This window comes from Dermacentor albipictus, chromosome 1 (assembly GCF_038994185.2).
Source record: "Dermacentor albipictus isolate Rhodes 1998 colony chromosome 1, USDA_Dalb.pri_finalv2, whole genome shotgun sequence".
Classification (NCBI taxonomy): Eukaryota; Metazoa; Arthropoda; class Arachnida; order Ixodida; family Ixodidae; genus Dermacentor; species Dermacentor albipictus.
The window spans coordinates 306,052,286-306,124,374 of NC_091821.1; the positions used below are offsets into that span (position 1 = coordinate 306,052,286).

At 45.6% G+C, this 72,089-nt stretch overlaps 1 long non-coding RNA gene across 1 annotated transcript; it reads left to right on the forward strand.

Annotated features, from left to right (window-relative positions):
- The first annotated feature begins 20,515 nt into the window (after window positions 1-20,515).
- Window positions 20,516-25,263, forward strand: LOC135907234 (uncharacterized). Its single transcript, XR_010565943.2, has 3 exons — window positions 20,516-21,738; window positions 22,705-22,832; window positions 24,888-25,263. It is a non-coding gene; the product is annotated as an uncharacterized lncRNA (long non-coding RNA).
- Window positions 25,264-72,089: the final 46,826 nt, after the last annotated feature.

A 72,089-nucleotide genomic window follows, 5' to 3' on the forward strand; every position in this document is an offset into this window, starting at 1 on the left:
GCAGATGGAACCATCGATAACATTCCAGAAATTTCTTTTACATGCAGGTGCGTCCTGCGCTGTGCGATAACATTTGTTAGGTGGTGAGAAGTGGTCGCCCGATAAAGATAAAGAAGTACACGTGTCAATATCATCTACTATTAGTAAGTGAACATTTTTCTGGTGTCAGTGCATGTTACGTTAGAATCCAGCCGGTGCTATCGACGCCTACGAAAAGTGGCCCCATTGGTCTTATGGGAATGGCACGGGCTTGCTTCGGCGAAAACGCCCCCAGACGGGCGCTGCGACCGACCGGCGTGCCTAGCGCACGAAATTTCAATATGTTCTGGACAACTCTCCGTACTTATAAACTAAAACGCTCTTAAAACCCAACTGAACTTAATATACAGTGCAAGAAGCAAACCGTAAAATTTGTTAGTATACATCAGTAACGTCGTGTAAGCTTGCGCGTTTCCAACCACCGATCATGCTATCAGTGGTGTAACAGCCATTTCAACTTTCGGTGCAGGTCCTGGTACCGGAAGAATGCCGATTTGGTGCAACAACAAGAACTTTTGGCACAGGGTCGAACGCACGTGTGCTTATCATGTACTATGCAAATATTAGCTGATATAGTCGATGCGTTGCGCAGGTGGGTTTGCGCGTGGCTCACCCTGCAAGCGCGGTCACGATAGGACGCGATGCACAAAGGGCGCTACGGCCGGGCTCGTCAATACGGCGCAGAGAAGACGCCACAGATAGATCGCCAACAAATGCGTGTTTATTAACCCAGGATGCAACACAGTGCGAAAGTCCTGGCTTGTGGGCAAAGAAAGAGTCACCGCAAGACCAATCCAGTACGCGCGCATGCACTGAACATGGCATCATGCAATATACTCATCTCATGCCATGCATATGTTAGGCAATTTTCGAATAGGGGCCGCAAAGTCATTGCGGCCGCAAAAAAAAAAAAGAAACAGAACCAGCAATATAGCGTCAGTGCCACTGCGCATACGCGAGACGCAAATACGTTTCTGCGTTTGCGTCGGCGACACTAGAGAGTTTTAGCCCAGCGGGTTTACGGCCAGCGGAGCGGAGCGGGCGAGCGGAGACGCGACTGCGCATGCGCACCACGCTGAGGCGGCCAGCGGTTTTACGGAGCAGCGTTTACGCCCGCTGGAAAGCACTCCCCAGCGGAGCGTATACGCAGCGCGCGAGCGTGCGTAAGGGCGCGCGGGCGTGTATGGGAAATGCAAGACGGCAGCCGCGAACATGAACGCCGGCAGTTCTGCATCGAAGACGGCGACTGCCGCGCTGACCCGTACATTAATACTCAGTACATTATTAACAAATAATGCACTGAGAACATGTAATATATCTTTATTCAACATTTCTTGCATAATAAAAGCAAGCGTAATTCAATTTCATTTCTCAGTAATTCCTATTCGAACCACTAGGTGGGGCAGCAGAGCTCCCCGCTCTTTACCCCGCTCGAGCGGGTGATCCGCTGGGCTAAAATTCTTTTTTCGCGCGCCGCTCCGCTGGCGCAACGGTGGAGACCGCTCCGCTCCGCTGGCCGTAAACCCGCTGGGCTAAAACTCTCTACTATTTCACCGCAATAGCGCAATGACACAAACTCGAAGCAAAAGCTTTTCGTCAACGAACATGGCGGCACTCATCGAAGGGACAGCTCTCGCCATGTACCACCATTCGCTAATACCATTCTTAACTATGCACCACATGCGATTCGGATTGCCGCCGCTGCTTTTCAAAGCCCCGCTATCCCCCACATAAACCGGAAACATTTAGTTTTAACCCTAGAATGTGACATCCTCCTTCGGCAAACTCCCGCTACCCCGCGGGTTCGATGAACACCGAAATAAGGCGCCAGCAAGAGAGTACAGCGGCGATATTATACGTCCGCCAGAGAAAAATGCGCAAATGACGAACCAGATAACTCCGGCGGGCCCGTAGTTACCCATACATTTTCTCACTATAAAGCGCGAAACTTTATGGAGCCTTTGCTTCCTTCTATGATAATGATGACCGCCTGCTGCTGGTCTTGATTTCAGTTTCGCTAGCTGCAAAGCATCGACGGAAGGAGTGCTTCACATTTATGCATACTCTGGAACAGGCTCGGCGAAATTTCCCGCTAAAGTACCGTTTTGGCGCGGAATGGCGCAAAGGCTCGCTCTCGGCGCAGTTTGGCGCAAGTGGCACAGCTGTTCCACCACTCTGCAGCGCTCCTGAGCCTCTGCTCAGCGTTTTGATTGCAGCAGACAAATAATAATAATAATATTTGGGGTTTTACGTGCCAAAACCACTTTCTGATTATGAGGCACGCCGTAGTGGAGGACTCCGGAAATTTTGACCACCTGGGGTTCTTTAACGTGCACCTAAATCTAAGCACACGGGTGTTTTCGCATTTCGCCCCCATCGAAATGCGGCCGCCGTGGCCGGGATTCGATCCCGCGACCTCGTGCTCAGCAGCCCAACACCATAGCCACTGAGCAACCACGGCGGGTCGCAGCAGACAAACAAGCACTCGTCTGCTCGTTCCGTTTGGTAGGCACGCATGTTTCTGCAATCAAATTATTTCGAGACACCCGAGAATGAGAAGCGCCAGAACGAGCACCGGTACTGCGCTGGTGGGTTGCACGGTGCTCCGTTCATGTTGCATCAGCCAGAAAAGCGGTCGTCTGGTTTCTCTGAAGAAAAAAATGATGATCTGTGACGAATGCAGCCACCATCATTTGGGCATTTCACTCCGCAAAAGAGCCCGGAAGGGCAACAAGAGTGTATATATATATATATATATATATATATATATATATATATATATATATATATATATATATATATATATATATATATATATATATATATATATATATATATAGTATTTATATTTGGCCACGGCGGCCGCATTTCGATGGGGGCGAAATGCGAAAACACCCGTGTACTTAGATTTAGGTGCACGTTAAAGAACCCCAGGTGGTCGAAATTTCCGGAGTCCCCCACTACGGCGTGCCTCATAATCAGAAAGTGGTTTTGGCACGTAAAACCCCATATATTATATTATTAATATTATATAGTATTTATTGGCTGAAAGGTGGAGAGGTTCGCCGGAGTGAAGTGCCTCTGGCCTGCTACTCTACACTGGGTAATGGGTTTGTGGAATAAGCGAGATAGGATGTGAAGAGGAAAGAGGGTGGTGGTGTCGCGAACACGATGAGGGCTGCACAGCATACTGTCTCTGTGCAATGTGTACGTGTAGGCGAAGGGCAACAAAACAGCCAATGTTCTCAGCGTGCTCGATCAGAACAGGCCCGGAGTTTGTTCTAGTCGTTGTGCAGGAAACGAATCGTAAAGGAATTAGGCTTTTACAAACCCAGCGCTTGCCGTGCGCATAAGCAATGTGCGAACGTGGCCGGAAACACCACAGCAAGCTATCGGCGATCCCCGCACGGACCCGCATGACCTCCACGACAACCACAACATCAGGTCCCGGAGGCCCTCTGTTGCACCAGTCTTTTTTCGTTTGGCAGCTATGACTTCAAGCTACAGCGACAGATGGCGCTGCAGTAGATCGGAGTGATTTAGCACCCCACGCCGTCATCGTGAAAAGAGCCATGTTTTCGCCGCCGGGCGAAACATTGTCCCTTCTACAGCACACCATAGCGCTACTTCGCAGGAAGCCTCCGCTTCGCCTTTGTTGCGTTTGATTCCTATCTTCGTTTAACTCCATGCGGCAATGATCTCAGTACATATAGCTCTCCGCATCCGATGGAGGCGCATGATTTTGGGTCAGTTGCGCGCCCAGTGGTGTAGAAAAGTTTGAAAAATATTGATCATGGAATCGAGAATGCTGAAGATGGGTAACGTTTAGGAGGAGACTGGTTTCTTCTTAAAGCCGCATGAATGAAGCATACTGACGTAAAATGAGCGTTGAGACGAGTTTTATGCACCACATATTTTTTCCTGCCACTTGATAAGATCCTTTAGTTTGTGCATCTCATCTAGTATTGCTCGTAGCACATCCCTCAGTGTATTGCTTTTTTTTGCTTCGCTGCCTTTGCGCGCATGTGCACCGCAGGCATTGCACTCAACGTGCCTTCTCATAATGAATTAGTCGCGAGTGCAACGTCCGTCCACGTCTTCTCAATGTGAAAGTAGCTCTTGCGCTGTGGTCTGTAAGCTGAACAGGACGCTTGCGCTATTTCAGTGCGAGCAAGCATGCGCGATCACCCACTGCACATTGCCTGTATCCGTGAGAAGACCCAATAATAATCGTCACCCACTCATGCATGCATGGCACCACAATTAAAAGCAAATTCAAGAAATTAAAAAAAAACGCAATGTGAACTGGCTAGCACTCATCACCCACAATACCAAGGGCATACGTACTTGCCAATAATTTTTTTCAGGACTTCCATTCAATGCATCTAAGTGACCGATGCGCACATCGAATTAAGCTGGAAGGAAAGCTTCTCTACAGGACGCTATCTCGATGTTCAGTAAAACAGGCAACGGATCCTAGTAATCACAATCACGAGCAGTGTGATCGAGCGGCTGTATCTTCGCCTTCGCACATAATTGCTCACAGTGGAAAGCAGAACATATAGTGCTGCATTTCCGACTAAATAACACTTTGACGACATGCAAGGTGATGGAGTCCCAGCAGGATATTTAACATACTGAGGACGCAACGTGATTTTTACGCAACGTACAAACTATCGCAGCAAAAACAATGATGAGCAGGCCGCAAGAATTTAAAAATGCAGCATTATGGGATGCCGTCATACGATCAGTAAAGTAATCGCCTTACCTCGCAAACAACTCTGTTATTTGTGGGAACAAAACTCCTTCGGCCATTGTTGTACAGCCACTATTTCTTGCTCAAGCTGTCACGCTTTCATTGTGATATCCTAACAAGAATGCAAAAACTTTCACTGGAGTTGCCTTAGTATGAGTAAGCATACCCCCAAATTTAAGTAGGCCCACATGCAAATTTGTGTAGCCAAGTTGGACATCCCTGAAATTTACCTTTGCCAGTCCCTCGATTTCAAATTTACCCATACCCAAATATCAAGTTGGCCAGCCCCAAATTTCTGTTAGCCCACCCACAAATTTCAATTTGGACCACCCCAATATTTGCGTTGGCCCATCCACAAATTTAATTTGGCTGAGCCACGTATTCGAAGTTGACCCAACCCGAAATTTCATCTGGTCCACGTTTAAATTTCGAGTTGGTCTACCCCAAATTTCATTTGGCTCATGTAAAGATTTCAAAGTGGCCCACCGTCAAAGTTAAGTTTGCCCACCTCCGAAATTCAAGTTGACCCAACCGCAAATTTCAGTTGGCCCACCCCTACTATAAGCTTTCCCATGCACTTTCTAAGCAGCCCTACTTTTCCCTGTGGGTATTCTCTTTACATTTATTTTAGTTTAACTTGTTCCTTATCGCAGATAAAGCTACCATTCGCCTACATTTACACTAAGTACAATAACGACTAAATGTCTTAGCTTTGCAAATTACGCATTCTTTTGCAGGTACAAGACATTACACTTTCCGACTGTCGGGGCTCAGTACTCGGCAAAGAACGCTTGCGTATTAAAACTTCATAACCGTTTTCAGGCTTGTCGATGCAGTTGTGTACGTGACAGCGTGGCATAGCGCTAGCACAGCACCACAGGAAAGACAGCCTGCAATGCGCCAAGTCAGTAAAGCTAAGGAGAAAAAAAGTGACAACGAAAAAGAAAAACACAAGAAAAACGCTAGAACGGCGCATTTTCAAGGGCAATGATAGGGAGACCAATCATCTTGCCGAAAAACGGGCGAAAAACCGGTTCCCGTGGAGGGGACGCGCAAGAGGCGAGGAGGTCACGTGGCGGCGCCAGAGTGCAAAGAGCGGCGGTACTTCCAAATTATCGGGAGAGTTCAGGTTCACATCCTCTGGCAGTTGCTACAGGCTCTGTTTGCACCGATGTACGAGGTTCACCTGGCGATGGAGAGACCTAGCGCCTAGCACGAAGCACGGAGAAGCACAGCAAGCGGCAGCAGGCCGAGCGTGAGCCGACCGACCCCTATGGCCTCGTCAAACGCTGGGCAAGAGCTGTTTAAGACTGGCAAAAAGCTTTTCTTCAGACTAGGGAGAGCTTCACAAACGGCTGCGGGGTTGTTTTCCATTTGTCGAATTTTAAGTAGCGATGGAACGATTGCCGTGCGTTGCAATGTTCGCGATCGTTGCAATAGCCAAAGTCGTCGTGGGAGCCCTTCGAAGCCGCATGGTGCTGTTCCGCATTGGTGCTGCTCTTGTTGTCAATACGGAAAGCTAGCACCATTGTGTTGCCACTCACGCCACGAATTTGCATCTCCCTCACTTTTCTTTCCAGTTAGAGACTAGAGTGCTGAATTAGATATGAACTTTACGATCCCAGTGCAACACCCTGGCTATGAAAAACGCCGCATCGGAGAGGCCCCGTATTTATATATTGACAGAAAACCGAAAAGCGCTAGGAGGCATTTCGAAAGCATCGGCTCCAGCTTACAGCGAAGAGAGAATGCCAATAGGCATCAAAGCAGGGCAAGCACTCAGAAAGACCGCGTGGGCGGCTGAGACCGGCATGTCGCGGGCTTTCAACTCCTCGTTCGAATTACCGATGCCCATTGTGGTGAAGTGGAAACAAACCACAGATGCCAAAATGTGAGGGCAACGATACACACCTGCCTCTGCATTACTTATCTGTAGGTATTTCTCCACATATCATTTGTTGAGTTTGTTCTGCAATAAAGCGGGAAGAAATCTAGTTGAACAAGCCAAATAAGCTAACAAGCCAATACAAATGGAGCGCTCATCGAGGTTCAAAGATCACTCTTTTGTAGCTCGCGAAGTGCAAATGACTCTAGCTCACGAGCAGTCCATGCGGCATAAATTTTTTCCTCCTTTACGTGGTTTTCCTTTCACCATCTTGTTTGTTATCGTCGGCTATTTTCCGCTTCCTTTTTCCGCAGTTCAGCAAAGCTACGAAATAAAAAGAATCTAGATTCCGAAATAATTGCTAGGGAGAGCGAGCCAAGTTGCGATAAAAGCTCAAAATTAAATTTACGCCAGTGTGTGTGCGGCCCTTGCCATTGGCTCTGTTGGTCTGCTGACACACTTTTTAGTCTCGCGCTTTCATCCTGGGAAACGAAAGTGTGACTGAACAAAATTCGAAGTGGCGTCAAACAAAATGTGGCATAATCTTGACTTTGACTTTGTTATTCGTAACCCCGGCCGCGTCGTTCTTAGGAGAAGGCACCGGGTCCTTTCGTAACTGCTGCAGGGTAACGCGCAATTTATCGCTGTTGCGCAGTTGAAAGCGTATCGTTAATCGATAAGAGATGAATGCTTTATACCCGTCTTATGATACTTTTATTTATATAGGTGAATGAACGCTAGACGTTATTGCACTCTAACTCTGCATATGAATACTTCATATCTCTCTTTTTCTGTTACTGTGAACCCAAGCCCCTGTCTGTGAAAGTATACCTGTCATGATGAGATGAAATACAAAGAAAGAACAAAAGAAATAACAAAATAAACACAACGGAAACGCAGGAATAGGGTATGACATAGGGATTCTCTTATCACCTGCTCTAGCCGTGCTGTTAGGTATTTAGGAGGTCGTTAGGACCGACTTATCGCATATCTACGCTTTTCCGATAGCTCCGAACACTAAATAACGGATCCTTATTTCCCCAAAATGTGCTTCCCGGAGTTCACTCCTCATTATTTCTGTTAGCTCATACGGATGTGCCAAAGCCTCAGATTACCTAAAGCGACGTTATGCTAACGTCAGATTGCCGGAACCTTTCCTAACTCCGTTCAATGCAAAAAAAGAAGGCAGAAATTTTTGCCTCCGAGTTTCGTCATCAGTATTTTTACCTTTGTGTGTTCCTAGTTTTCTATGGTGAAGGGCAAAACGGGGAAAGCGTTGGACCTTTGCGCATATAGGTAGCTCCTCCACCATTCCAGTAAATGAGATCCGGTCCTCGTTCCTTTCTTTTTTTTTTCCCCTCTTCATCTCTCCTTTTATGATCGCGTTCTCACAGTGCCTGGCACGGGCAAATGTCTGAGCGGCGTAATAAAATAGGGTGGCTGCTGTGTGACGTGCGGGTACAAGGCGTTCGATTATCGATATGGTACGTGGGGACCCAATTCTCGGCAGGAAGGGTTTTGCTCCCCACGTCCTGTCGCATCCGGAAAACCTTTACAACAGTGAGGCGCATTTATTTGGAAATGGTTAGAGAGGTTGCTCCAAGGGGCGTCGCCTACTTCGAGCCAGTTAAGCTGCCACCGTTACAGGCTGTGACGCAATAAATATTGTGCACAAAAACACACGATGAAACTACAAGCAATACATAGAGACTACATATTACGCACTCGACGCACATCGAGTGGAAGAGTTGGCATAGCAGGAACGCCCGAGTCGTGGCATTAAAGTAGGCCCTTCTGGTGGTGACAACACTGCACACGCGCGATCAGCCTAACGAAAGCCGTCTCCGAAGCGTTCTCAGTTACAGCGTATATCGCAGTCTGGCTGTAACTCACTCCGAATATAATTCGTGAAAATTTAATTATTATTCATCAGCAGCCATTTTCAGCAGCCGTGAAGGCGACTTTCCTTTTATTGCGATAGCAATATTATGGACCCTCAAAGCAGATTTCTGCCGTCGCCGTCGTCGTGACATTTCGTATGAGCGAACACGTGTGAGGGTGAGCCGGTGAGGGCGGTTGAATCGTGCATGCGCGAACGAGGAACGCGGCCCGGATGCGTGCCCTCTCGTGTGGTGCGCGAGGCAGGGGGGTGAGGCGAGGGAGGACGGATGTTCTCAGGCTGCTACGGTGCCTCGTTGTCCTCCTCGACCGCCGCTCCGTACAGAGTGGAGACAACCGCGCCGTCTACCACGGCGTCGGCCACGCGAATCGCGGGCGCCGTAGTAGGCGCTTTGGCGGACGCCGTAGGAACGCGTTGTCGGCGCTCGTGCGTCTTGAAAGCAATCTGCGACGTGGCTAAAGCGCGCGCCCACGCAGGCCTCATCTTCAAAGCGATCTGCGATGTTTGCAGAGTATGTGTAGTGCCGGTAGTTTCGTATGCGCTGTACTGTCGACGTTTCGTACGCGTTGAAGCGACAGATGCACAGAGGTCAATTGGCTCGCGGCTGCTGCCGCGATTCCTAACTTCAGCGTTTTCCCAGATAGTTTCCCATGTCATCGATCGATGTGCGCTCATGTTTACCTGTGTGCGCGTGACACCATGCTGGTTAATTTAGTTAAAACACGTTGACCGGCTAGTTGGTTTAAATCCATGACAGAATGTCTAAGCGCGACCGAACGAGGACGTAGAAGGAAGCGGACACAGAAGGACAGCGCTGTCTCTGTGTGTCTGTTTCTTTTTACGCCCTCGTGTAGTCACGAGGGCGTATATCATTATCATATATATATATATATATATATATATATATATATATATATATATATATATATATATATATATATATATACAGTAAAAGCTCGTTAATTCGAACCGCAAGGGGAAGCCGCTTCAGTTCGAATTAACGAAAGTTCGAACTAACGAAAGTGAAGGAGAGCAACAGTACACTGCGATTTGGAAGCAGTAGGGCATGTCAGAAATTTGGCGAGTCAAAAAGTGATGGCGTGTGCCGCAGGCACACGCCATCTTCGAGTCGAAGCTCTGGGTCCGACGTGCCACACCACCGATGTCCAATGAAACGAACGTTAGCCGAGGCTTAACACCATCACAATGAATCGCGACAGCCGATGCCTCCTAAGCTGAAAACAGAGGTGCACAACCGATGAAGACTGCCGAGACAAAGACGCTGAACATATCAAGGTGGCGAAGGCCCTGATTCGTTGGTTCTTGATTGCAAGCACAGCTGCGACGCACTTGATTCGCTGTGTTTTGGCGCTTACCGTGCCATCTCCGCACAGCATTAGTAGCTGTACAAGATTTGCGAAGCCTCCGAGATTCGCAGCGGGTAAGAAGTCTCGGAGGTGACGTAGACCGGAGAGGCGGCAGCCGCCGCTGCCTTCTGGCTGACCCCGCGTCAGTTAGCTTTTTTTCCGATTTTGCCTTCTCTCGCCGTTCTCTCCGTTTCGGAGGCAATACTGCCTTGTGTGTAGGCAGTAGGCGCGTTTCTCTGGCCGTGTGCCAGGCGAGCGTAGTTCGAATTATCCGTGAGGGAACCTTCTCATGTTCGAATTAACGGACTTCTTTATACATAGACTTCTGTGGAGCTTGGCCGGACCAAATCGTACAGTTCGAATTATCCATAAATTCGAATTATTGAAGTTCGAATTAACGAGCTTTCACTGTATATATATATATATATATATATATATATATATATATATATATATATATATATGTCATATCATATCATATATCATTGTTAATTTAATAAGTAAGCGAATGTTTACAAGTTTATTCGCCCGATAAACCTACTATCCATACTTCGTACAGTAATCTACTGAATCAGTGCTTCGCTTTCCGGCGGAACTGCCGATTTTTTTTTTCTTCTTTATTTCGTTTTCGTCAGGTCTACCAACGCCCGCCGCAGCAGTGTAGTCAGCGCTCATGGTGATTCGCGCACCTGTGCAGTAAACAGGCAACAGCGCTGGCGCCGGAGTATGCTTAAATACTACGCAACGATATACCTGATGTGATTAATGTGATTTGTTCCGTCCAAATGGCCCTGCCTTCCTTCATCAGATATTGCTTCTAGTAAGGCTCTGGTCGTTTTTATTTCGGTTCATATAGCTTGTACTGCGTTTGCTATGAAACACTTCGTACGTAAGGCTTATGCTGGCATTATCATGTTCCGTCATCGGCCAATGTTACCACTTCGTTTAAACCTGCTTCAGTTTATTTTGAAAGTGGCATACCTTAACAACTCAAGGAATAATGAGAGGAACTATAAAAGCCTTGATTCATTGTTTATGCGTAAGAGAAATGGCTCACTCCGGACATTCTTTCTCACCCAGTAAGCCTGTAATTAGCGCAATATATATTAATTAGAGACGTGAAAGGAGACGCTTATCGTGAAGAAAAATGATGCGTTTGAATAATAAGAAAGGTACCAGAACAAAATCTGTATCGATCGAACACCCAAATCGCGAGTGTGTCCTTTTTAATTTCCTTCTTTTTTAATGAGCCTCACATGACGCTTAGCACCCACTTTCAGTTTGGGCCCACAGCATGAAAAAAATGAAGGCCTCATAATCCGGATATCACGATACTTTCGCTCGAATGAAGCCAGCAAGAAATAAATACATAGTAGCCAACATCTGCCGAAGAGAACCAACCTTGTAGCAACCGACCGTGCCACACTTTTTCTTCCTGCATACAAACGAACAAAATAACGTTTAAAATCTTTTCTGCTCTAACAGATGCAGAGTTGATTCGCAACTTCGAACGCCATAAACGCGAGAATAAAGCCCTCGTATTGAAGCAAGCAGCTCCATCACTCCGTGACGCAGAAAACCTTGCGTCGGCGTCCGGCGTCCAGCGGCAGACATCACTTCGGCAAAACGAATGTCTTACCAAATTCCGAACCACGCATACCCAACCACTCTTCTGCCATCAAAGTTGCGCGGGCCTTATCTTTCGTTCTTTGTAAAGTGATTCCTTGAAGTTTTGTAAACAGGAGTTCACAAACAAATGCAATCAAAGAAAAAAACATCAACAGCACATATCTTTTCTGTTAGCTCTACTTAGACTAAAATATTAAAAGTGCGAAACCGTAACAGGAGATCGACCTACGGAAGAGGCCGCATTTGTACCTGAAACCTTGCCTTCGTGCATAGCGTTCACCGCCAGCGTTTCCCGGTAAACGTTACGGTTACATAAGCTACAGTTACCGCGAAGCATGAAATGCCGATACGGGTGTTTGAATGCTATCGCGTTCCACTCTTAAGAGGAAGCTTTAGCTCGGTTGCTCCATTTAAATATATGTAAAATGAGAATTCAATTTTCTGAGCAACCATTGAGCTAAAATTGACGAGGTTTCTTGCATTCAAAAGGAATAGTTTAATTCTAGTACATATACTAGTTCTAATTCTAGTACATATAAAGCGTACAAGATTATTATGTTACACATGAGTCTAAAAAAATAGTAATATGGAAGTAGAGCTTTTGAAGAAGCCTTGTACACAACGTAACGAATTCACGTATGATGTAAATTGACATAAAATTTGTCCGCTTTGAATGTTCTAAATATGCCGTTTACTGCTCTTCATGTAGAGCTATTAATTTATAAACTTCGTGCTCCCATATTGTGCAATCTTTTGAAATTTTGAAAATATTTTTTATCAGAACGCAGGCTCAAAATCGGAATCACGCTACCAACAGTCTCTAGAATTTAATTTTCTCTCTGAAATGAAACAAATTTCATTAAAATCAGTGCAGGGGTTATCTCAGAAGAGCGTTTCTGCGTTTTACATGTATTTGAATGGGCCGCGTTTGAATAGGCCCGAGCTAAAGATTCCTTTTAAAGGGGCCGTGAACCACCCCTCGGGCTTGGTCAAGTAACATAGTCCGTGCGTAGCATACGCTGTTCTGAACATCTCAGCCAAGTTCTGCTGTCGTACGCGATCCGTGGAGCTCGTAAGCGGAGTGCGAAGTCACCTTTCTCTCAAACGCTGTCGTTTCAAAAACCTCATGATCCTCGCTCTTTTCTCTGTGCTTTATTTCGTCGTAAAGCACACTCCAATACGCGGCTGCTATTAGCCGCTGCGCTCGGCTACACGGCGGACGCCGCGAGGTGCTGCCACGAGTCCAGTGGCTAAAGTGGCTAAGCGCACTGCGGCTTTCTGAGGAGAGCCGCGTCTGGGTTACGTTTAGCGCAACATAGGCACCAAATCGGAAACTTGAACTGCGCGCCATGGTGACGTCTCTGCCGTAGCCTTCGCAGTGCAAGGCCGATATTGGAGGAGGAAGGGGAGCACAAATGAGGCCGTGTTTGCTTGCCGATAACTCCGCTTGTGCTCACTGCATTGAAGTACTTTTTGCGGCAGAGTGGTTCTGAAATAGCCTATCTTCAATGCAAATGTCTTTCTCCACTTCAATAAAAATTGGTTCAGGGCCCTTTTAAGTGTCCTCCAAATTTTACTCACGAGCGCCGGTCATCGCCAGGTGCGTGTAAAAGATTGCAGGGTGTTTCACTTACCTTGAGGCAAATTTAAAAAAAAATATCCAAATGCGACGTAACTGGACAGAAGCAACGTACTGTTGCTTGCCGTCGCTTGGGCATAGCCAGATCGTTTTATTGCCATAGCAATTACAGGGACACTCATTTCTGCCATCGCCGTTGCCGTGAGGTTCCGTATGAGTGAAAGCTTGCGAGGGTGAGCCGGCGAACGCGGTTCGATCTCGCGAGCGCGAGCGGCCCGGATGCACGCACTCTCCTAGGTGGCGCGAGGCAGAGGGGTGAGGCGAAGGAGAAGGGGCGTTCTCCTCCGGCGGCTGCTACGGCACCTCGTTGTCCTGATCGCCCGCCGCTCCACACAGAGTGGAGACAACCGCGGCGTCTACTACGGCGTTCGTCACACGAATCGCGGACGATGATGATGACCCGCGCGGGCATCATCTTCAAAGCGATTTGCAATATTTACAGAGTGCGCGTAGTGCCGGTAGCTTCGTATACGCTGTGCTTTTGACGTTTCGTTCGCGCTGAAACCAGACATGCATGAAGGTAAATTCGCTTGCTGCTGCCGCGAATCCTCACTCCAGAATTTTCACGAAGAGTTTCCGCGCTCATCGGACGAGATGTGTTCATGTTTACCTGTGCTTACTTGTTCCCGCGTGACACCATGCTGGTTAATTTAGTTAAGACACGTTGATGGGCTAGTTGGTTTGAGTCCATGATAGAATATGTAAGCGTGACTGAAGAAGCAGACACAAAAACACACAGCTCTCTCTGTGTGTCTGTTTCTTTCTACGCCTTGGTTGAGTCACGCTTACATGCTCTATCATTTTTAATTTAGTTAGTAAGCGAATGTTTACAAGTTTATACACCCGGTAAATCTACTATCCTTACTTCGTACACCTATCTACTAATTTGTTATCGCAATCGGTGCTTTGCATTTTGGGCGGAACAGCGATTTTTTTTTACAATCTGCCTAATTACAGAATTAGTCCTAATTGATTGATCAACTTCATCAACATTATAATTTGGTTAAAAGTGTAAATGTGTCAGTTGTAGATCAACATGAAAAGCTCCCAGTACAATTTTCTGTAGATCAATACATGCTACGTAGAAATTTTTCTTCCTAGAGTGCAAGGAGCCCACGAATACACGCACCATTGCCGCACGACCGGCTGCTCGAGGCACTATGCGTGCATTCGCGGGGTTGTTCTCATGGCAGTGATTTCAACATCTCTAGATAGCTTCCACACTAGCCAGATAACCACCGGTGTTGGTAACCGTGCTGTTTACATGGACCTTCGTCGCAGGGTTGACGAGTAGCGTTCGGGACCACCCAGCAATTTTATCGCACTTGTACCTTCGAGACAGAAACGCTCCAATCAATTGCTGCTTCCAGACGATACGTGACATAATTCGGCACTTCAGCCAGTATAACGGCGGCGCAAATGTTACGCTCGTTTGCTTTCAGTCACTTCATCTTCGTTTGCTGTAAAAAGGAAGGAAAATGCAAACTAAAGTTGAAAGTGCAGTAAAGCGCACGAATATAGTAGCTAAGACGCCGCGAATGTGTATTTCCTTTCCATAAGGTACCATTGCCACTACCTTTCCCTCTTCCCAAGAGCTATGATTCATTGCCAGGACACCACTGGTTTCCTTTTTGCTTAATAAACATTTATAAACACAGCAACAACAACAGCACAGAGCAGATCGTCATAGAGGAAATCAGCTTGAGGGTAGAGGGTACAGTCATGCACGAAATACCAAAGACATTACAGAAAAAGGTCTTCTCCATCAACAATAACAAAAACAAATCTACCTTTCACAAGTTTTCATCGCCTTCACACACCAACATATTCCGTGTCGACACACACTCTTATTTGTTTTACCAGTTGGCTCGGCCACCTCCTTTGCCTCAGTTCACCTTCCATCCGCTCCCCGCCAAGCTCCCAGAAGCTGGCCTACGGCGCCACACACGCGCATTTAATGCTCCCGCGTAACTGCTCCTTTACCCGTGATCAGACCCAGGCAGCTCTCTGGAGGCTTTTTGGCAGTGGCCGCTCTGACGCCGCCCGTCGTCACCTGTGTCCGAATGCCAGTATACTCGCCGACGCAATTCGCGCGTCCCAAGGCTCGGCCTTGCGGATGTGGCACATGCTCGACAGATCGTTGCGGCTGTGCCCCGGAACTTGTGCCACCGCGCTCAAGACGCACCAGGAGACCAGATTTATTCTCGGTGCCGGAAAGCGTTGCCCGACGGACCACGTGCTCTGGGAGGTATGGTCACACACACTGATGCGAAAGCAGACGGCCACACCTTCTCCTCGTTTCTTGTTGCGTCATGCAACGCTACAAACACTTGGTATCTTAGAGTAACGGACTCTGCGATCATGTTCACACGGCTGCGGCAACCAAAACCTGGCTTTAAACACATGTTGGATAAAACCTACGCGCAGTCTAGCAGCCTCTCGCTCGGAGACATGCAGTCGATTCTGAAAATTTGACTCCAACTTTCAAGAGTCGCGGGGAATATAAGCAATTTTAGCGTCTTCTGAGTAGCTAGATTACCGCACCAGAGTGCAATGTGTTGGTGAAAGGCTTAGTCTGTAGCCTACAGCGGTAGTGGATTGAGCAGCGCACGGTATACGAGCACTGAGCATGGCACGCAGCGAAAGTAGAATGGCAGTTCGTGTGGCAAGCAGGGGAAGACGGCAGACGCCCTCTTCTATCATCATCATCGTCGTCGTCGTCGTCGTCATCGTTCGGACTGGTGTTTATTAGAGAGGGGAAATATGGGCAGCCATCGGCGACGGTATCGGTTATTTACAATGCATACGGTTCAAGAGGAGGCACCGGTCAAATGAGAATCGAGTGCGCAGCACGAACGAAGGCGGAAAGGCCGTGCACTCACATAATCCATTCCGTACAAACGAAAAGGTCGAACAATCCGAACTGTTTTTTTTTTCCACTGCAAACTCACTGCAAAATAGTTCAGGTGTGTCGGCTCCATTCATACCGTTACAAATTACAGACATCGCGTCGCGATAAGTTTGTTTCCTTACTCGTAGCAGTATTAATCCACGTTCATGTATAGTGGCAGAGGCGGTAGCTGTGGTACTTGAGTAGACAGCGCCCAATACGAAGCTCTACTTGCGCATATCCGCGCACATCAGTTCGTTCCAATTCGTAAAATCACTAGCTGCCTATCACTCCACAGCTTTTCGCTTGCATATGTACATACCCTTCGTCGTCGCTACTACCGTGGCTGCGTGCTGCGACGCCCTTGTGCCTCTTAGCGCCCTAAGTGGGGACACGCTCGTTAGCATAATTGGTCCGTTGGGACCGTTCACTGCCTCGAACGACAACGATGACCACGCTGTGCCTGGAACGGACGCGAGCTGCTTCTGCCAGGGCCAAGACTGCAGCACGACGCATTCAGGTGTGCGCGCACGTCTGTGTGTTTGTGTGTACGTTATGCGTCGCAAAGAGCGCGCCATATGCTGGGCTCTTGTTGACGTTATGTCGTGCTGTGCATTAAGACAAGTGCCTCCGGTGCGCTGTGACCGCCTTAGAAACTCCCGTTTAGGGGAAGCTGCGCGAAATCGTTCCTTCCTCCATATTTAGTTTTATGCTCGCATTTTTTTTTTCATTCTGTACTGCACCGGCTCTGTTTTTTACTCTTTCTTTTTCCTTCAACGCAAAAACGCGTATGTGCAAACGACTGCATATAGCTGATATATTTGCGACCAGAACAGGCTCACTACCAAGGTCCGTTCTCTACATTTAAGCCCCCAACAAATCGCAGCCAACACTTAACCACGATTGGGTGCGCCATATAAGAAAGCTGAGGAGTCTGGGTCCACTAAACGCGTTCACAAAGCTTCCTGCGACTTCGACAACAGTGGCACACTGAGCGCGCTGCCAAAACTAAGGCAAGAGAGACTGAAAAGGCACAAATAAGAGATTACTGAAATATAGTCACAGGCTCAAGAGAGTCTAAGAACAGAGGTAACATTTCCCAAAACGATTGAGCACATAAGCGAGGGACTTCAACAACAGTGGCACTCTGAGTACGCTGTCAAACCTCTGGCAAGAGAGACAAGAAAGGCGTAAAGAATAAATTATTAAAGGATGATGATGATGATGATGATGATCATGATCATGATGAAAAACTTTATCCCTCATTAAAGGGAAGGGGACAACGGAAGAGAGGGTGGAGGAGGAACTACTTGAAGTAGGCCTCCCTCATCCTCTCAGCCCACTCCAGGATGGCCTCCTGAAGGTCGGGCCTCGAGCTACACAAGGCAGCCTCCCACTGTTCCTCCCTAGTTAATAATTGCTTGAGGAAAGGGGGAAAGTGGTGCTTATGGCACGCTCACATGATGTGGTTTAAGTATGCTTTGGGAGAGATGCAGAATTTGCAAGAGGATGAAAGGTAAATGGAGGGATGAATGCAGTGGAGGAGGTAAGTGCAGGGAAAAGTGCGTGTTTTCAGCTGTCGCCACAGAACTTCACACCTGCGCGGGGATCTGCCCATGAGTGGGGGAAAAATTAAATGCTCTAATCGGTAAGGTGTGCAGATGTCACAGGCTCAAGAGAGTCTAAAACCAGAGGGGACATTTGACCAGCATTTCGGCGTGCAACCTGTGCGGGTACGACGATACGATAGAACACCTTCATTGCCATTGCCCATCATTCGACGCGCAACGATATGCTCTGCAGGCTAGACTCATCCAACTGGATAATAGAGTGCTCTCAGAGGAAAATATCCCGTGGTCATGGCCTATGGATGCTTTCATCCGCAAGGCCCCAAGTCCTTCTGCATTTGTTGAAGGCGACTGGAGTGTATGAACGCTTGTGACAGCGGACATTAATCGGTGAATGTGTTCACAATGACTGACTATTTATTATTTTTCTTCTATTTTCCTCTTCTCGTACACCCTCCAAAATTATAGGGTATAGCAAACCGGGCACGTCCTTAGTTCGGCTCCCTACCTTCCTTTTCCCTTTCTCCGTCACTGTCTCTGTGAATTATCGTGACTTTGCGGGAGCACACCATAGCGGTATGCCGAAGAAGTGAAGCCACGATAGCAAAATGCAGAGCTCAGCGACTGCGTACTAATCAGTCAATGCTAAGTAAGTTAAAGATGGTTTGAGAACAAGCACTTGAAGAGAAAACCACGAAAAATGAGACGAAAATGACCATACACACTAAACATTTTTACACTCTTATGGGTGTTAATAGGGGTGCTTTCGGCATTTACACCCATGCCCACACCCTTCTAGCACCCTTTTCGGCCAAAGCACCCTATCACAAGGGTGGATACCACACATAAGGTGTGACTTTGCTCAAAGAAGGGTGTTAAATCGACGCCTGAAGGGTGTTGAACGTATTGATGCATAAATCTGAGTAACGTGTACACGTCCACGCATTGAGCAATGTGTGTATGTATTGCATTTTTAATGCGAAAGCGTTTCATGGCCTTTCAGGTAGGAAAGGTGGCGTTCTCCGCAACAACAATCCATACGGGACCCTGCTCATGCCAATCTTGTCATTTCCCTTGAAAGCATTCAGAAAGCATTCAGAACCGCGCCGCCCGTTTTATTATCTCAAATTATTCACTTCATTCTAGCGTCACGTCCATGAAAAGAACACTAGGTGAACCTGACCTTTGGTTACGTCGAAAATACTTTCGTCTCTGTCTTTTTCATAAAATATGCTAATTTAACCCTTCTCGTAAAGAAAATCTTTTCACCACACGAAGTTCTCGTCTCGCATCGACCATCAACACAAAATTGATGTTCCATACTTCCTTTTTGCTAAGAACAGCCACTGAATGCAACCGCCTTCCCGCCTCCACAGTCTCAATTTGTGACAACACTAATTCAAGGTCGCCGTTCAAATTATCTTATGGTTTGATGTTCTATTTTTGCGCTGCATTGCAATTATTGCATATTTTCACCACTTCTTTCTGTTGTGCCTACTAGGCCTTGAATGTATATAATAAATAAATAAAATGTGAAGTCATCACCGTCTTGTATGACGTCAGTAGTGATACAGAAGGTAGTAAATACAACAACGTTAAGTATGAGCAATTATGGGTAAATAATGTGAAACAATGTGAATAAGGGTGGAATAAATTGCATTAAGGTTCGTACAAACTATAGCACGGTGGATTACGGGAGATTAAGGTAGAATTGTGAAGAACACGTGACAATGTATGAACTAACGTATCATGGTCACGTGACAATTGCAAGTGTAGATGCGTGAAGCGATTAAGTTTTCCCATTCCTGAATGACTGTCGATATTTCTTCAAGGATTCTGATGTTACTGGCATGACGGCCACTCCAAAAATGTATCATCCAGAAAAAGAACGCCCTTTCACTTACAATTCCATTATCATTAATTTTCGTGCTCACAGGAATATTAACATGCAATTAAACACTTCTAGAAAAACTGCAGTAGCAGAGCGAAAACACGAGAGCAACTTGCGCAATTCTGCACTACTATTTCGGTGCCCTTAATAGCCCAACAAAAAGTGGTGAAATGGAAGAAGCTGTTTGGATACATTGCTGAACAAACAGGGACGTGCTGTTCGACGAGCCTCTGCTGTACAATGGAATCAACGTACAATTTGCATGGTGAATCCATAAAGAAGACTTATAGAGGCGAGATCACGTTGGAAGTTCTCAAACCCAAATTTTCACGTACCTTGCCTAATTCATTCATAGGTGTACTAAGCTACTGATCTGCTTTCTAAGTGCTTTCTAAGTCCTCAAATACAGCTTGTAAGGCTGAGCCTATATATTAAGGGCTGGTGTCGTCAAACCTGTAATTTCTTATCCAGAGCATACGCACTTGCAAACGCAGTCTTCAGTCTCCTTATGAATGTTTACGCGTCGCTGTCGCACGACCAAGATGTGAGCGTCTTTATCGAGCCATGATATCGCTGAAACTACACTGTGACCTCGCAAAGTTGCTTCGTTCGGACGCAGCGAATAATCTAATCGCACCAGCAGAAGAGCGCCGATCGTCTCGCTCACGGTCCCGATTTGTGTACTGTACCCTCAGTGATGCAGCACAGACTGCGCCCCCCACCCCAAAATAAAATGCCCGGCACGAAACGTAGTAGCAACTACCCGCCTCACCGCTCTAGTTAGAGACCACAACGAAGCAGCAGCAAACAGGCGGCCATGCGAGCAAGCAAACCTGTCAAAATAAACGCCCCATGCCCAATGAAAAGCGACCGGAAGTGACGGCCGATGCTGTACCATCACTTCGGCGCGCGGCAGGACGGGAAGGCGGAAGCTGCGCCATCATGCTCGTTTTCGCGTGCGTTCGCGTCGCGCGCTGTGCGAAGTAATTTTAAACGTGTGATTAGTTTTGCGCGCGGGGTGGAAAAAGATGTGGCCCATGCTTTGTGTATTACTCGTGCCCCACTTCAAAGCAAAGCGTTCGTACGCACTGGAAGATGGATCCACGAAGGCTGAAACGAGAAGTTGCAACGTGCCCGGTCGGTAGTACTGGCATGATGGAAACTTTCAGGCAAGTGCCCCTTTATTTGGTATTTGTTTTGTTCGCTTTAGAAATATCTCACTGTGATCTCGTAGCATAATTCATAATTCGCTAATGTAAGAGCAAGCGCAGCTGCACTCCTACTGGGGCAAGTTAACTACCTCGATCGCGTCCCGTGTGACTAATGTTTGTCAAATCTACATCGGGCGTGGTGCGCCTGCATAGTTACGCTTTGTTTCTCAGCGCTTGAACGTTCATTGATGTGATTCTCTTGTGCGTTCAGCGCGGCTGCTTGTAATACGGTCGTTCGCACTTCAGTTAAATGTGGTCGACCACTTTTGCGTCGCGTAGAAAAAGGACTGGCTTAGCCACCTTTCGAAGGAACCGGGGCGGTAATGGTTCTCCCTGATGCGGTCGCGTGCTGCTGTTGCTGCTTGCCGGACGTCTTCAGCATTTCGGCTCGCTTTGTCTGCGTGTGCGCGTGCTCGCGCTCGGCTTGATTTGTGTGTGCGCTCAGCTCAGCTCGCTTTGTGTGTGTGTGTGTGTGTGTGTGTGCGTGCCTGCGCTCGGCTGGCTGTGTGTGTGTGTGTGTGTGTGTGTGTGTGTGTGTGCGTGCGTGCGTGCGTGCGCGCGCGCGCGTGCGTTCAGTACATGCCGGTTTGTATGGGCCGGCGTGTTTGCGCGTGTCTAGTGCGTACGTGTTTTGTGAGTGTGTTGTCTGTGGGTCGCTGTGTGTGCGTACACGTGTTAGCGTGCCTGCATGCATGTATGTGTGCTTGTTTGTGTTCATCAATGTGCGCGTGCGCGCTTTTGTGTCTGCGCTTTGAGAGTGCGTATACTTGTGTGTGCGTGTGGGTGCGTTTTGTGTGCGTGCGTATGTATTGCATGAGGCCGGTAGAGTTTTACTCGCAATAAAACTCTTCCGATTTGGTGCAGCGAGTGTTCCCGCCTGAAAGCCGAGTTTGGTTTCAAGCCACCCTGGACAACTGCTGTATGAGGCGCCGTTTCTCGGGAGGACCAGTGGGAAGGCGCCAAGTATACGCTTCGTCCTTTTTCCTCCCATGCCCTGATGAATCGATATCCTTGTTTTTTATTGTGAAAGGAACGTTACATCCAGAGCATAAATAAATGATTAAGAAATCTGGTAGTGTGTTTCGCCATTACGATAATTCCGATCTTAAAGACGTGGATTTCCCAATAGCCCACATTTCTTTTGATGCAGACAACCGCTGAAATTGTTAGCGGCAGGTTATTCGAGACGTTCTACGTATATAGCAATTGTCTTCAGGAGCTTTAATGAATTTTGAAAATTTGAAGTGTTGTGCTTTAGAGGTATCATATACAAGCTTTAGGTCTCCGGGTAATTTGCATGCCCTTCGAGAGCTGTCGCCTATAGCCCTATTGAAATTCGTAACTACAGTTTGGAGCACTGGGGAAGCTAGAAGGCTTGTCCTGGCTCTCGAGAAAGTGTTTAAGCTGGAGGTGTAGGTTGAGGAGTTTGGGGTTGGTAACACAAAGGATTTTTTATGCCTTAGCAGTAGGAGTGACACAGGATTAAAAAAAATGTATGTGTGTCAAGCACAGGAAGCTGCTCATGTGGTAGAAGCATGTGTGTGTGCGTGTGTGTGTGCGCCCATGCATGCGTGCGTGTGTGTGAATTCTCTCCTCAAAAGGGAGTATGTGTGTAAGTGAGCTATTTCATTGCTGGTCTGTTTGCCAAGAATTGGCAAGAAAACACAATAATCAATTTAACGTGAAATAATAAATTTCAAAGCATACTGGCGTACTGGCGACAGCAGCATACAAGCATGTAGCTGTGTGACAATCTTAATGCATGACTGCAACATCTGGAAGGAGGCTTGCTTCTTCTTCAGTAAGCAGCACAAAGTCCATATTCTTGGCTTTTCTTGTGCAAACCAAAACGAGGCTCATTGCCAATGATCTTGTCTTTTGCTCTAATAGCATTTGTTTAACTTGTACTTAGAGCGTCGTTTCTCGCAGGTCATGCAGATGGTAGCAGCAATTTCACAATGTCCAGCCTTGGCGCCCCCCATCAAGAGCAAGCCACTTGCGTTCGCCTTCAGACAGATGGTTAATGTCTTCTTGAAAGCGGTTGAGAAGACAACATTGTAAGTAGATATAGTTGTGTAGGTAAAATAATAAGTCAAGTTATAATTTAAAACTCAGGCTCCTTGGCCGCCTAAGCTTGATATGATGTGCAGTTGTCTGTGGTTCTAAATATTGCCGATGGTACAGTGCATACTGCAGGTATGACTGCTGATCCAAAGTATACATTTGCATTTTCTTGATGGTCTTTCATAATGAGGATTTTCTTTGTGCAAGAATATTCACAGAATGCCGGGGCATTGTAGCATCATATTCTTTATCGTGCATTCACTGCTAATTTCGTATGACCTTCCCGCTACCAATTTATTTGCAGGAGAGGAATATTTGTTTACTCTCTGCAATGAGCTTGTTATTTGCTCATTGCATTACACTCTTCTACCTTTAATTTATTCCCATATAATTATCAAAACTTTAAAATTTCAGCTGTTTTTATTTTGAATACAATATCAAAATCAAAATGCACCGGATTGCAATCTAGACTTCAAGGGATTTGAAGAAATAACAAGAAACCAGGACCTCTCGGGAGCGTTAAAAGAATGTTTCCGCAGGTAATGTGCCTAATTGTACTGAGCTAGCTGCTCACGAAAATTGCAAGCATATTTCATTTCACATAGTTTTGCAGGATATAGCAGGCCTATCATAGTCTCTGAGCACAACCTTACCTCATTTGCATCATGAAAATGTCTCATACTTAATTTGGGAAAAGTTTTGAAAAATGAATGTATCATAATTTTGAAACTACACAAAGTATTCGTTGAGGCTAGACAGTTTTCAAACAACTTGACCATGTTGAACTTAGCCATTACAGGACGGAAAAAAAAAACATGCACAGGAGCACTCATTCAATGAAATGTGAGGCTTGTGGTTATTTTCCACATGCAAAATGTACTTTTAAGCGAGAGAGGGCAGGTAGCCAATTTACAACCATTGTGACTCATGCGGGTAGTAGCAACACAGGATGAGAAATGGTTGTGTCTCTGAGGTTCATTGAATATGTGAAAACTCATATACAGTACCCCCCCCCCCCTATGAGGGGTAACCGTGCAATATGTTTTGGGCAAGAGAGACGATTGTTCTAGGAGACAAGAAATTTCAGGCTCTAGTTGAGAGGCTACAGAAAGACGGACCATGTAAATAGTCACAGATTAACATAAACTGCATCAGAGTGGCATCACAGTTTAGAGCATGAAGTGGGAGCATGAGGAAGGATCATAAGTTTAAATAAGGGAATACTACTTGTCAGTGCATTGCCAAGCTAACCCATTGAAAGAAGGGGGCGTGCTCTAAGAAAAATAGTTGACAACACATGCTAAATTTTCGAGGAAAGTATGCCAAAATGCCCATTCTTACTAAATTACTAAATAAGAAATACAGGATAAATTTTAGGATGCAGAAAGTGTCTAATAAACTGCATTGGAGAGTTGGATATTGTTGGGCTGGATGCATGTATTGCAGAGCAAATGAGAATGCCAGTGGGGATTCCATCAATTTCATTTTGTGTGCACTCTCTGTAAAACAGTTCTCTTTGTCTCCTAGTGTAATAATGTTGTGTAAAAACAGTCATTTTTAATGCCTTGTGCATTTCACTCTTAATGTGCCATATCCCGTAAGCTTCTCACCTGGAGTACTTATAAAGTGTAATGCAGATATATTGCAGATTTCATAATGTCAATTTTGTATTAAGGTCACATACACACTCTTGGGCAAATGTCTGTTGTTGAGAGATGTCATTGGTAGTCTTTAAACTTTATTCACTCTTATTTTCTACGGTGAAAAGGCTACTGTAAATTTATGTTTTTGCTGCTGTATGTGCCTTGTGTTCACAATGACAGTGGTTTAGCATTCACAGTAACATGCAATTCCTTAATTTGCAAAATAGAAACTTCTCCTACTTTTCACTTGTCTTACCCAGTTGTCTGAGTGGTGCATTCTGCCCAGTCACATTAATTAAGTTTATTACTTTGAGGAGCTTGTTGCTTTATCAAATTTTCCGCAAAGTACATGTGTAATTGCACGGACTGAATTCTCATGATTCTCTTCTTATTTTGCTAATGCAGGATGCAAGATTCCAGCAATGCCATGCGCTGCATTTATGGGTCAAGATGCTCAGAGAATGGAGTCCCTGCACCTCGTGATTAACCGTGAACATTTCTTTTTCTTTTGGAAAGCTAAAGGCCATTTGCTGCATCACTTGCATTTTTGCAGCTCAGATGTGTACTATATTTTTCTAATTTTGAATGAATATTGGCTGTTCAGTATAAAAAATGACGTACAGCGTGAAGGACAAGGACTGCGAGAGACACACTCCACTGACTTTCAACAATATTTTGTTGCGTTGCCACATCGTGTGTGTATACACAGAGGGGTCATGCGCAGAAAATGAAAGCCAGTCACAAGGGGTGTTCCAACAGCAAGTCATTGTAAAAAGAACATGGTCACTTGAAAAAAAAAAAACATCACAATTTCTATCTGTTTAGATACAAAATTTTACTAGGGGTCAGCGTGATAGAGGGGGCACTAACGCACACACTACCCAGTTTTCTGGTGAAATCAGCTTCAATAATTTACCGGGTGAGCTGTGTCTCGCTAAAACTTCCATATCTTAAAGAGGGGCATGCAGCCGCAGTCCTGGCAATGAATGACCAAGTGGCCTTGAACAGTGTTATTGACGTTGTTATAGTGCTCTCTTAAACGATCATTTAGGCACCTGCCTATCTGTCAAATATATTTACTGCCTCAAAATGGGAATTTGGGAAACCACATTCGTTGCACACATCGCAAAACGTTTTCTGTGCCCGGCAGAGCAACAACTCTGACGTGATTTAGGCGCGTTTACACACTTACAGAGCCTTGCCAGCTTTTCCGGGGCTGAGAAAAGGACTGATTTCTGCAGGTTCCCTAATCTTTTTTAGCCTATGGGAGACATCATGAACATACGGTAGCACTGCAAACCTGTGTCTTTCAACCGGCTGGTTCCTTGACCGAGCGCGCTCATCATGTTTTGTGCACTTCAGAAGCTGTTCCGCTATGGCTGAAATTAAGGCCAAAGGGTAGCCAACCCAAGAAAGGCAATCAGCCTGTGCAGCAACGCTATGTTGCATCTCGTGTGAGCAAGATTTTTTGAGGCTGTTAAGGAGGCAAAGCTTTACAATATCTCATTTGACTTTGTTGGACAGACAGGCAGGCGCCTAAACAATCATTTAGGAGAGCACGATAACAACGTCCATAACACTGTTCAAGGCCACTTCGGCATCCATTGCTGGGACTGCGGCTGCGTGTCCCTCTTTGAAGGTACGGAAGCTTTAGCGAGACACAGGTCATCCGGGAAACTATAGAAGCAGATTTCACTAGAAAACTGGTTAGTGTGTGCGTTAGTGACCCCTCTATCGTGCTGACCCCTAGTGAAGTCTTGTGTCTCAACAGATAGAAATTCTAATGTTTATTTTTTTCAAAGGACGATGGTCTCAGTACAGTCACTTGCTGTTAGACGCCCCTTGTGACTCATATTCTGCACATGCCCGCTTTTGTACAAATACACATGATGTGGCAATGTAATTAAGTATTGTTGAAAGTCAGCGCAGTCTGTCATCTCTCGAAGTTCTTGTCATTCAAGCCTTACGTAATTTTATCTCATGAATTGCAAACTATCCCAAGAAACTACCCTTGTTCAGTATAATTATAATGTTTGATACGACCATTTGCTGGCAAATGTTAACAGTGTGATATTTAACTTGAACTTTTGCATGACTGCCTATGCCTGTGTTCTTTTAGTAACCAGAGTATGGCTAATTTATTAAACCATATTTGCTAATTTGCATGCTCACATGCTATAGCATGCCTTAATCTTGAATTACTGCATCTAAGTGCAAATAATTTAGAAATTTACTATGTATTTTAAAACACTGTGCACATTTTGTGCTCAGCAAAATTGTTTAATCAACAGTGGTTTGTTTTTATGAGGCCTCCTACTGCACTTTGCACCCAGGCACTAGTAGATGTGGAATATGCACTCTTTTGATTTATAGTAAGAAAAGAACCTATTTTCAAACTACATATTGTATATGTACCAGTGCCTTAGAGTTACAAAACAAAAATTTATAGAAACTGGTATTGTAGTTAGAAAAACCGCTACACAGCACCTTTAGCCCAGAGAACTCTCGTTTCACAAAAGAGGACAAACTATGTAGGCACTAAAAAATTCTACGTATTTTTCGTGCTCAAGTAATCTTGTTGGAAATAGAAAATTCGCAATAAGGCTCCTGGCATAAACCTCACTTAAAGCATGTCTATGCTTGGAAAGTATTGTTTCAGTCTGAAAAATGTTGGCCAGTTATGCTTTACATCGACTTTCCAAACTTTTCATAATGCTTTGCGATTACATTAGTGTACAAAATAACAGGTGTCTTTCTTGTGCGTTTGCTCTGCATTTCAATTGCTTCCCTAATTCACCTTTGCAATATGCCTTTTTTTAAGGCATCAAAACTTGAATTTTCGTTCACTGGAGCCTAATACTAAATATTTAGTCCTTTATGTAGCCCAAAACACTGCGAATCAACCCAGGCTCTTTCAGTGCCGCTATACATAGTTTCTTCTCTAATAACAGATTTGATCAATACATATATGTTAGGTACCTTTGTGGGAAATGTACATGTTCTTGTACTTACCGATGTGTTTGGTGATTGTGCATGTTTATATTTCATGTGATTTATGTATATGTTGTACTCTGTATTGCAGCATGCAATAAATATATTTGCGTTTTCTTGAAAATGCAGCATATATCTTACCAGTCTGTGTTGCATGTTATTTGGATATGGAAATCGTGATAACTTTGATGTTGATATACATGCTCAAAAGTGTCAAGTTTGCTAGGTTGTATTTGTGCAGCGAAGACAGGTTTTCCAATATACACCATGAATTACTAATATGTAATGTGATCCACACGTATAGATGTTGTGTATGCCCATCGAAGCTTCAAGGCCGGCTGTTCGACAGTGCGTTTGGTAGCCGAACTTGAACCTTCTGGCACATGCAATAGTTGCGCGTGGATCGCTGTACATAGTAGTAATTGAAGGCGTGTACTGCCGAATCTGCCTTCCATACATGCTAGAAATAAAAGGGTGTACACCCTTCCAACACCCACACAGATGGGTGTTAATTTGGACGAGCACCCTTACACCCTAAATTTATTTTGCTGGACACCCTTCCTTTAGGGTGCTATAGTGGTACCCCAACTGTAGGGTGTAGACAACAGCACCCTTAGGGTGTTCGTCTGGCGACAAACTGATTTACACCCTTAAGGGTGTTAAAATGTTTAGTGTGTACCCTTCAGCCATAGCTCGAGCATGCGAACGAAGGCGAAATTCGGCGGCCATGGTCGGGATCTAACCCGAGTCCTCGAGCGATGCCATAGCCGCCAAGCTGCCGCTGCGGGTGCAGAAGTGTTGATTTGACGTGCGACCCCTTCTGTAGTGTCCCCTAGACGCTACGGCGCTTTAATGCGGCCTGCGTCTGCACCTTAGGCGTCACTTGTCCGCTGGACAATTGAAATGCGACTTGTATGTCCTTGTGAATACATGCTGACAATGGCCGGTGTAATGTTTGAAAGGACCGCGTAGCAATGGCAACAGCAGCGACCGTTCGAGTGACGACGTCCGTGCTAGTCGCACATGAATGGCAGGCTCCAAGTTCGTTGCGGCGCTGTGTCGCCAGGGAGAAAGACCCGACTCCAAGCAACTGTTTTTATGTATCTGTGTACGGATATCCTTGCCTAAGAAAAACGGTAGGACATAAGTATGCTTACTGTAAATAAAGCGTCGTACTGAGCGATGTGAATCGAATTGTTGTCGCGCATTTCGGTTTTGATCACGTCGTTGCTTCCGATATTGCACTAACGTTATGCGCTATCCCAGACACAGATTTAGAAACATGCCTGCTGGCTCCGCGTTTGAGAATTCGCTCAACAGATCACCGATGTAGCTCCTTTTCACAACCGAGAGACATTGCTTGGACGCTGACCAAGTAGTGCGGTCTAGAAAATGTATGACTGCGCACTTTTCGGTGTTACGTCAGCTGCTGCGGGTCACGCTCACATTTAATAAATTCTTGCTACGCTACCACTATTTTGCACAAATTAAATTTGGCCATGAAGCCCACACGCTTACATTTTTATGCTTACTGTAACTAGCGCGCTACTTTTTGGTCGCGAACGCCGGCGGTGTGCGAAGTCACTCCAGCACCCACAGAATGGCATGCTAATTGCTAAAATTTACGCCATTAACTTTTTTTCTCACAATTTTTTATTAAAAGTTTTGTGTTGTTAATTTCAGAGAGGCAGATCTCGTATGACCGAGCATGTGAGTCGTAATTATGAAAACAGCACAGCTGCTCCCTATGCAGCTTCTAGGCACATAGCATCGTGGCCATATATATTGGCCGCATTGCTTCTTGAGTATCGCTTGTACGTGGGGTGTCTTTCAAAGTTCTGCATTGGCGTATGCCAAATCTTGATATATGTCGTGATTTATGTGCTTTCATTGCCTTGTTGCATTACCCGCCGTGGTTGCTCAGTGGCTATGGTGTTGGACTGCTGAGCACGAGGTCGCGGGATCGAATCCCGGCCACGGCGGCCGCATTTCGATGGGGGCGAAATGCGAAAACACCCGTGTGCTTAGATTTAGGTGCACGTTAAAGAACCCCAGGTGGTCAAAATTTCCGGAGTCCTCCACTACGGCGTGCCTCATAATCAGAAAGTGGTTTTGGCACGTAAAACCCCAAATATTATTATTATTATTATTGCCTTGTTGCATTGAATTTGACGCGGTCTTAAGTGTATATTTCGAAATTTGAACAGTAGCCTCTGCATATAAAAAACTTCACGCAAACTTACACGATACCTTTTTTTTTTTATACTCCCGTTGCACCTCGAAAAAGCTCCGTCCAGTGCAAAGTAAAAAAGTGAAAAAAATAAAAACAGACACAAAAACAACTCCCATCGTTCCAGGCAAAAATTCCGCTCGCACGGAGTAAACATTCTACTCGGATCATACGGAACATAATAAATTCCCAAGCAGGGGGTAGCTATAGAGGACGAGCGATATGCTCCCACCTGGGAGTTATTTCCGTTTAGAGTCATATATATATATATATATATATATATATATATATATATATATATATATATATATATATAGACACTGATTTTTTATGCGCGGCTTGCTATTTTAGGTGTTTAACTCCTTCTCAGGGAAGCGCTTCGCATACTTACTGTAAGATGTGGAGCACGACTTTCCGCATTTGTATCCCGCAAGAACGCCGCTGACAGTCCGAAGCACCGAACGGTGCATTTGTTTACATCGGCAGGTACAGCGACCACTCGCCGTTCGCTTGAGATATAATAGTAGCCGCTCATCGCTAAGATCAGTTAATGTCAGTACATATCAAGATAGGCAGATTTTGTGCATGTAAGCACCATTACATCGCTCTGAATCGCACTGATATGGGTGACCACACACATGTTCAAAAACAGCGAGCAGGAGACAGCGTAGTACGCGAGCATTGTTATGCTGCCTGTTTATCATTCTTCGTATTCTCTTCATGCACACAATATGTTCCGTAAAGTGTACATAGATGAGGAGTTTGAACGTATGACCGTTGATTTAGAGAACGCGTAGTTTTCTCACGGAAACGCCGATGCCCGTATAGACACCATTGTCAGCTAAACGAGGCAGTTGTTTACGCTGCCGTATTGAGGGGCCTATACGCTTGCTGCCCATTTATTATACGAGGCAAGCAGTGCACCTCGGAAGCTACATAATGAGTCTGCATGACAATACGCAAAAATACACCCATGCCCATAGTCGCATTTAATTTTGGGACGTGCGGGGAAGTGCGGCATGCAGCTTTCCGTCGGAAACGGCAACGTACAGATGTCGATACTGCTCCGTACCATTGCTTCTCGCTTTTGATGTGTGCACTGCACAAAATGAGGAATGGTTTATTTCAAATCCGTATTGTCAAAACTGAACTGCAGAACGAATATTCTTCGTCCTGATGGCTTCATTAGCTTCATGTCAGTCGCTCAGGTCGGCCAGCAGCAGACCCATGAACTGCGTGACCGTTACATTTAGACTCAACCTCGGCTGAGCGCGATCGGCATCGGCTCAAACTATGTGTGCGGATGGCGAGGGCTGAAGTCTGTGCGGCCTATGTCTACAGGGAACGCAACTTCTCGCGACAGCAACTTCTCACGCCATGCACCAGCTCACGATCGTGAATTCATGGACGCTTTCGCCACTGTCGCCCGCATAATCCCGGCGTGCTTTGCATGAAACACTCCTGACGTCATACACAATGTGGCATGTAACTGAGGAAGAGACAAGGTACGGTGTTCGAGGCAATTAATTAAATTCATTTCTAAAATATCTGCACAACTCTCAAACCTGCTTTTTTGAGGACAGGACGCAAGTGTGGAGAGGAACATAACCTGCGAATGTCATCGACATCTGTTGACATCGAAAAATCCGCGGAATCGCTCTTTAACGTGCAGTCCTTCAGTTATTTTTTTACACGGTAATACTCACGCGACAAAACAGAAAAAAAAACGTCACTAGGTGTCGCTACGAGCTTTGCTATACGTTTCATCGTTGTCACCATCATCTTCATAGGCGGCAGGCAGTACGTGAGCGGAACACTAAAGCAAGTACAACAGACACTTTTCGTTGACGCAAACAAAACAGAGTGGGTTCTTTCATACGCCTTTTAGGGAACAAAAGCTGCCTTACTGTTATTTTTGTTATTGTTCTTTCTAGAGTTGTGCTTTGCGTTGGTAACAGCTAGTGCGTCACCCCGCCGCTACACCACCGCTAGCTCAGCTCGTCTACACAGGACCGGTTCGATGTGCCTACAAAGTCGAAGGCGAGAGCTCGTGAAACAATGAGGAGAAAGGGACAAATGCTCGAGCGAGAGATACTTTTTCAAGGAAAAATAATATAGCAACAAACAATTAGTACTGCCTGTCGATTTGCTCAACAGACTTACAAAATCTATCGGCGCAGCAAGAGATAAAAAAACAAAGACAAATGCTTCCAAGGGATTCATGAGGAGAGTCCGGGCTTAAGACAAGTGGTATGCGTTTCGCCACCTCGCTCAGACAGAGAATGGGTGAAATATAGGCGGAGAGTGCAGCGCTGTAGGCCTCGGCTGGTGTCGCAGAAGGGAATTTAGGTCGCATAATGCGGTCGTGAGGCGCGGGTCATTAATTTGGAAGCGCGCTCAACAAAGCAGATTAGCCCGCTAGCTGCAGCGCCTCGCAGTATGTCCGCACCGTGGCCCGCTGGGGCGCAGGGCTGCGCAGAGGAACAAGTCGAACGTTCTGCGGAAGAAGTAGGCACACTCTGCCAGCGAAAAAAGCGAGTAGCTGCAGCGTCGACTGCTATGGTTGCAGAGAGAGATAAATAAGTTAAAGCAAGAAAACTATCTGGCGATAGATCGAAAATAATGTATATATATATATATATATATACATGAGAACAGGTACAGGGAGGTGAACAAGCGGAACATTGCGTTTGCTACCGTGCAATGAGGGAAAGAAAAAAAACAGAAAAAAAGAACAGGCACACTCAACTGTAGTTGACATTTATGCAGAGTGAACCATCCTTCGTATGACTCAATCATGAGGCGTGTGTGTGTGCATATGAAGTGTGATTTGAAAAGTATAACTATTAGCATTAGATAGCCGCTCGTTATACAAAGAAATGATTTTATTTGCCGTGATTTATAGAAAGACTGCATATTTTATGCACATATTTGCATGCAGTACATCATACATACAGAGGATGCTTCTTTTTCGATAACACAGATTTCTTATCAAATATCCATGACCGTGAGACACATGTCTTCGCATACGAGCGCTATGGCAAGGCGGAAACACTTTGCTGCTCGTTAAGTAACTCTGAAAAGATTAATGAAGAATTATTAATTAACATTTTAGTGCCTTCGGGGCAGTTGTTTAAACGACGAGCTCGATGGCAAACAGATTTAAACGCAATTTCATTTTTTAAAAATCTTGAAAATCGCACTCAGTTCGATTTAGTTATCGAATTTCGACAGTAAATCCAGGCAATATCAAAACCGAGCGCCGCCGGAACGCAGATAAGGCGGTCCTACTATCATATCTCATCGAAACGCGCCGTAGCGAGATGCACGAGGAATTTTCAAACTGAAAGTCTCACCAGTCCCGGCATCTACTGATAGGGCACGCTTCGCTTGGCAAGCATGTGCCACTGTATGCCGGGTTTGCCTCGGCAGGCCACCATACAAACTTCACCCCACACTTCTTTACGGGTGTGGCCTCCTGGCGTGGCTCGCATGGGCTCGGTAACAACAACTCTGCCTTCGTGTGGGCTTGAGTTGCTGGAAACCCGAAGGAAAAAAGCCAGACTTACGATAAAAAAATGAAATATATGTCCAGTTCCCTGCAAATCGTAGCGAGAGAATAAACCGTAGCAGAGCCGTCAAGCCTTATGACACACGTGTTGATGTTTTTCGTTACTCTTTTTTTCCCGGATGTAATTGAAATGTGGAATACCTTACCTGATGTTGTTGTCTATCAGACGGATGTGCACAAATTTGAATGCTTGATCTTTATTTTGTATCGTGAGCACCCAACCTGATGCTATGAAATCAAGAAGTCAACCAACCTTCAACCTTCATCAATCAACCTTCAAGAAGTCAACCAGTTGCTCTTCCGTATACTCAACTGGCACATGGCGTATCTTGCCAACATTCTTGGTATAAAACGCCGGAATGAATGGCTTGACTTCCAAACCAGCCACTTCGCTCAGCGATAGTAGATGGCTTGGAGATGAGACTGAATATATATATATATATATATATATATATATATATATATATATATATATATATCATCAGCCTGGTTACGCCCACTGCAGGGCAAAGGCCTCTGCCATACTTCTCCAACGACCCCGGTCATGTACTAATTGTGGCCATGCCGTCCCTGCAAATTTCTTAATCTCATCCGCTTACCTAACTTTCTGCCGTCCCCTGCTACGCTTCCCTTCCCTTGGGATCTAGTCCGTAACCCTTAATGACCATCGGTTATCTTCCCTCCTCATTACATGTCCTGCCCATGCCCATTTCTTTTTCTTGATTTCAACTAAGATGTCATTAACTCGCGTTTGTTCCCTCACCCAATCTGCTCTTTTCTTATCCCTTAACGTTACACCTATCATTCTTCTTTCCATAGCTCGTTGCGTCGTCCTCAATTTGAGTAGAACCCTTTTGGTAAGCCTCCAGGTTTCTGCACCGTAGGTGAGTACTGGTGAGACACAGCTACTATACACTTTTCTCTTGAGGGACAATGGCAACCTGCTGTTCATGATCTGAGAATGCCTGCCAAACGCACCCAAGCCCATTCTTATTCGTCTGATTATTTCCGTCTCATGATCCGGATCCGCCGTCACTACCTGCCCTAAGTAGATGTATTCCCTTACCACTTCCAGTGCCTCGCTACCTATCGTACACTGCTGTTCTCTTCCGAGACTGTATATATATATAGACTGTATGTATGTATATGTATATATATATATATATATATATATATATATATATATATATATATATATATATATATATATATATATATATATATATATATATATAATATGTGTGTGTGTGTGTGTGGTGTACAAAATTTCCCTTAGCTGTGGCCAGTTCTACGTAGGGCAAACGGGACGGTGTATCAATCAGAGGCTAATGGAACATAAAAGGTCGTTAACCGGTGGATCGCCTTCTAATCTTTCCCTACATTACCAAGATTGTAACTGCACGCCAGAGTTAGATGAATGCGCGATATTGTACAGGCATAAGAATGAAGATACGCGTCTTATGGTAGAGGCATGGCATATCCATAATGGTGGAAGTGCGTGCGTGAGTAAGCCTTCGATTACTTTACATAACGAAGAGATTAAGCGCCTTAACAGTGATCTCTCACGTAGACCAGCACGTGTACCCGACTGACACGTGGTGTTACCATTCCTGAGCGTGTGCAGATGAGTTTTGTGTCTTCTTTATTTTTTCGCCTCTGTGCTCCCTTCAGTTGATAGTCGGCGTTCGTGTTGTCCACTTCTCTACTCTTGTGTCCTGTCTGCACGCCTCACTTCTTTTTTGCATAATGAATTCTTACCAAGTAGCTCAGCTTTCTGTCGTTCTAAGTCAAAGGGAGTGGTGTGCTCACTAAGAAATTGTGAATAAGAAATACATTTTATAAAAGGCACACTGCGTACTTCGAAATCACATAGGCAGTTGAAGATAGCAAGCTTTAGGGACAAATTCAAAAGGTTGCCAAAATGCAACATTTGTTTGTTTACTAATGATGAATTCTAATGGCAGATTCAGATCACTTCCGGTAGTAGTTTATCTGCTCCTTGCAGATCAAGTCTATTCCTTTGGGACATTGAGAGTACTATCTTTATGAGGGCTATATTTATTACTGAGGTTGAACAGCGCGAATGAGACATGGACAGGAGGAAACAAATACCACAGACAAGCGCTGACTCCCAACTGGAAGTTTATTTGAAATTTTCCAGCCATGTTAAGCCCTTTTTTTTCAGCATAGGCATGCGTAGACGAGTCGCGAATACGTCTACAAATCAGCTAAATCATAATCTCTCATGCAAAAAAAAAAAACTTTTTCTTTTTCCGACAAGGCAAGAGAGCGAGCGCTTAGACATTTGTCGTCTTCGTTTATAATGTACAAAGCCTCTATTATTTTCCGCTCCCTCTTACCTTTTCATTTCCCTGTGAATTTTTTTTCAAATATGGGAGTGCACGGACGCTTGTTATAATGTACTGCTAGATGACTCCCATGGCCATTCTTTAGTTTACTGCTGTGCTGACGAGCTGTGTCATTGAAACACTGTCTCGCTTAGCCTATATAAGTTTTTCCACAACTGCGCGGTATCTGATAGATAACGTTGCGCCTGCAGCCAGTGAAGTGAGAGTAATTATTTGTGGAGCACAGGGGCCTTTCGAGCGTTGCACGGGGCACTGAAAAGCAAATTAACACTTTGTCTATTCGAAACTTTCTTTAGATTGTGTGACAACTTGTGCAAGTATGGCACCACGTGCGCTGGTCACTATTTTTTTTTTCTTTGTGTGCAGGTTCCGAACTTATTCTTTCTTTTTCTGCAAGATGGCTTCGCATACGCAAGTGATGACAGAACGGGGAAAACCTGCGTTCTGTAGTCGTGCTATTTGACTTTAAAAACTTCGCCGTCATCCATCCAAGCGCCAGAGAAGCAGCCGTTCAAGATGTGCTTATAGTCCCACTACGTCCGCTGAGTAATAAAAAAAAAAACTCGTTTTTCACCCAGCGGCCGTGGTCGGACGTCACCGGCGCGCGGTAGAGCGTCGCTCGACGCTGGGCGCGTCGGAGCGCGTTGGCCGCGTCCGGTTAGGTTGGCTGCGCCATGCGTCGAACCGTCGGTCGAACTATAGACGCCGTTGTTCTCGCCGACGTGACGTAACGTGACGTAGCGCGGTTGAGAGCGCTGCAGTACCATAATGCACGAGCGCAGTCACGTGGTGTTACTTCATATTTCGGGGGCTTTCTTTAAACGCCCAAAACAATCGTCATGCAGCATGCACGTTGCAACAACAAATTGTATCGATCATTTCTCAACCCCCCTCTACAACGCAGCGAAACGCACTTGGCCCTAAAGTGAATATTAAAGTTTTTCCATAATGGACGTTAGTTAACTAACTAAACGGAATATAAAATATACTCTAAGGAGCGCCACATCCCGGCAAACCATATGCCATTTGGTTTCATTCAGCTGCGCCTAACCACTTTATTAAAATCCTTGGCAGACGTTAGCTACACCCTGTATAGTATTTTTTAGCAGGTCGTCGTTTTGTATTCCTAAGTATTCCTGGAAAGGCCCCTCCGAAAACTTGCTCTTCAAGTGGTTCTTTGCTTTGGCGCTATTGAAGTGTGATTTATGTACAGGGACATCTGTTATGCCCTCTAATTTTTTGGGACGAAAATAGGATTGCACGTAAAATTTTCCCTTTTCCGTGCTCTGATATCTATTCACTGTACTATTAAGTTATTACTCAGTCCATATCAGCATTACTTAACCTTTTATTTCACGAGCTTAAATTTTTAGCTTATTTGACGCTATTTTTTTACTTTCTCGAACCCTCGTACAGCCTGGCTCAAGGCCGATCCGCCAGAGTGCGTAGCGCCGTTTCACTGAATGGCCACCAACCGAAACGCAGGGGCGACTTCGCTGCGTGCACGCGTGCGTCGTTCGCACGCCGTCTGGAGGCGCACCACGAAGGGGGATTTTCGAAAAGGAATAGCCCGTTCGGCGCTGCATGACTTAATTGAGGCAAAGCGTGAGAGAGCAGGTATGGGAGAACAGAACATAACAGCTCTGTCCCTTCGTACTCTTCTGTTGTCCTACGAGCTCTGTTGTTTACCTCAAATCATCAACGGGAGCATGGAGTCGCACCAGGAAAGGTGGAAACTTGAGCAAATTTCCAACATAAAACGATTTCCAGCGGGTTTATTCGATGAACAAAGTCGCACCACGTTTCCGTCTTTCGTGCCGCCCGTTTGCTTTGTAGTCGAAAGCTCTCACAACCAGACTTGCTTGCTTGCTCCCAATTTGCCATGACGCGTGCCCGCTAAGGGGTACGTTTAACCGCCGCCAAGAAGCCGGCGGTTAAATTTACTCGGTTGTTGTTGTTGTTGTTGTTGTTGTTGTTGTTGTTGTTGTTGTTGTTGTTGTTGTTGTTGTTGTTGTTGTCGTCGTCGTCGTCGTCGTCGTCGTCGTCGTCATCTCGTGAACACATAGCTCGTATCTACGAGGGGGATATTACCCACATTGGATGTGTTGAAAGAAACGCACAAGAGAGAAAAGAAAAACGAACAATAAAAAAGAAGACATTGCGCAAATTGAACATTACAAACACTTGATAGTGCTCACTCCACAGAAAAATATTTCTTTCTTTCTTACGGTGTCCGAGTGTACAAATGTGTGTGTGTGCTTGCGGGGGAGAGTGGTTAAGTGGCGATGAGGTGGGTAGAAGGAGTCGAGCGGTGCCGTTCAGCTGTGCGCTGGTCTGCGTAGGCCCCAGGCGTTCTTTTCTTCCTCCTTTGACTTTACATAGCTGAGGTACATTCTGCCAATATTTCATTTTCTCCCCCCCACATGTCCTATGTCTTTGCATCTCAGCCAGATGCAATTGCTATGCTGCGGACAGAAGTATCGCCGCGCTGGCTGCGAAATATCCGTGTTGATTTTCGCGCCATTATCACTACGACACATAAAGAGCAAAGCCTTTTACCGAACAGAAAGAGAGAAATCGCGGATACGCCGAATAAATTATGTCTATCAGCTATGACCCCGTTTAGGCATACAAGGCATACAAGGCTGAGGTACCTTACGATCACGCACACAAAGCTTCAGCTATCCCCATAATTCACGTATAGATGGCGACATATCATCTAAGTCTCCGAAAAGCTAAGAATAAAAGCAAAAAAAATTCACGATATCACCTGCTGGACATCGTAATAGATAAATATTTGACATAAAACTCGCAGTAAGTCACTTTGATTTTTTTTCGCATTACTGGCCTACATTCTCACGTATTATTGTCATACGTGCCCACATAATCTCACAGCATACCACAGCTTCTGCTCGTGCTCATTCAATTCAATTTCAGTTCAATTCAGTTTATTTTTCATTGATAATAACTTGTACAAAGGAACTGTTGCGCCAGTAGCCAAAGGCTAGTGTATGCCCATAGTCATCTATGTAGCAGCAGCTACAATGCCATGCACATATCTAGTTATTAGTGATACAACCTAATACAGTTAGGTGGATACATAGAATCAAAACCATTAAAAAAGAAAACATTGCTTATCAATCACTAGTAATAAAACAGAACTGTTAGGAGAATACAAACACACACACAAAAAGAAATAGCATACTATACGTACAAGTAAAATATTTGCAAAGGTCTGTGCTCAAGTGTTTGGGCTTTCTGAATAGATCGAAGAAGGAATAATCTTGCACAGTATGAAACAAGTGGAGTACCAGACCGACAGAAAATCACGTACTTTTTTGGTAGGTATAGCTTTTTTACAGCAGACACGAAATGGTTGGCCATTTTTACTTCAAGAGGTACTGTGTTCCAAATTTTGACACCATGAAACTCAAGTAGTCGTTGGCCATACCTGTTACGAGTGGTTGGTAGGTTGGAACTTACATTTGTTTCACCCCTTGTATTGCGATTAGGTGTAATAAACAGGCTTGGTGATAATGAGTTATTCTCACGTAAAATATTGTTAATCAAAAGGCAACTTTCATTTCGCATGCCAGAGATAATGGTAGTATACCCAGACGACCGAACATCATGTCACTATTATCATGTAGGCTTGTCATAATGCGCAAGGCCCTTTTCTGTGACCGAACGACGGCATCTACGTGTGTTTTATATTTGCTAGACCATGATTCAGAACAGTATATGATTTGACAGTGAAATATGGAAAGGTAAGCAACTTTAAATACGCTAATGTCAAGATATTCTCTGTATTTTATTAAAAAAAAATGGCTGTGGCTTAGCTAAGGTTAAGCCCAGGATGCGAAGCATACTAGCCTTTATTTTAGTTGTTGAACCACTGTTTAGCCTGGTGAACTGCTGTTGCTTGGCTATATTTGGTTCGGCTAGACGAAGAAACAACTCATGCGTTACTCTGCTTCGCCTTCAAGAGTGGAACGCGACAGCGTTCCCGTCGACCCGCCAAGGGGTGTAAGACAATGGGCTACGGCGCAGCGACTACGCGCCCCGCATTGGACGCGGTGAGCGTCGAGCAACGCAGCGTTCGGCGCGGCAACGAAATGTGCGCCTGAGCAAGCGACGCACGCCTGAGCCTTAGAAACAGCTCCTTTCTAAGGCAACACCGCATTCACTAGAGGCGCTTTTGTACCGCTTTGACGCATCGTACTCGTGGCTCAGTGGTAGCGTCTCCGTCTCACAATCCGGAGACCCTGGTTCGATTCCCACCCAGCCCATCTTGCAAGAGTTGAGCCAAAGCCACCTAGAAAATCAGTCTCTGTAGCACGCCGCAACCTTCGCTTCTCATTCCAACGAGCAGCTCTGTCTCCAGGAGGCATCTCACCTCGTGAGTGTCTAGCAGAGGCAAGCGCAGCTGCTTATATACCACCGCGACGCCGCGAGCGACGGCGCGAGTTGGAGCCCCGTTTCTCCTCTGTCGTGACGTCACGGTGTCACGTGGTATTGAAGGCGACACCGCCGCGCCTGAGCAGCTGGGTTGAGCTCTCGTAATATGCTTCGCATAAAAATAACAAGCCGAAGCTAATTTCGCGCATATGCTAGATATATGTGGTCTCCAGTTCAATTTGCAGCCCAATAATACCCCTAAATATTTTATGTGGTCGAGGTGTTCTATAGTTCCAACTAGAAGGTGAAATTGCATGCCTATTGTGTCACCCCTGGAACAACTGGAGTTGAATGCTATGTATTTTGTCTTATCTCTGTTTAGTGTTAATTTATTACATGCAAACCACGTTGATATGTTTCATAGCTCGCTGTTTATAGTGCTCTGCAATACGCCAAGGAATTTACATGAAAATAATAGCCTGGTATCGTCAGCGTACATAACACATTTTGATGACTTTAGTATTGATGGGAGGTCATTGACATATAGCGAGAACAGTACGGGCCCCAAAACTGATCCTTGCGGAACTCCTGTAACCATAGTTGGAAACTCGGAAGCAAAGAAGCCAAATTTTACTTATTGTTTTCGACCATTTAGGTAGCTTGAAAAGAGGTCCATTGTAATTTCGCTAAAACCGTAAGTTCGTAATTTTTTTAAGAAGTATGAAATGACAGACCATGTCAAATGCTTTCTTTAAATCTAAAAATAATCCTACGGCAACCTCGTTTTTGTGTAGAGCTGTGTATATACTCTGGGTTAGTTCTAACACTGCTAATGGTGTTGATCGATTTGATAAGGGCAAGCTTAGGGCAAAAACGCCCAGAATATCTTGTTTCTGCCTTTTCAATGTTTTGCTACTTTTAGAGCGCAGCTCTTTGGCGTCCGTTCCTGGGTTTCGCGTCGTCGTTGTCGTCGGCCTCGTAACCAGCTCGCCGACGAATCTGCTCCGCCGCCGCGCATGCGCGCTGTCGGCTCTCCGGGCGAGGGAGGATGATGGAAGGGAGGAGGAGAGACTGTGGAGGAGGGCTGGCTACACAAATGGCTCTTTGGCGTCCGTTCCTGGGTTTCGCGTCGTCGTCGGCGTTGTCGTCGTCCTCGTAACCAGCTCCGCCCCCCTTTCATCCCCCCAGCGCTAACAGCGACCGACTGATACCGCTTTCGTGAGTCCGCTACCGCACTCACGAAAGACGTCGTGCACTTCCTGCAACTCGCATTAACCGTCCATCGATCCACACCGATGTTAGTAGTGGGGGACTTTAATGTTGACATAAAGACAAACAGCAATTTCCTAACACTTATGCGGGAGAACATCCCGTTCCTCTCGCTCGTAACGCGTCCCACGGCTGTGACAACCTCGCGAGGCACTTGTATAGATCTCGTCTTTGAGAATCAAGCATTGGTGTACCAAGTCGAACATATATCAGTCTATTTCTCCGACCACAAAGCTTCCTTCATGACTGTCAAGAACTGTTAGTGGAGCCTTTGTTAAAGGAATACGTGTGAAAAATAAAAAAAAATTCTGTGATAGCGCATACATGTGTTGCTCGATTTCTTTGCCTCAATCTATCGAAAAGGTGAAACAGCTTATTTGCTGCGCTCAAATTTCGCATTAGGAAGTAACGTAATCGTCGGTCATTTTTTTCAGTGCGCCATTTTTTTTTTTCATTATTAGTCTGCATAGAGTATTCGAAGCATTGCGTGAAGTGTATGGCTGTAGCGGCAACTGCTGTTGTATCTTCCTTTTTGCTGCGCCGGCTCATTTTCGGGTAGTAGAGATGGTACTTTATTCCCCCCGCTCAGAAAACAAACGAGAAAAAGAAAGAAGAAAAATTTAACAACGAAAGATCGACTCTGCGTTCTAAGTAATGGACAGGTATGACACCAAACGGCGCAATAAACAAAACTACGTCTTTCGCTTGTCTACAGCCCTCTCATATATCACGCCACTTGTTTCATTGTTCACGTTTTGCCGCTCGCGCGTGCTACCTTGTTGCGTGCGCGTGTGTTTAAGCGTAGTACGTGAGCGCGTTCAACCGAGACTCCAGATGAACTCTCAAACTGCTCTCGGACATTTTCGTTCCATTTCGCGGTGCTGCGACTTCGTAGGCGTCACATAACGTGTGCCCATTTAGTTGATCCCCGATATGCTTGTTCCGCTCATTCTTTCCGGTATATTTTCTCACGTCGTCGCCGTTATGACAGCTGTAAAGCGAGATTACTTTCCGTCTTCTTCGCTGTTTTCTTTTTCTTCGCGCTGTCATTCTTTCCAGTGTTCACTGTGTCTGAAACGCATCTGTAGCATTTGCGTAAGAAAACAGTAAAAGAGAAAGCGAAATTATGCAAAGCCAAGAAGAAAGCGGCGGCCTCTGCCGCGCTCACGAGAAGCCCCGTTTGTCTTGCATACATTCTCTCGGACTACTTTCTAGTTTGAGGTGCCTTTTCTCCGTTGTTCCTGGAAGGTGAAGTCGACTGATGGTGTCGATCAAGATATGAGGATTCGCAGGAAAGCTTCAACTCTGGGCCTTCCTACTTTAGGCCGCCATGGTTTTTGGTATAGAAACGTCAACAACTCAGACGTGCTAAGCTGTGCACGCCTCTATTACTTATTTGCTTGAATGAACTGCGTATCACGTGCTCTTCAAAATATCTTGGAAACAATTACATGCACGCCTTCCATGGGCTTTAATTCCCACGAAGCACATTCTACAATGGCAAATTTGACTGCTCGCTTACGAATCGAAAGAATCACTGGTCTGCGGATTTCTTTTTCCTTCTCGGATCACGACCATAGGAATTAAGTAACATTTAATTAACGTGTCTTCTTTCAGGACATTTAATCATGAAAACCTATAATGAGAAAACCTACTTATCACAATGGAACAAAACTCGGTCGAACAAATGGTCTACTCCGCAGTACGTAATCTGTTCGAATCCAAGCTGCCTAAATGTGTTCGCCATCATGAAGAATTAGCCACACTCCAGAGAGCGGATATTTAATCGTATACCATCAGATATTCTTGAAGCCAAGAGGCAGGGTTAGAAAATCGAAAGCGGCTCCGGCAATCACTCACCATTTCTTGCTTCTATCTGTTTTCGCTCATTCCGGCAGTGTAACAGCATTTGAGTTCGGTGGCCATTCCGTGCATCGGCACGTGCTCGTATTATTCATTATTATCGTTACCAATAAAAATTACCGACGTACCCAACATAACGTTACTGACAAGCAAATCGAACATGTATACTATTTATCATTAGTATTTTCTTTGTGTGTTTGTCCGAGCCAGCTTCGCAATGCAGTTGCAGCGTGAAGGGGCGTCTCTTGTAAGCATTCAGACGGTATCGAGCATGAATGAGACTACAATGAACGCGTCCTTACGCTCTGCTCTGTGGCGTCGTGGGGGTTTCTACTCTGGCGACGGCTGCGTAGGGCATGGCTGCGCGTGGCCACGCGGGCCCATCTTTAACGCGTTCCGCGATAAGTGTGCAGTCTGACCAGTCTGAACGCGCTGAGGGCTTCGTGTGCTCTGTGATTTCGCCGCTTAGTTCACGTTGAAGCGGGTGGCAGCACGAAGGTCAATTCGCTCGCCGCTGATGCCGCTCTTCTTCACGCCAGCTCTTTGACAGCGAGTGTCCGTGGTCACTGAGCGACATGTGTTCATGTTTTACTACTTACGGCGCGCACATGATGTGTTCGTGTTTGCCTGTGCTCGCATGTCACCATGTTAATTCAGTTAGTGAATGTTTGCAAGTTTATACCACCGATAAAAATTACATCCTCTCTTCCTATAGTTGTTTAATAATTGGCTATCGCAATCGGTGCTTCGCCTTTCGGGCGACACAGCGATTTCTTTCTCGTTCTCTGTCATTATGCTTTTGATGAACAGCACAGCACAGCAGGAACAAATTCATTTGTTTCAGCAAGAAGGTATTTTTTCTCGTTCGTATAAATTACGCCACTCGATGACGTCCGTGACACGGTTAAGTGGTCTCTCGCTGTGTGCACGGTGTCTCCCCTGAAGCGACGACGCGTAGGTTTTCTCACTTCTGGCGGGAAAAAAAACGGCGAACATTCTCTCTTCTTTCTAGAGTTGATAGCCGCCATTCTGAGCCGTGTGCAGCAGAGAGAAAACGGTGCTCTCTAATAATGAATGCAGGTGAAGCGGCCTATCATGCTACTCTACATGGCTGTAATGAAACAATAAATAATATGCACAGTGCACGTCACAGACACACAATATACACGAAGCACACCATAACACAAAACACCCAAACTAATCAAAATATCTTATTGGTGACAGTGTTTGTCAGGAGGATTAAATGCGCCTTTGTTGAGCGCGACACATCGGCTGCGCTATAATTCTATGTAGGCGATGTACGTGTCGTAGTCCAAGGCATAGCAGACATTCAGTGCGAACATTAGGGCAGTTCTTTTGTGAATGGGCTGCAAGAGCAGATCAGTTGGGTTGACCTCACCGCGTCAGCCGCCCAGTCACCCAGAACGCCGTTCACCTCCACCCGCTCGGCTTTGCTGGTACCACCGTAGCTATGGCTCTCGTGCAAACCAGTGCAGCCAGCCCCGCTCCTACGCGGGAAACGGTTGGACCGAAGAGTGATGGCGATTGCTGTTCCCGGCCCTTGATCCAGTCGCCTTTTCCATGTCACCGACCGTGTCACCGAAGTTCGCTATCTCGTCGACACTAGCGCCGAGATTTGCGTCCTTCCTCTTACGTTGGCTGAGTGCCACCCTCCTCCCAACTCGCCTCCTCTCACTGCGGTCAACCGATCGACCATCCGGACGTACGGCCAAAAGTCGGTGACCATTGACATCGGCCTCAGACGTACATTTAACAGTATCTTTGTCATCACGGCCGTGCGCCAGCCCATCATCGGAGCCAACTTTTTTTGGCACTACAAGCTCGTCGTCAGGTGCGGTGCAGCCGCATCTTGGACTCCAAGACGAGCTTAGCCGTCCAAGGCGCTTCCTGTCGCGCTCTACCACTCCGGCTCGCAGGCTCAGGCACACACGGCGGTCCCAGGCGCACACGGTCGTTCCAGACCTTGCGCCGCATGCCTACCGCTGACAGTGGTACCTAACGGTACCGAGCGTTGCAATCACCTCATCCTTCTCTCTCTTCTCTTTTTTCTTTCGCCTTTATGTCCTCCTTCCGTTCTCCAATGTGCTGAGTCGTGCTCCCTAGAGGGCTGCAAGAAAGGGCGCCTTCTTCTCTTCACAATCACACTCTCTCAACCCTTGCTCAAGCATCCTTGTTGAGTTTCCTGGCGTCTTCCGACCCCCCTCCTTTCGGTCCTCCGTCACTCACAGCACGGCATATCATATCTTCACGACTGGCCCTCCCATGCTTGCCCGCGCTCGTCGCCTCGCGCTGGATCGTCTAGCTCACGTCAAAAAAAAGTTTGAACACATACTTGTCCTTCGATTCATTAGTCTCTCCTCCAGTTTCTGGGCCTCACCACTCCATAATGACACGTGGACTTGTTTATCTTTTTCTAGTGAGCGCGTTACGCCATTTATCAAATGTTACCGCTCAGCGCGGAACGCGCATGCATGTGTCGGAAGTTTCTCAAATGTTATCGATGGTTCTGTTGTCACCGAAGCTTGCGTAATCTGGTCGTATGTGCGACGCGAATTGTGTGGAATTTTTTGGAAGACACGCGGGCACCACTGATTACACTGGAACCTCTGATGACTCCTGTCCAAAGCCGACAAGCTTGACCAGCAGATGGGATTTTCGATGATTGCTGACTGTGTTAACTACGATCGTTGTTCCATAAGTGTAGCCTGTTTTTAGGGCACCGGTTAACCTATTTTGCTGCTTTCTTCACCTTTACTTTCAAATGAAAATATGGTGCCCAAGAAGACCGGCGACTGGCGCCCCTGAAGCGATTACTGTGCTCTCAACAAGGCCACTGTTCCGGACCGGTACCCGATACCTCACATTCAGAATTTTATGTCGGCAATGCGTAGCTGCACCAATTTTAACAAGGTCGACCTGGTGAACGCGTACCACCAGATTCCTGTGGAACCCTGAGATGTTCCGTAGACCGCCATTATAACACCCTTCGCCCTCTTAGAATATCTGTGCATACCTTTAGTTTTCTAATGCGGCCCAAACTTTTCCCCGTTTTGTTGACCTGGTATTACGTGGCTTGACGTGCTGCTTTCCCTATCATGACGACATCATCGTCTAAAGCACCACCGCCGAAGCTCCTAAGCTCCATTTACGTCAAGTTCTCGGACGACTCAAGAAATTTGGTTTTGTCGTTAACGGTCTGAAGAGCGAGTTCGGCATTATGGAGTTGGAGTTCCGCGGCCATCGAGTGAACGAACACACCGATTGTCCACTCCCGACCCGCGTCACAGCCATCCGAGAGTTTCCTCATTCATCCACCACCAAGCAACTGCGCGAATTTCCTGGCCTCGCCAACTTTTACCGCCGCTTCATTCCTCGCTGCACCAATATACTGCAGCCTATCCACGACCTCCTCTCGGGCCTCTAGACACCGAATACCCTCGTTTCCTGGAACGACACCACTGACTGCACGTTTAGAGGCATCAAAAAAGCCATTGTTGGCGCGACTCTCCTCGTCCACCCCAAATGCCACGCCCCAACATGTGTCATGGTTGACGCATGGGACACCGCTGTCGGCGCAGCCTTGCAGCTGTTACTTGCTGGTGCTTGGTAGCCCATCGCCTTCTTTTCCAAGAAGTTTGCGCCCCCTGAGGTCCGCTGCAGCACGTTCTGCCGAGAGCTGCCCACGATCTATTTTTCTGCGAAGCACTTTCGACATTTTCTCGAGGAACGGTCCTTCCATGTCATTACCGACCACAAACCACTTACTTCCGCCCTAGCGTCCAGCAGCACCTCGTACGCGCCTCGCGAAATCAGAAAGCTTGCCTACATTTCTGAATACACCAGCGACATCCGTCACATCATGCCAAAATCCAGCGCCGTTGCCGGCGCACTTTCTCGCGCCGCCATACATGCAATGGACCACGGCCAACAGGTCGTCGACTTCACCACCATGGCTTCTGTCCAGAGTGTCGACGCCAAACTCGAGCTGCTTCGAACGAGCGGTACTTCTCTGGTGTTTGAAGATACCTTGCTTCTTAACTGCGTTGTGCCCTTCGTTTGTGATACGTAGACCGGACATCCTCGGCCTTACGTACCTCGCCCATATCACCGGGCCGTCTTTCAAGCCCTCCATTCTTTGGCTCATCCTGGCATTCGCGCAACACAGCGACTCGTCATTCCTCGTTATGTGTGGCCCAGTATCAACCTAGGCGTTCGTCGCTGGTAACGTGCGCATCTCAACTGCCAACACTATAAAGTGCATCGCCACATCGGGACTCCTCTTGGCCCATTCCTTTCACCGGACGCCTCGTTCAGCCATCTGCACGTCGATATTGTTGGCCCCTTTCCTCCCTGCGAGAAACATCACTACCTGTTAACCTACATTGACTGGTTCACCAGATGGCCTGAAGCAATGCCTCTCCTAGACATAACGGTTGAGTCGATTGCTCGAGCACTCCTCACACTTTGGATTAGCCGCTACGGTTGTCCCTTCCACCGTTACGACTGACCGTGGTCGCCAATTGGACGCAACATTGTTCGTCAATCTGTCTCGGCTACTCGGTGTCAATCACATCAGGACTACGACTTCCAGCCCGATATCCAATGGGATCATCGAACGTTTTCACCGCCAACTGAATGCTTCACTCGTGGCTTTGACTTTTGCTTCATTATGAGTACACCGCCTTCCTATCCTTATGCTTGGCATCCGCAACGCTCTTGGAAGTGACTCTTCCACCAGCGCCACCGAAACTACGCTTAGCACCACTCTACGAGTACCCGGCGGATTCTTCGACGACTTGCCCACCGTACTTGCGGTCGCTTCCGACAACGCGGAGCGTCTATGCAACGCTATGCGTGCTGCCGTTCCCCCACCCCAACAACGACGTTCTTCCCGGCGCGTATACGTCAACCCTGGCCTTTATAACTGCACGTACCTCTTTGTGCGCCACGACGCTGTGCGTCCTCCCTTACGACCCCGTATGATAGTCCGTTCAAGGTACTCAAACGGGCACCTCAACTCTTTCTGCTGTTCATCAACGGCCGGCAAAACACGGTTACCGTCAACCGTCTGAAGCCTGCCTACTTCGGCTCTGACGCTTTAGCCACTTCTGCTGTCACATTCCCTTCTGACCAGGCCAGTCCTACACACCGCAGGCCTTTCGCACCACCGCCAGTCGCACTTCGCTATTCGTCCTGCTCACGGTTTCCTCGCTAGAAGGGCAGCCCCGTAGCGCGCTACTACATGCCACAATGGTCCGGTCACGAAACTCTACGAGGGCACACCTAGCACGCCGGCGGTGCGCGAGCACTGGAATCGGTGGAATCAGGCTTCCACCTCGTTGAGCGAGCTCGGCTAAATATATAATTTGTGGACACCAGGCACCAGCGTGTGTCTGGTTTTTCTTCACCCACAAGGCTATCGATAAATTGCGTCCTGTTCTTCGGGCACCCAATTGACGCCTAGATAATTTTGTCCACTTAAGGAGGTCAGACTATTCCTGCATTGCTGTTTAATTGAATACCTTGTAAATTCTCTGCTTCTCGTCCCAGCGTTATACTGTGTGGATGATAGCTTTGGCAGTATCTATAGAAGAAATCTGACTCTGAATACAAGCATGCTGATTTGCACAAAACAAGGAACGTGCATATGCTCGCTCCTGGACAGCCAACGATACTACTGTAGCCACTTAACCGTGTCTATCCAGCCACTTTATAGCAGTTGTAACTCCGGCAGGGCCCTGTCTAGTTTCAGTACCTCTCGCTTCTGCCACCAGTTTGAACGAGGCATCATTATTGGCGCCAGCTTGCGCGCAGGGCACTAAATGTCCTAACTGGCGGCCACCGGAGCGAATCACTCAATGGCTGGTCGTTAATCGGCATTCAATTAATACATGAAGTATGGCTGTTGCGAGCTTCCTAACGACAATCTTTCGCACGATTAAGCGGAGGCAATTGCAGTTCTACTGCGATGGTACAGCTCAGAGGAGCTGTGGTTGCGGTAATGACCGTACCGTTTGCTAAACTTATTAGGGCGAGATTAAGCAAGAGAGCGCGGGGAAAGGATTCGCATAAGTAGCGTGCGATGAAGTGATGATGGAAGGCTCAATGTGTGAAAATCTTCTGGTAAATGCAGTGACGGGACATTTGTAATGCATCTCGTTGCGAACTTCCTGCCCCTGTAGCGCCATAAAACTGTCTTCCTTCACATTTTATTGCAATTTATTGTCACTGAGTGTATGAAAGTGGTTCCTGTGTGTGAACAAAACAAAACAAAACTGCACAGAACATTCTGAGGATACAGTTAAGTAAAGCTGAAAACTAGTAAAGGAATGCAACTGTTCAAGCAGTAAGACTTTCCTGAATTCGCGGTCCTGCAGATCCCGGTCATCAGCGAAATTTGGCAAATTGATTCTTTACATGGTGCTGAAAAGATTACCGCTCTCTTGGGCACTTTTAAAGTGAAAAACAATAATTATTATAATGAAAAGTGCGACAATCTGGCTAGGCTTTGCAGTTATTCCTATTCCAGAATAGATTTATTCTATACTGGGCCCGTGTAAAAGAAAGAAAATAAGAGAAAGAAAGTGGTAGCAAAGTAGAATAGACAGAACGAGATTGAGGTTGCCCTGTATGCCTCGTCCGCTAAGTCAACGTTTACCGCAGGGTTTCTGTAAACAGTTGATTGCACAAACTTACCAGACGCGTCGTTTTGTTGTGAACAGTGTGTGGGTGTCTGAGAAAACATACGAAACGCACGGGTGTGCTGCCATGTCTACGATGCTCAGCTGCTTCAGCGAGTTTTGTTTGACGAGCCTGATAACTGATAACTGATATCAAACAATCCAAAGAAATTATGGAATGCAGTTCGCAGGTTAAAACGAACCCAGCATAACACAAACCCGAATACTCTAACGTTTGATGACACTGAATACAGTGAAACTTCCTTGGCCAATAAATTCAACGATCATTTTTTACTTGGTGGTGAGTCATCCTACTCTAGTGGTTCATTACTGCCACCTGAAAGATTTCTAAACCACGAGACTTCCAATTCTATCTTCCTATCACCCTGCACTGAAATGGAAGTGTATTACGTTCTTAAGGCTTTAAAAAAAGGTACTCCAGCAGGGACTGATGACATAAAAGCAGGACCAATCATATCTGTTGCTGATGTTGTCTCGGCTCCATTATGCCATATCTGTAACAACACTTTCGTGAATGGCATTTTCCCCGATTCTATGAAAATTGCCAAAGTGATTGTATTGCATAAGGGAGGCTCTGTCACTGATTTAAACAATGATAGACCGATATCCATACTACCTCTTTTCTCAAAAGTGTTGGAACGAGTCGTAAAGTGCAGACTAACTAAATTTCTAGATAAAAACCACGCCCTTGTGGACCAACAGTTTGGCTTCCGTGAACACAGATCTACTGAAATGGCACTTGTTAAGATCAACGAAAAACTCCTCAGTAACATCGAGAACAAACTATATACGGTTGGTTTTCTCCTGGATATTAGAAAAGCTTTCGACTCCATTGAACACACCATCCTATAATAAACTGACATACTACGGAGTTCGCGGAGTGGCCCTGAAACTGATTCAAGATCACTTCACTACCAGACAGCAATACACGTGTTATAATGGGTTTTGTTCATACAAGAAAGAAATTGCACTCGGTGTCCCTCAAGGGTCAATTTTGGGTCCCCTGTTCTTTATTCTATACGTAAACGATATTGTAAACATACCGCTTACTCCATACATAGTCTTGTATGCTGACGACACAAGTTTGTTTTTCTCAGGTGACAGTCTACGAGTGCTAGAAATTACAGCTAATAATTGGTTAGATCAACTTTCAGTTTGCTTATCAGCAAACCACCTGCAGTTAAACGTCAATAAAACAAAATATGTGGTTTTTAAGCCTAGAAATAGGCCTGATGACTGTGCTTTTTGTGTGAAGTTCTATAGTTGTGTAATCGAGCGGACTTCAGCTTTTAAATATTTAGGTGTGCTTTTTGATAAGAACCTGAGTTTTACACCTCATGTAACGAAGATTCATTCTAGCATTTGTAGGTCAATAGGCATATTGTTTAAAATTAGATACCTTGTTCCTACTTGGTTGAAACGCCGTCTGTATTATGCTTTAATTCAGTCTCATCTTAGTTATTGCCTGTTGGTATGGGGGACTACATTCCAAACTTGGATCGATTGATATGTCTCCAAAAACAAGCAGTTCGCTGTGTTGAGAACCTTGGACCCCGCGATCACACGGCACCTTTTTTCATAAAGCATGCACTTTTAAGAATTAATCAACTGTACGAACTTAAGCTCGCTATATACATACGAGGTGAACTCGTGAAAAATTCACTCATTTTTTATCAATACCACCTCTCAAGTTACACCCAATACAATTTCAGGCATGACCATATTAGAGTTCCATTTTGCAGGACGAACTACGGTAAAAAAAAACTAGCATACTTAGTCCCATCCTTCATAAATGCACATCCTAACACGATCACTATCGCGCAAAACTTCAGATCATTAAACTGCTTTAAAAGTGCCATGAAAAAATATTTGTTTTTCCTTTCTGATTGACATTGTGCTAATTGGTTTTTTGTGTGTCTTATGTACAATTATTTTAAGTGCGTTTCATTTTGTGCTTGTATATATATATATATATATATATATATATATATATATATATATATATATATATATATATATATAAAGTTTTTTTTCGTGTTCATATTACTCTGTTGATTCTAAACTGTTTCTACTTAGAAAGTTGTATAGTTATTGTTGTATTTAATGCACGTATGTTTGCAATGTATGCTATGTACGTCTATTCCATGCTATTGATATGTGTGTATACTATCTGTATGTTATATGCTACCACACTGTTGAGCAATGTATGGGTGACAGGGCCTTAGTCAGGCAGACAATGTACTGCCTTTAGCCTTGCCATCCAAGACCTTCACTGTGTCTGAATCAATGCTGAATAAATAAAATTAAAAAAACTCCGTTTCCCTATAGCAACACCGAGCACGAAATTATCGAGTGAGCGGGTGTAGTGAGCACTGCCTTCTGGCGCACTCCACCTTCGCTCAAGTATTGCAACTCTTGCGCCAGGGGAGCGAGCATGTTTGAACACCATCTTTTCTATGCTTGCGTCTTGCTGCATCCTTGACAGCGATACGATGAAGATGGAGTGCGTAGCAAAGCCGTGGGCGGACGGGGTCCTGATTTCAATTTTTAAAGGCATTTAAAGGCATTTTTATATTTTCTTGCTTAGCCAAACTCGGTTTTGAGTTCCTTGGTTTGACGGTACCTCGCATTCATTATGTATATTTGCGGATTATATGTGTAAATGTTATATATGCCCCGGATGAAAGCTTCAGTCAACCGGCCTCTATAAGCATTGCACGTCGACCTCCAAAGAAGTGCCAGTGGGAGTACCTCCGCTGTGCGTAAACAAACAATAATTCACTACGTAGAGCATGTATATTGTGGTAACCTCATAGGTGTCACTAACGCACCCAGACGTCATAGCAGAATGGCTCATGTATTTCAATATGTCTGATATTTGGACGTTCGCCCTCCTCCGGACACTGCGTATGTACCCCTTCCTGTCGAACAGCCCAGAATGAGTATGCGTTACTGTGGCACAAAGGGCATGAAAGCCATAAGTGTACTTGCATCAGCACAAGGAGAAAATTGCATATGCATCACTCTTCCTTTTGCACATGCCTCTTCTGACCATTTCTCCAATTACAAAGATTTTGATCCCTTGAAATCACTGCGTCGACGTCTGTGTGTATCCGACGGAACTGGATCTGCATTTCGGCGTAGTTTGCGAACAGCGCAGTGCATAAACTGAGCGTTTCACGTCATTAAGGTTGTCACCCGTACAGTACATAAACATACTACGAAATTTGAGATTTTATAAAAAGTCAATAAACGACAAGTGTACGTACGCATTTAGTTGTATATTATTTAGCCTGTACAATTACATTTAACTTATACAACCACAACGCCACATATCTTTTATGAACTAATCACATTCTTTCAGTCACAAAACTCGTTAAATATAGCCTCAGTAACTTTTTGTTACGACAAATCAATTACGCAAGATATTACCAGGTTTGAAATAAATAGGAACTTCATTTTACCCAAAGTACGTACTAATTAAGGCAAGTAGAGCGCTCATTTTGGATTTGCCGTATTCTGGAACACACTACCATTTGATATAAAAACACTTAAGCCAAGAATTCAAGAAACAGCTGAAATAATATATTCTGTCCAATACTGATGCCTAATTCCTACTAATAACCATTCTTTCAGTGTGTCTTCATTTCATTTTAATTGTCATACCATTAGATTGCTGTTTGATGTCCTTGACATGCATATGCATTCCAGTTCGCCAATTATATATTGTACGTCCTGCCATTTATACTGCTGTGCTTGTAAGAAAGCTTCTATTACTCGGCGGAGATGTCGAAACTAATCCCGGCCCCGAAGTAAGTCAACAATTACAGGAAATAGCCGCACATAATAAAGACATTAAGGAAAGTTATCTAGCGGAAATCGATAAGAAATAGGACATGTTGGCCAGCCTAGAGCAAAAAGTCGATTCTTGTCAAGAGCAAATAGCAAGCGTGAATTCGGTGATAATATCAATGCAAAATAATATCGATGATCTAGAGCATCGTAGCAGACGCTCTAATTTGATAATATACGGGCTACCAGAAGCCACTGGAGAGACACCCTTGACACTGGAACGCACAGTGAATAAAGACGTTATCGAAGGCCTTCTGCAATTAAAAGCAGCAGCCATCGAACGCGTGCATCGGATAGGTAGAGCAGAACCTAACAAGATTGGGCCTGTAATCTTCAAATTACTAGATTCAAGAGATAAGTATACAATACTGAAAAGGGGTACAAACTTTAGGACACTCAACTACCTATTGCAGAAGACTTTTCAAAACGTGTGCGGGATATCAGAAGAAAACTTTGGAACAGCACGAAGGTAAACCGGCAAAAGAATGAAAAAGTTTCGCTTGTTTTTGGCAAACTATGCATTAACAATCACCCGTATGTTTGGAGCAACGAGCAGGATGGCAAAGTGCCGCTTGCAAAAAAAAAAAAAACTATTCAGAAAGGGTGTCAGGAAATCACCGTGCAGGCAAAGCAGTGAACATCACCGGAAAAGACAAAAACGTAATTGTAACCCGCCGAGGCGCAAAATCCACGAACTAACACTTTTCACGGTAAATGCTAGAAGCGTCGTCAACGAACCCCAGGCACTTGAAAACTTGATAATTGATTATGAACCTGATGTAGCAGCTATAACAGAAACTTGGCTCACGTCCGACATTCTTGATCAAGAGTTGGCGCAGCCAAATAATTTCGTTATCCGAAAAGACCGTCCCACACGTGGTCATGGTGGAGCGGCGTTATTAATAAAAAAAATGTTTTGCTTTCTCCGTTCTGCCTGAGATAAAAGACGCTGAGGCAGTATTTTGTAAATTGCTTTGCAAAGGTACAAACGTTGTCTTAGGGCGTGTTTATCGGAGCCCGAACTCGAGGGACGAGTGTATCAGTGCCATTCAAGACTACATGCAACGTCACGCCCATGGTTCACTCATCGCGCTTATGGGTGATTTTAATCTTTATGACATTAATTGGAATGACATGCACTACTCGTCAGCAGCCTCAGATGCACTATTTGATCTCATGTTAACCTTCCGTATTCATCAGGTTGTTTCACGTCCAACGCGTTCGGTGGGAACTGCTCAAAGTATTCTTGACCCAATACTTAGCCATCATTTCGATAACCACCACGTACGAACTGACGTAATTCGTAGCATATCAGAACATGACGTACCAGTATGTGTGTTACCACTTGTTGGTATTACTGCCCACTTTCCTGTGTCCATAGTAACAGACTTCACAAACGCTGACGACAATAGCATACTAACATACCTTGATCACGAGTTCCAGACTTTTTTCCAAATGGGTTCCAAAGCCTCTGTTGACGTAAATTCCCTTTGGCTTATGTTCAAGTCTATCATCCTCTACTGCGTCACGAATTACGTGCCTACTAAAACCAAGCGGCCGCCAAAAAATAATCCCTGAATAACCCGAGAAGTAATTCAGGCAAAGCACCGTCTGAAAAGATTGCGTAGAACAATAAAAAATAAAGAAGATGAATCCAGGGTGACGCAGCTGCCTAATACGATCACAGAATTCAAGCTTACAGCCAAACGTGCAAAAAAATATTATTTCAATGTAACGTTACCGAGCTTTCTTACTAATAATCCCGGAAAATTCTGGAGGCACTTTCGTACCAATAATAGAGAAGCTTCCCACTTACGCCCAGAGGAAGAAACTGCGAAAGCCAACGCATACAGCATTTTCTTTGAATCAGTATTCACTACAGATAAGAACATTATTCCCCCATTCTAACCACGCAGGGTGTAAGCATTGGCAAATTAGACATTACGTACGCTGGCATACATAATCTTCTGCTTAATCTTGAACCTAAAAAAGGCAGCGGTCCTGACAACATACCTAACGACTTTCTGAAAAGGTATGCGGAAGGGTGCAGTAGATACTTTGGCATAATTTTTCGTAAATCCCTCACGACTTCACCACTACCAATCGAATGGAAAATTGCAAAGATAATACCTATACATAAATCAGGCGACAAAGCCGAAATTTCAATGTTTAGACCCATTTCATTAACTAGTACATCCTGTAAGCTTCTAGAGCACGTATTCTTAAAACACATAGCGGTTTTCTAGAGAGCATTGGCTTCTTGTCTACCTATCAACATGGCTGTCGCCGTGGTTTATCAACAGTAACCCAACTAATAGAATTAGTCCATGATCTTGCATTTACTGTCAATCACCGAGGCCAGACTGACATGCTTTTACTTGATCTATCTAAGGCATTTCATTGCGTATACCATAACAAAGTAATCGATAAAGTTGAAAGCGTTGTTGGGAAAGGGTTCCTTTCCGCCTAGATAAAGTAATTTCTAGCCAATGGTTCACAATTTGTAATCTACAAAAAAGTGCTATCTAACACTGTCGCCGTTACATCCGGAGTTCCCCAAAGCTCAGTTCTTGGGTCATTACTCTTCCTAATGTATATTAATGGCATCACAGCTAACATTGGTTGTAATATAAAACTGTTCGCCGATGACTGCGTTATTTATAGCAAAATCACTAAATATAGCGACCACATTGCATTTAATACTTCCCTCAACATTCTAGCTGTTTGGTGCTCTAATTGGCAGATGTCAGTTAGCGTAAAGTCTGTGGTCATGACCGTAACAAGGAAAACAATACCATCTACCCTTACATATGAGATCAACGGCATACCACTAACTAAAGTTGAACAACATAAATACCTGGGAGTTGCATTAACCTCAGGTGGGATAAACATATTTCAAATATCACCGCAAGAGCATTACGCAAACTATTCTTAATCAAAAGAAGCCTTGCGCTCTCTACGACATCGACGAAGCTACTGGCCTACGCAACGTTCATTAGGCCGGTTCTCGAATATGCAAACACAGTCTGGTTTCCTCATACAACGACTAACATAACAAAATTAGAAGCGTTAAAAAGAAACGCTATAAGGTTCATTCACCAGAAATGTAAACGCGCTGACTCACCGACTAATCTTCTAACGCAGTCTGGACTGCAAACGCTATCTATCAGAGCAAAACACGCTCACCTGAAGTTCTTGTTTCAGCTTCTAAAAAATAACTGTAAGATAGATGTGTCCAGGTACATTTCATTTTCTGAGGCTCGAGAAACACGTAAAAAACATGCGCACACGTTAACAGAATACACATGGAACAACGACACGTTTAAGTATTCATTCTTCCCCCTTACAGTAGCTGAATGGAGCAGACTTGATCCTGCTATAACCGCCATCGAATCGTCGTCCAAATTTACCTCACAAGTAGAAGCTGCAGTGCGTAAATAAAAGCATTTATCATCGCATGTGTCATAGTCACAAATTTTGCATTTTGTTGCTTTCAACGTCCCATTTTTCTTTTTCCTTTTCTTTTTTGTTGGTTGTCGTTATGTGAACATATGGTACGCTCTGTTCCCAAAATAAATTTTCATTGCTGTATTTATGCTGGCCTCGCGGATCGCACTTGACGGGATGAAAGCGTCCGCTGTCCAGCTAGATAACGGGTCAAACACAGTTGAACTTTAAAACAAACTTTAATTACACTAAGAAGGTCAGAAAAGCAAGTCAAAATTACACAAAACGTTCAGTTTTAGCCCGTAAAAAAAAGTGTTCCTGTCTCTAGGGCCGGTGGGGCGAGTCTGCCCGTCCCGCGCTTTTCCAACCGCGGTTTCCATCCCCGTCGCCGCCCCCCAGGCCCGGGAAACGTCACCCGACACCTCTAGAGCAGGGCGAATTAGCGTTTTGTATGACAGCAGTTTAGTATCATGGGGGGTCTTGGCTAAAGTGCGATGCAAGAAAACTAAGCTCTCTTTTAGGGCTTTTTCATTTATATATTCAATATGTTTAAACCATGAAAAATGTTTGGTTAGAATGACACCTAAGCATTTAAATGAGATGCTCTTTTAGGTTGGTTGCCATCTAGAGAATAATCGAACGAGAAGGGGCTCTCTAAATTGAAAATTGACATCACTACTCTTTTACTGCAGTTGATGTTCATTTGCCACGTTTCGCACCAAGCCCAGAAAGACAAGAGACTGGGCAAGAGGGTGGTGGTCATCAATGGAGTTAATAGATTCGTATAATATGCAGTCATATGTATAAAGTCTGATTTTAGTTGAGATGCCACGAAGTAAATTATTGATGTATATTAGAAATAACAAAGGGCCTAAAACGGATCCCTGAGGAACGCCTGGCAAAATGTCGACAGACGTTGAGTCCACCAAGTTAAAAGAAACGAATTGTGAGCGATAACGAAGAAAACTGGCTATCCAACAAGCACGACCGGAAATATTGAATACGGCGCTTAATTTTAACGGTAATTTATAATGAATCACAGACTCAAAAGCTTTAGAGAAGTCCATAAGGATGGCATCCACTTGATTACCTATGTCTAGTTTAGAAGCGATATCATGAACAAAATCGTCTAATTGCGTTATAGTGCTATAACCACGACGGAAACCATGCTGGGCAGATGGTAGAACATCTCTACAGATAAGGAATTCGATTATATGTTTGTGAATAATGTGCTCTAACGTCTTGCATGACTGGGGCGTGAGAGATATTGGCCTGTAGTTAGAAGTTGTTTATCATCTGCTTTTTACAAAAGCCGTACTCTCGCTGTTTTCCATTTAGTTGGTACTTCATCTGAGTCTAAGGATTTCTGGAAGATTACAGTAAGGCATTGAGCTGTCCATAGGGAGTACCTTACAAGGAAAGAATTCAGGATACTATCTGAACCGGTACACATTTTTGTGTCGAGATTCAAGGTTACGTTTAAGACACCATCAGAACTTATTACGATATCACCCAATTTATTAGTTTGGGTATCGTGACTAAACTTTGGAACTACCTGGTTATCGAGGGTGAAAACAGACTGGAAGTACGAGCTAAAAGCACTCGAAACCACGGTGCGGTCGTTAGTAATAGCGTCACTAATCTTGAAAGAGGTACTGCAAGTTGCACTACAGGTAAAATTGATGTCCAGAACCTGCGAGGATTTGATTTAAGTAGTAGAGGGAGCTGCACTAAATAATAGAAAGCTTCAGCATTTGTAGTACGAGTACGAAGCTATTCCTTGGTTGTTTAAAAGGAGCGCGAAGAGCAAAATTATAATGCTTTGATTTGCATAGTCCACCTACACAGCGTGACAGGTTCAGCATATCCCGGTTAATCCAAGTGCACTTTTACATTCATTAATGTGCGCTTTTACATTCCGCAGGAACGCACAAGAAAACGTGTCTTTCAGCAATGCAGATTTTTGTGACCCCTTGTCTAGAGTGCGAGTGACATACAACGCCCATACAGAGTGCCTGCTTATCTTCATGCCTAATTTTAACACTTTCCTGACAATAGTTGCAGTGTCATTTCAATAACTGAGCAAAAACTGACATATCACTTATGTGTTCCGTCATTCTGTAATCCTTTCTTCTGGTTCTCCACTTTTTCTCTGTATTCTCTTCGCGTACACATTTTATGCTCTGTTAAAATCTGTATTCGCGAAATTATTAGTATTCTTGTTTTATGTGCGCGCGTGTGTGTATGTGTGTGTGAGCTTGCATTATTCATCCTGTGCATTGTTTTGGCGAGTGAGCACCAAGACCCTCGAGGTTGTTACTTTAATAACACCTGTTATTATTATTATTATTATTATTATTATTATTATTATTATTATTATTATTATTATTATTATTATTATTATTATTATTATTATTATTATTATTATTATTATTATTATTATTATTCAATAATAATAATATATGGGGTTTTACGTGCCAAAACCACTTTCTCATTATGAGGCACGCCGTAGTGGGGGACTCCGGAAATTTTGACCACCTGGGGTTCTTTAACATGCACCTAAATCTAAGCACACGGGTGTTTTCGCATTTCGCCCCCATCGAAATGCGGCCGCCGTGGCCGGGATTCGATCCCGCGACCTCGTGCTCAGCAGCCCAACACCATAGCCACTGAGCAACCACGGCGGGTTATTATTATTCAAGGACACAGACAACGAATACATGTTTTGACTGTGGAGTGATTTATTCTTACTCTTTTATGAGGTAATGACGTGCGCAAGCTGCATGGCATCTCAGGAGCCAGTGCTACGATCGCCACTAGCAAAATGAGCATCCGAGGGTGGCAGGGTTCGTCGTACGTCGTCGCTGTCTTGCAGGTATGAAATGCAGCCTGATCGTCGGTATCAAATTGATTTGCCATGGGGTACTAATGCCTACCTGGGTTAAAGTGATAATGATATTGGGTGGGTTAAGGTTAGGGGTGCGTAAGGTGAGCGGCCGGTGGCAGCGGGGCGGGGAGGTAGAGAGGTGAGGAGGGTTGGCGAATAGGGGGACGCCTCGCGCTCAGTCTTTCTCTCATCGCTTCCCCAAGAAGCAGGGAATCGGCCCGCGGGGGAAGGCGCATAAATAGGGCATGATGTACATGCATTGCATGACCCTACAGAGGTGAGCCAAGTGCGAGCCCTTATCTTTTCTTGCTCACTTTGACTCGCTTTCCCTCTTTCACATTCCTGTTCAAGACACCTTCGTTTCGACCTTTTTTTTTTTTTTCTTCCGAAGCACACGCACTCTGAGATGCATACTTTGGCAGACCGTTTCTGTCCTTTTTCTCATCGTGCTGTATACGTTAAACATTGTTGATGGGCTCTTCCGGAGGTGCCCTTTATGCAACGCAATAACGCGTTTCTTACAAGCGCAGGATCGAGCGAGGCTTAATCGATCGATCGATCCTGAATTTGAATTGAAATATGGAGTTTTACGTGGCAAAACCACAACTTGGGGTGATTCCAGAATAATTTTGACTACCAGGGGATCTTTAACGTGCCGCCAATCACGGGTGTTTTTTCATGTCGTCCCCATGAGAAAAGCGGCCGCCGTAGCCCCGATTTGATCCCAGTGATAAGCAGCGCAACACTGCAGCCGCTAAGCCGCCGCGGCGGGTAATTGATCGATCCACAGCGGTAATACTAGCAGTAGAGTAGGAATGTGAAAGGGAACCAGTACGCATCCACAGTGATGGCATAAGTGTTAGTAACTGTTCGGACATTGCAATTGTTTTTAAGCGATATCAGAATGCAAAATTATTCTTGATGACCTATTTCAATCAATAGTCGTAGAAAAGCATTTAGCATTGCGCACCATTCCCACGACGTCTATTTTCCTTCTTCCCTACTTAATCTAAAAGCTGACGCGAGGTTCCAAGTCCTCCCTTACCCTTCCGTAACACCCCACCTAGGGCCACATAGGACTGCAATGCAGCTGGATTCGACGAAATTTATAAACGCTGCAGTGGCTTCACTAAGGGCCTCACTTCCTCCGACATGGCAGCAGATTGCAGGGAGCAACAAAACAAACATTAACACAAGTACAAACATAATCGAGCATATGGACGCGCAAGCCATTGGAAAAAAGATATAAAAATAAAAAAAGTAAGTGAAATAGAAAATGCACGTAACTCCGCAGGGAAAGCTTCCGAATTAAAGAAAATGTATATTCAGCGAAGCCCTGGCAAATACACCATGAGAAATGATGACACACGCACACACGAAAAGCAAGAACTCTCAGTGGCTTGAAGAAGCTCGGCCTTTCCGATAGATGGCAGCCCCGGGCCCTTGCACGAATCGATATAAATCGCAAATTTGACTCGATTATTAAATGAAAAAGCTAGACAGTTGCACCGTAACGCGTGCATCATGGAACGAGAGTTAACAAAAAAAAAGGAAAGCAAAAAAAGGGGGAGATAATGGTTCTGGGAAAGGACTCAGTGTCGTGAGCCCAGTACAAATCTATTAAAACAAGCGAAGAAAAGTGTTTTGACGCGCGCAACCTTTCTCCAGCATAGCGCAGCAAATACAAACCCTTATTCGGTGGATTTGGTGCGCTAGGGGATCAGATTGACTGTCCTGCCCCGCCGTTCCCGTCTCCCCGTCTTTCTCAAGTCATCCGTCTGCCGTCGAGGCAGGGTGGGAAAATCCCAGAGCGACGGTAGTGCGGCTCCAAGCATGGGCGCAAGCCGCTTCGCCGCCAACCCGATTCGCTGTCACGCCGCGACAGCTGTGGGCTCATGCGAGAGAGAGCCCGCAATTCTTCGTTCCAGCTCAGACAGCGCGACGTCGACCGAGAGCTACCGCCTGCATGGATGGAGAAACAAGAAGGCCAGAGGAATAGGACAGCAAAGCTACACGCGTGTCCCATGTCATTGCACTACAGAGGCAAAACTATGGGGATGCGAGGGTGCCTCAGTGAAGGCCACGATGACTCGGTGGTAAAACGACATGTCAATTCTTCGCAATTCTTTCTTCGGTGCCTCTGCGCCCTCATTTAGCACTTACCTTATGTGTTTTTTTTTCTTTTTAATGCGAAGGCATTATGTGCCCCAAAACTCGAAAATCCGTTGGCGTAACCGAAAGATGGCACTAAAGGTGTTGGAACTCTTCTGACCAGGCAGAGTAACGTGCTAGGGTACCACCAAAGGAATATTGACATTCTCATTTTCGCTGTTGTGAGTGTGTCAGTTTTTTGGAACAAATACATGAGATCGCTTAGTTTAACAGTTGGTGCAAAAGTAGCGCCGAGGTTTACTACGATATTGTGAAGCAATAAATCTATCTGGTGACTGGAGAGCGACGGCAAGTTCTCGCGTCATATAGAAAACATTCTTTTTCAACGTCCCGATTTCCCGCTGTTTTCTGCTTTGTCCAGAATTCAAGTAATCCCGCTCAATGTAAAGCTGCAGTACATTTCAACGACCGCATTTCAACCGATTACGCGACAATATGTACTAGGTTAGCAATACAGCAGAAGCATCGGTGTTGTTCCTACCGGTTCTTAACCATTCAGCGATGTTATTTTTGTTTTTTTAACAGTGCCTGTTTGCATCGTCAGGTGCAGAATTACGTCTAGCTACACGTAACCACCTTCGAGCCCTTAGATGCTATGGTTGCAAGAAAACACGGCTCATGGTAAGTCGCCGGCCACCGCAGAAGCTTTTGGTAGTTGCATATCCTTTTGTACGTGAGTCAGCGCTCATGCTTGCAAAGAAGCAGATGTATAGCCTCGAGAGCATCGTTCCTTTCTCTATATAGGATTGGATTGTGCGGCCTCTGAACTGGCTGAGCGGCGTGCAAGCTAAAATGGCTCTCTCTTAGATTGTGCGCTTCTTCCTGTTCCACGTACTGTAGTGTAACGGCAAAACATGCGCCCACAAATACCGCTCTAGAGGCGTGCGCCACATTCCTGGCATTTCGGGAAGCCGAGCTCTGCTTACTTAGTTCATCTCTTATACTTTAAAAAGTGTCTTCTCTTATTGTCGCTACTTCTTTCACCCCTATTTTGCAATCCGCACGCTCCTTCTTCTCCCACTCGGTCTGTCGCGGTCTCTCTGAGCGCGATATCGCGGAGCCAAACACCCGAATCCGACTCTGCGCTGGTCGCCTCTTCTTTTGTTGGGGCCTCTTGCTGCTTTTGATCAGGAGTTGCCAATGCCGCTCCACATGCGGGTCCTTTTATCTCCGTTTCGTAAGGGTACCCGAGCGCGCAAGCACGCGTTCGTTTCAAAGTGCGACGCCATCCAAAGAAAGCGCTGTGTATGCTGAAACATTGCGCACGTTCGCGGGCGGATGAGAGCGGAAGCTGCTGCAGCTCGGCTCAGTGTGCTTCTATCGAGTGCTCTTCTTCGCTCAATTCTTATCATTTCCGTCTCTTGCTATAGGCACAGTGCTTTCTCTGGGCCAGTGCGGGCAGCAATTCGGAAATGGACGTGCGCGTGGGAGCGCTGGTAGGGCTGTGTTTGAGACCCCTGAACACAGCAACACCGTATGGCATGCGTCACGCATTGCAAGGCACGCGTTAGTGTCTATGCTTAAACGTGGTGGCTGAGTGAGTGAGTGAGTGAGTGAGTGAGTGAGTGAGTGAGTGAGTGAGTGAGTGAGTGAGTGAGTGAGTGAGTGAGTGAGTGAGTGAGTGAGTGAGTGGGTGGGTGGGTGAGTGAGTGAGTGAGTGAGTGAGTGAGTGAGTGAGTGAGTGAGTGAGTGAGTGAGTGAGTGAGTGAGTGAGTGAGTGAGTGAGTGAGTGAGTGAGTGAGTGAGTGAGTGAGTGGGTGGGTGGGTGAGTGAGTGAGTGAGTGAGTGAGTGAGTGAGTGAGTGAGTGAGTGAGTGAGTGAGTGAGTGAGTGAGTGGAATGTGCGCCAGCTTGTGTTTGTACGTGCTCTATGTTACGTATATATAGCGTAAGGGGGAACACTATTTCAATCTGATGAAGCCGGTATTGTCGATGTGCTCTTGCAGCTATTTTCACTGAAAATTGTTGTATTCTTCTTTCGTCTAGTTTATACCTGTCATCTACCTTAAAGAAAGAGAAAAAAATGAAACAAACAAGATCGTTAATAATTGAGCACAGCGCTAGTGTTTCTTCTTACAAGCACGTGGCTTCTCTTGGCTATTGGGTACCAGGATAGAGTTAGCAGCTAGCGGGATCCCCGAATAGACCCGTGTGCATGCGACGTTCGTCAGGGATGACTACAGCTCTGACATCAGTACAATGCAGTGTTCGTGTGAAGTACGCTGCAACCAGGCTTTTCTCTGCACGCCGTTTGCCAACTGCGTGTCCGGAGTAGGCCCACCGTTCAGCCCGTGTGAACAACGACACGCAAAGCAAGCGCTCAGTGCTCGCTTATTCGTGGTGCCGGTGTTAAAACACGGTGGCAATCAACTCAAGACTCGTTCCCATCTCATTCTGCTTTTATTCTTGTCCGATCTGGAGATTTCATTCATTGATAAGTACTGTAGCTATGCAGCACGCCCACTTAGAAAAGACTGAGCCGATCATCGTAAAACATATTCATTGGCGTCGAAGCAACTTTAAGCGCCGCACCTGATCGCCTCGCAACAGCAGAGAAGACTCGGCGAAAGTGCTCTACTTAGTACCTTGCCGAAGGCCAGTGTTACGTTCTTATTATTCTTAGCTCTGCATTGTGTTTAGCCTATTTGAATTGGTATTTCATGAGTAGCGAAGTCGTTCGTTAATATCGTTTTGTAACGCCCAAGGCACAGCTCGGAACCTTCGCGGCAAAATGCTACTTAACTAACGGTGTTTGCCACAAGTTCTTCATCGCATCAAAGAAACACACATACGCAGCAACCACAAACTATAACAGCTAACCATTTAATGTTCAGCTTTAATGTTCGTCTTTTGAGTACAGTGATGTGGTGACGATTTCTTCCATAGTATTCTTCACCAAGTGCCGTTATTTCGCTTTGCGCTAAATTATTTTCAGCCTCCTGTTCACCCTGATGTTGTCCAGCTCTCCTTGCCCTTTCAAAAATAACGAGGAAAACAAAACGGAATACAAAAATTCTTTCACCTGCGCATGTCACTCTGGTAAGAAACACATCAGACACAGCGAAGCTCTGGAAAAACTCGGGATCTGATATGAAGGTTCTTTCTTTATTGTTTCAAACGGCTCCCTGTGGCAGCACCCCACACGAACCAATTAAGGACAAAGCGGGTCGTTCCAACACGCACATAAACTATATAAATATATATATATATAGTAGCAAACAAGACGTTCCACGTCCGCCGCCTAGGTCTGTGAGTGGGGGCGCTGGCTAACACTCCCAGGGTTCACCTAGTACACATAAATACCCAAGAAAGTGGATGGGGAAACGCCGCCGCGGTAGCTCAATTGGTAGAGCATCGCACGCGACATGCGAAGGTTGTGGGTTCGGTTCCCACCTGCGGCAAGTTGTTTTTATGCGAAGCATATTACGAGAGCTCAACCCAGCTCCTCAGGCGCGGCGGTGTCGCCTTCAATACCACGTGACACCGTGACGTCACGACAGAGGAGAAACGGGGCTCCAACTCGCGCCGTCGCTCGCGGCGTCGCTTGCCTCTGCTAGACACTCACGAGGTGAGATGCCTCCTGGAGACAGAGCTGCTCGTTGGAATGAGAAGCGAAGGTTGCGCCGTGCTACAGAGACTGATCTTCTAGGTGGCTTTGGCTCAACTCTTGCAAGATGGGCTGGGTGGGAATCGAACCAGGGTCTCCGGATTGTGAGACGGAGACGCTACCACTGAGCCACGAGTACGATGCTTCAAAGCGGTACAAAAGCGCCTCTAGTGAATGCGGTGTTGCTTTAGAAACGAGCTGTTTCTGAGGCTCAGGCGTGCGTCGCTTGCTCAGGCGCACATTTCGTTGCCGCGCCGAACGCTGCGTTGCTCGACGCTCACCGCGTCCAATGCGGGGCGCGTAGTCGCTGCGCCGTAGCCCATTGTCTTACACCCCTTGGCGGGTCGACGGGAACGCTGTCGCGTTCCACTCTTGAAGGCGAAGCAGAGTAACGCATGAGTTGTTTCTTCGTCTAGCCGAACCAAATATAGCCAAGCAACAGCAGTTCACCAGGCTAAACAGTGGTTTCAACAACTAAAATAAAGGCTAGTATGCTTCGCATCCTGGGCTTAACCTTAGCTAAGCCACAGCCATTTTTTTTTCATCCACTTTAATTTCCATTAATTTATCATTACTTTATTTCATTTATTAAGCACATGCAATTTCCCCTATGTTGTACTTGGTGTCAGTGTTTGTTGGCTTCTCATTCTATGACTAATAAATATCGGGTCCCTCGGTTAACCCCCTTTCTGTATATATATATATATATATATATATATATATATATATATATATATATATATATATATATATATATATATATATATATATATATAATTGGCGTGAAAAGAAACATAAAATAACCACTCACTGAAAAATTCACGGCAGCCCGCAAATACACTTAGAGCTACAAAAAAAATTGGAGGACACTTAAGCTTCGCGTTTCAGAGTGGAACACCGGTAACATTCAAAGATCCCCGACTTCTTACGCTTCTCGCAACTGGAGCGCATATAACCGTAATGTTTACCGGCAAACGCTGGCTGCGAAAGCTATGCACGAAGGCCTTGGGCTTTGTGGGGGAAACGCGGCCTCTTGCGTGGGCCGCGAGGCGATGGAGGCGAGCGCCAGCTGGAGCTATTGCAAGGAGCCGGGCGCGCCGCTCCGTGGGACCACGACGCCTATTCGCGCCGGCGCGCGCAAATGGCGGACGCCGCAGTCTGCCCTTTAACGCCGCAGCCAGTCTGTGTGTGTGAAGGGGTTTCTTTGAGTCTTCGCGTAACATACTTATGTTTTCTCGTATAGTCAAATTTCAATCCCAGAACTATCATGTCCATAGGTTGTCCATAAGTCGTACTTCACGATTTTTTCACGTATTCTAGCTTGAGAAATTCAATTAGTTCAGTAAATTCCTTGCCTCACATGGAGGGCCTGGGTATAGGTGGTTCGGAAATCGCCTTAACGTCCCACGCCGACGAGAAATTTTCTGCGACATAGGCTCGTTGACGCTGTCGCGTTAATACCAACAGCACGGGAGGTAGGGCAGATCACGAGTTTAAGCTTGCGCAGCAGTATGACGGGGATGGGCGGCGGCGAAGCGACGAAAGAAGCGGCGTTCGTCTCACCAAAATGTCGATGGAGTTAACCGACGAACGGCGACCACAGTGTAGCAGCTCCGACTTGGAGAGGGAACACAGGTGGCTGGGTGGCATGTGCTGGTGGAAGCGGCGTTCTGACCAGGCGGGACACAAACTGGGGTCCGTAGCCCGGCTGCTCACGCTCTGCGTAAGGGAGTTCGCCGGCCTCTGGCAGCCTGGAACAGGCTGGCAGGAGGCCCTGACCGGGTAAGTCCTGGAGGCTCCAGTCCGGAACCCGACAGTCCGTCTTCGCCTCACGGTAAGATGGCTGAACTGCTGCCTGCGTCGCTTGCTGGAACTCTGTTAACTGCCCTCTTTCTGTCAGTGCACCTGACTTTTCTGCCGCTCTGGCCCATTTGTCTCTTCTGAATTGATGAACCTCGGAGTCCCATGTTCACTAGTGATAGACCCCTGAGAACTCCCTAGGTTCTTCCGATTGGATTACATTCCTCTTTTTTTCTTCTTGCGCCGAGCGTTAGCATGCTTGACGGTTTTCGCCGCCGCCGTCTTTCACCTAGCACGGGATTCACCTCCGTGCGCGCACTCTTTGCCGTCCTGCTCTTGTCTTCACCCAATCGCCGTCTCGCGCACTAGACACATCACAGGGCCCTTTTTCTGGCTCACGGCCAGGAAACAGACCGTTGTCTGTCAAGCGCTTACAGCTGCAATGGACCTTGAAGTGAACTTAGCTGTCAGGGAAGTGCACAAGTAGAGTTTGGGTTCTCAGATAAAGAGGGTTACCGAAGTAGGGAGAGCCACGCCAGAATGAAGCCAGGGCAATAAGCAGACATTTTCTCAAAAGAAGCTGGAGTAAGCGTCCAATGCGTGCCCATAGATGGGCCGCAGTCAGTGGGAAATATAACCCTGAAATTATTTTCTTTTCTTCCTTTCCTTTTGTTTTAATGTAATATGGACCGGGAGAATTCGTGAAGGACGAACACAGTAAGACACATAGATACGAGCGCTGTTAAAAGCTAAATTTATTTCAGCCATGCCGCACTTACACATGCAAGCATGCACACACTAGCCAAAGAGACAAGGAGAGCATGTATTTTTAAACACTTAGTGCTTCCGTATATAGCATGGCCACGGAGGTAATATATGACAGGGTTAGCAACAACAAAAAAAGGACACAGGATCGTGTGCGTTCTGCTGCTTCTTTTCCGGAATCATTCAAGGAAATTCGCTAAGTATTGTATCTTTTTATGGACAAGCTCAACTTTTTATTCAAAAACACATACAGAAGATGCACCCTGACCTAAAATTGAACATATTTGTGCCATAAAACTGAGCTTTTCCCATTTATTGATGAAGTCAAAAATTCTAACACTCTTGGCCATCATCGGTTATGAAGCTGCCTAGCCTTACCAGCAATATAGGGGTGTCACGTCGCTTGCTCTTCTTTACTGAGCTAAAGAAAGAACAGTGGGCGCAAAAATAAGCGTCCGAGTGTCCTCCTTATAAAGCACTTTCATCAAGTAAAAAAAAAGAAAAGAAGACGGGGTCGTCTACATCTACATCTTCTACATTTGCACTCACATTCGTTTTCGCGGGCTTCCGCGTGTACTCCTGTTGATCACGAGCATGCGTGCGCAGCGGTGAAACGCCTGTGTGGTTTGCCTAGCCGAGTTCAGGGCCGCCTGCACACTTCACATTCCGGAACTACAAGGCCAAAACTATTTAGAAATTGTTCCATATTGAGTGCCCAAAACACATATATCGCGGATAAATCAAAAGTCTTTAGGCACGTAGGGCCCTCTGGGCTGTACTTGCCGGCGATAAGGTAGCCTCGCCACCTAAGCGATTATCTAACTAAGCTATGTTGAATGCTCGGTTGTCATAGTCGGAAGCTCGAAGCCTTCAATGAGTTTTTTTTTTTTATTTGTAGATGGTGAGCATGAAATTCGTCTCCTCCAGTGCACAACATCTGCAGGCTTGGAGTGACGCCGGACACAGGCAAAAGATGGCGAGAGCGAGTGGGGCTACACTAATTCAGGCACAACGAAATTAGGAGGGCCCACTAAGCTTCGACAAAGACACTCCCTCACCAGAACCGGAATTGACCTCCCTGGTGCAGTATTCGGCTGTTACCTTGCGAATGATTCCTACAATTAACTCATGGCCCTCAGTCCCCAGTAGCTGCGGAGCATCTCACCAAGGTGGCGGTCAGACCTGTAACGCAGCAGAGGGTGCTAAGAATCTTTGGGTCTAGACAGGCTGCCAATGGAAACTGACCCAGTCGACCCTTAATTGCCGAACTCTGTCGAGTGAGGCTAGCTTAGCAGGACTCTTTGAGGAACTATGGGACATTGTTGGAGATATCATCGGCCTTAGTGAGGTTCGAAGAACTGGTGCCTGACGCTTATACATTGCTGGATAACGGACATGCCCTCTGCTATAGCGGTTTCCCAGATAAGAAGCCATACGAAGTAGGATTCCTAATCCATAAAGGCATAGCGGGCAACGTTGACGAATGAATTCTATAGCATTAATGAGAGGGTAGCTGTAATTGTAATCAAACCTAACAAGAGGTATAGATTAAAGTTAGTACAAGCCTACGCTCCAAAATCCAGTGACAGCGATGATGAAGTAGATCAGTTTTATGAAAATGTGAATTAGCGATGAGAAAGGTGCAAGCTCAGTGTACTGTATTAATGGGCGACATTAATGCCAAAGAGGGAAAAAAGCAGGCCGGGGAACAAGCAATTGGCAACTACAGCGTTGATTCTAGAAGCGCTAGAGGACAGATGCTGGTAGAATTCGCAGAAAGGAATAAGCTTCGAATGATGAACACCTTTTTCAAGAAGCGTAGCAACAGAAAGTGGACCTGGAAAAGCCCTAATGGCGCAACAAGAAATGAAATTGATTTCATACTTTCTGCTGATACCAACATAGTGCAGGATGTCGAAGTGTTAGGTAGGGTGCAGTGATCAGAGGTTACTGAGGGCTAGGATTCATCTTAATTTGAAGAAAGAGTGAAACTGGTCATGAAGAAGCAGGTCAACCTAGAGGCAGTAAGAGTAAAGGCAGACAAATTCAGGCTGGTACTTGTCAACAAATATACAGCCTTAGAACAGAGAGATGATGATGACACAGAGGTAATTAATGAAACCCCAACTAGGTTGGCTTCAGAGGCAGCAACCAAAGTGGGAAGCAAAGCTCCAAAGCAACCAGTGGGCAAGCTCTCTCAAGTAACAAAGGACCTAATAAAGAAACGACAAAAAATGACAATGTCCAACTCAAGAGATAAGATAGAATTCGCGGAACTGTCAAAACTGATCAGCAAGGCGAAAACAGGTGATATACGAAATCATAGCGTGAGAAAGACTGAAGCCGTAAAAGTTGGACGCAACCTGAAATCAGTGAGAAGGAAACTTGACCTAGGACAAACCAGCAGGGTAACATCATCAGAAATCACGAAGATATAGCAAAACTAGCCGAAGAATTCTATGCTAACCTGTACAGCACCCAGAGTAGTGAGAATACCTCAATTAGAAACAGTAATTGACAGGATACAGAAACTCCTCCTATAGTTAGCGATGAGCTCAGAGGGGCCTTGCAAGACATGAAACGAGGAAAAGCGGCAGGATAAGATGAAATAACCGGCGATTTAATCAAAGATGGAGGAGACATAATGCTTTGAAAACTGGCGGCTCTTCATAGGAAGTGTCTGTCGGCTGCAAGGGTCCCAGAAACCTGCAAGAATGGCCTAAATTATACTCCATAAAGAGGGAGACGGTAGAGAATTGAAAAGTTAAAGGCCCATCAGTTTAATCCAAGTGTTGTATAAAATATTCATGAGAATAGCTTAAAATAGAATAAAGGAAATACTGGACGTGAACGAAGGGAGCAGGCTGGCTTCGGGAAGGGATACTCTATAATGTATCGCATCCATGTCACCAATGAGATAATCGAGAAATCCGCAGAGTGAAATCAGCCCCAGTATATGGCTTTCATAGACTGCGAAAAGGCATTTCATTCAGTAGAGGTACCAGCAGTCGTAGAGGCATTAGGTAAGCAAGGAGCGCAGGAGGCTTGCGTAAATATCTTGGAAAATATCTACACAGATTTCACAGCTACCTTAATTCTCTACACGAAAAGTAGGAAGTTACCTATGGAGAAAGGGGTCAGACATGGAGACACGATCTCTCCAATGATATTGACTGCGTGCTTGGATGAAATATTCAAGCTATTAAACTGGGAAGGCTTAGGAATGAGGATCAACGGCGAATGTCTCAGCAACTTTCGGTTTACAAATGTCATTGTCCTGTTCAGCAACACTGGGTACGAGTTACAACAAATGCTTGAGGACCTTAACAGAGAGAGGGTAAGAGTGGGGTTGAAGATTCATATGCAGAAGACTAAGATAATGATCAATAACCGGGTAATAGAACAAGAGTTCGGGATCGCCAGTCAGCCTCTAGAGTCTGTAAAGGAGTTAGTTTGCTTAGGTCAATTCCTCGCAGGAAATCCTGATCATGAGAAGGAAATTTACAGAAGAATAAAAATGGGTTGGAGCGCATGCGGCAGACATCCTCAGCTTCTGACTGGAGGCTTACCATTATCATTGAAAGGAAACATGCACCATTAGAGATACAGAATGGGTGCCAAGAGAAGTGAAGTGCAGTCGAGGTCGGCAGAAGACTAGGTCTTTT